The sequence below is a fragment of the Orbicella faveolata genome, unplaced genomic scaffold (genome assembly GCF_042242905.1).
Source record: "Orbicella faveolata isolate gen_17 unplaced genomic scaffold, um_ofav_v1 contig_13, whole genome shotgun sequence".
In the NCBI taxonomy this organism is placed as follows: domain Eukaryota; kingdom Metazoa; phylum Cnidaria; class Anthozoa; order Scleractinia; family Merulinidae; genus Orbicella; species Orbicella faveolata.
The window spans coordinates 3,316,297-3,386,689 of record NW_028301540.1 but is presented as its reverse complement, the minus strand read 5'-3'; the positions used below and the strand labels follow the sequence as shown (position 1 = coordinate 3,386,689).

The following is a 70,393-nucleotide window of genomic DNA, read 5'->3' as shown; positions in this document are numbered from 1 at the left end:
TACTAATTAGATTTGCTATTCTTGCATAAAATTTTAAATTTTCCAATGTTCCTTTGTTAGGGAAAACCTGGGACTCCCGGAACTCCTGGCTTCCAGGGAGCTCGAGGAATCACGGTAACCAAGAAAATAAACACATTTATAACTTCTACATGAATAAAGGGTTATTGACTTGGCAATAAAAAATCATGTTATCCCTTGCTGTTAATTTTTAGCTGAAGCTTGAGCGGGTGAAAGAAAGACAATAGTTTGGTGGTAGCTCTCAAGAGGATTAACGAATATCCCCTCTAGGCTCTCGATCATCATGTGCTTTCACAGATCTAGCCTCCGGTCTGCTCCACATTCTGTTCCCAGCCTTTAATTTCTTGTTATTGTTAATGTAGTTTTACAATGGATTTTTTATTATCAAACGGCGGCTATGCGTTCTTCGCTCATAACCAATATGTTTTCCAGCCAAATTAATAATTATTTTGACCCATCACACTGAGCTACCGCTTACAACAAGGCCCATGGTTCGGTTGTATTACCAGAAGCCTTAATGGGTTCCGAGGGATAACAAAAAGGTGTTACTTACCACAGTAATAATGATAATTATTTTTTGTAAGGGAGAACAAGGAAAAGAGGGAGCATTGGGCGCTCAGGGACCAAGAGGAACAAAGGTAAAAAATAATAAACTCCCATGTGCCGAAGCATCGCAGGTGACAACTTTCATGGACTTAATTTTGTTGAGGAATACTGTAGTTAAACTGTTATTGCTCTGAGTATATTGTCAATAAATCATCTGTACGTCGTCCTTAATTAATTAGTTTAATAATAGGGACTTTCATATGGGAGCATGAGTGCGAGACTTAGTGCGGTTTCATCTTTGGAATTTCAATTCAGTGAAGTTCCCTGAGCCCTTACTTCACCCTGTTACTGACCGCTTGAATAAGGCTGGGACTGTTTGAATGATATCGGCGTGTGAAGCGAGATAATCGAAAGCCGTCGTGAGCACCAGGTTTAAAAAGTCGTACTCTTACTTCAGTCTGCAATTGCCTAATTAGACTAAATGGTATTAAAACAACAATAACAGCAAAACGTTATTCTTTCCATATTATAACAGGGGGATCGTGGCGCTAAAGGACCACGCGGCAGTCCTGGAAGAACAGGACGAGCGGTGAGTGGATAATTCGTGTACGGTTAAACGAGAGATGTCAACGCACGTTTTTGTTATTAACCCTGCTCTCCCAAGAAGAATGTATGTTCTTGTAAGGGATGAAAGAGAGAAATGCAATAGAGTTTTCCTGCGCATGCACGAAATTTTAAACAAATTAGAGTTGATTCTTAGTAATCACGCAGCGTGCCATATTGGAAATCCGCGAAATCTGATTGGTTCTCTCGTCGCTGTTTAATTTTGCTGATACAACAGGACCATACGCGTGTTGCTCTCACTGAAAGAGAGAAGCTTCTCTTGATTTTGTGGCCCAAATATTCACAAAATTGTAAGTTTTGGTTCTGCAATCCTTTAGAGTTTGTACTTAAGCAGTTGGGGCACTCGCCCTAATTTTCTATAAGAAATAATCAACTCGGCTGCGCCATGTTGTCTATTCCCTCTTACTGCAGGGTCGTCAAGGCGAACGAGGTCTGATGGGATTCCAAGGGTTACAGGGAGAAGTGGTAAGATTACTGTGTGGCAACATTAAGGCAGCAGTGTTCATTTTTCTGTCGTAATCTTAGTGGCGTTTTTCATGGTAGGGTTCCCCCGGTGTCCAAGGACCAACAGGTTTTGCTGGACGTACCGGCAGGAGGGTAAGTGATTGATTTCTATTCTAAATGAAGACGAATTAACTAATTTAAATTTACTACGTGAGGGAAATAGAATATGAAGCAAAACTGCTGAAATACTTTTTTCCAGCCAGAACCCCCGTTTTTACGGACTGTGTTAGTATGTGTTACTGGGTTAGTATGATAGAAGGCGCGGATGAACTTATAAAAGGGGGTGTCCAAATTACCTTCACGGGGCTAATGATTGTTTGTTTGTTTGTTTGTTTGTTTGTTTGTTTGTTTGAGATATCTATAGAAGCGTAAGACTTTTGACATTTATTGTGTAGTTCCTTGACAGTATCTTTTATTTCTTATTTTAACTTTAAAGGGAAGAGCAGGAGAGCGCGGAAAAGACGGAAAAGTCGGTGAGATGGTAAGCCATCATTCAGTGCCCATTTCAAGCCTTTTGTACTGTTATTACCTTTCTGTTAAAACGCTCGAGGCGCTGTGTGACCCTGAAATCTTAGATCGAATTAAAAAAGAAATTGGACGATTGCAATAACAACAACAACAGCAACAACAACAACGGCAACAACTTCAACTACAACAGTTTGAGCCTTAACAAAAACCGCGAAAACCCAGAAAGAGAAAGCGGAGGGATTACTATGATCCAGAACTTCAATTAAGTATTACATTAGAATCGCACCGTAGCTATATATAGCAAGAAGAAGCGAGCAGTGTCTGCCGACAGTGTTGAAAATGCGTATAAATTTTTACTCAATTAAAACTGTGCTAGTAACGGATTAAATATTTGCTTTTGCTTTACTTATTCCACATTGATACAGGGTGAACATGGCCCAGTTGGAGAATCTGGAACTCCTGGACCTCCGGTGAGTCCTTGTTAAATATTAATTTTTCTGCACTGCATTTTTTCACTGGTATGGCTCATTCTTTATTACAGTGCATTGGTTGAGAAGTGGTGTTAATTATTTCGATTTTTCATATTTGTTGTTAAGGGTCGTCCTGGTAGAATTGGTCAAACAGGGAGTAACGGAGAAGATGGGCCACTGGTAAACTGATTATTCTTTTCAAAAGGGCGTGTATAATTTATTATTTAATATGAGAGGTTAGGGACAGAGAATAACCGAATGCTGAGACTGAAGATAGTAGGTAGTATTTAACTTACTGTGTTGCGCCATAAAACATATAAGCAATAGCCTCCATCTAGCGCGAAAATATGCAAAGATATTTGTCCGCGGACATAATCTGTGTGTTTATTACCCTTCAAATATTTTTCGCAACACGCGCAGTTTTGAAAATATGGGAATATCAATCGGATCTTCGCCAGTTTTAGCTGGGGCATATTGAGTCACGTGACGCATTTAGATCAATCGCGCACGAGCGAAAACATTTGATGGATTATAATAATGGATAAAATGACTAGTTTTTGTTTGTTATTCTTTTAGGGATGGTTTTTTAAATAGTTTTTTTTGTTGTTGTTGTTTTAAGTGTTTCTCAGTTTGTTTGTTTGTTTGTTTGTTTATTTGTTGACCTCTATTTCACATGTGATAGGGTGGACCAGGAGTTCGTGGTCCTGCGGGTCGTACTGGAAGGCCAGGTCTAACGGTACGTGCGAACGAAGGCGTGTCATACCTTAACGTCATTGAAAACAGCATCCTTGCGTTGTTGTTTCATTTACATCTTGATGTGAAGTAATAGCTCAGTATTCTAATAAGGTTGGCCGGGGTAAAGATACATGCATCGGGTTTATCAAACATCGACTACATTCTCTTATTAATGTTAGCGTCTAGGTTTGCTGACAATTATTAACTCAGTTTGTTTTATTCCTCGAACACAGGGTTGGCCAGGCAGGCGAGGATTTCCCGGAAGAAGAGGACGTAAGGGAGAAAAGGTGCGATATTGTTAACTTAGCTACATTTAGCTTATTCAGATCAGAAATTGTAGTTTAAAGCTTTAAAATTTAGGCTGCGAGTAATGTGATCACGGTTCAATTAGGCTTGGTTAAAACTAGATTTTTTTGGTGTAAATTTAGAATTAACTCAACGTTTAGTCCTATTACTAGTTACATTAGGGTGTTCTTAAATTGAAATAATTTTTTTGATTTTAGTTTAACTCTAAACCTCCTAGTATAGTTTATACTGTTTTAGGAACATCCAATTAAGGTATAAACGACATCAGCAGGACGTTATTCCGTTATGTTTGCAGTGTGAACGTTCTGACATAATGACATAATAGCAACATAACGGCACGAGCGTAATGTTATAAGGAAAAAAATCTGATCTTTTCCTTATGATTTATGTCGATGTTCATATTACCGACATAACCGGTGGTGTCGCGCGTTATCTCATTATGTCGTTATGTCGCTGGTGTGAACTAGGCCTCAACTGTTTAAAAATTACACCTGGCCATTTTGGGTGTGCCTTGTGTTTGTTGTTACCCTGCTAGAACGTTCTTGATGAAAACACAAAAATAAGGAATAGAAATGTAAAGAATTTAAAATTGTTTTTATTTTGGAATAGGGTAGCGCCGGAAACCCCGGTCTACCTGGCAATGACGGGAAGAACGGCCAACCGGTATGTACTTGAGAGAAGTAAATGTATGCTTGTGAGAGAATGCGATTTAGTTTGTTGGAACTCTATACCATCTTCAAACTTTTCTGGTTAGATAGACCTTAGCTACGAAAGCAGTTTTCCATTTATTGTCGTAAAACCAAAGCCAAAGTAGTCACTCTGGCCAAGACAATCTAGAGAACCAATCAAAGCTCGAAGCAAATACATGTAACTGGCTCGAAGTGCGAAAAGACGTGTGCGAGCGAGACCCGCTTCGTGTAGTGATGTAAAACCAAAACAAATGTGATTTACCTCCGAAACTCAAATGAAAACCGCTCTTTGATCATTGTGTATTGCTTATTTCCACCATTTCATGTAGGGAGAAGATGGAAGAACTGGTTCGCAGGGTCTCCCAGGTCTTCCAGGGCCCAAGGTGAGTATGTCAGAAAAGTGAAAAAGTGTGAACAGATTGGACTTTCCAAAAATCTCTACCCACGACGCAGCCACGGAAAGAGATTAGAATCTGACCTTCTCGGTCATAGTTAAGTCTCCTAGGCGTAAGCCCTTTCTGCTCGCCACACAACTTTTTTTTGACGTACACTTACGAAAAATTCTAAAAAGAACCATTTAAACAAGTTGAAATAAATTAATTTGCTCTAGAAGTACCCTTAGCGCCTCAACGTAGTAAATCAGATTATGAAGATGAAAACCGTGACTTTTCAAAACTCAGTGAATAACCTAGAGTTTTAATTAGAAAGCTGACCTGCATTTGGCTGAGGAGAGGTGTGCTAAGTGTCGGGGCCTGCTGCACCCAGAAAAATACTCCTTATATAGTTCAGCGTCTAATCACTTAGACCTGCGCTCCATCCCTGCTTGCCGCCGGCGAAACGAAATGAAACGTTGCGCGCATGGGGAAGAGGCAGACCGAACCTGCCGTGTTTTCTATACTACAATGTAGTTGAGGCTGTTTCAGCTGATTTCTCAGAGGGATGGGGCATATTGAATTCCAACCACTTATTGTCCCATGAAAGCACTTTAACCGACAGGCAGAGGTATAACAACTCAGTAAGGTTGCATTATGTGCTACGATCAACAGGGTAAAGCTGGTTATGACGGAATACCAGGAAGACCTGGAAGGCGTGGAGAAGAGGTATATACAATTGTCTCGTTACTTATTCAGATGAAATAAATGAGATATTGAATGACGTTGTACATGTTTGGTAGTTAACTTGCATTTCAAACAAAAAAAATTAGTTAAAAGGAAATATATGTTATTTGCCGGCTGGGAGGTCCGTATGGTGAAAAACTGTGACCGAGGTCTTGAAAATGCTGCCCGAGCCGGTAAATAACGTGTTTATTTTTTTTTCCTGCAGTAAATTGGTTTTACAGATTACAAATGGGTTCGTTTACGCAACTCTTGTCATTGAATCGGCTTGCGCGCCGTCTACTAGCGATTTGTAAAAAATCTCGGCAACGAGAGAGTAACTCAGTTAGTAGACAAAGAAAGATGTATTAAAAAACAGATTTTTTTTCGAACTACTTTGTGTTAGTTGCATTTATTTCACCAGTTAAGTTCTCCAAAATTGTTTTTGCGGTGTGAAATTTCGTGCGAAGTTGAAGTTTTACTACAAAAACAATTTCTGTCATTTCGTCACTTTTCTACCGTAAATTGAATAGCAGAAAGCGAGGAAATTCGTTAAGTGTATTCCACAGAAATATTTCTAAATATAGCAACGATCAGAGAGGTAAACTCAACTGAAATTGACTCAAATTTTAGGGCGAGAGAAACACAGGATTACGCGCCATTACAGCGCCAAGCTACAAACAATTAAGCAAACTCTCACAACCTCAAAACACTCAATTGAATTTACTTACAGTGACTTTTCTTGCCATTTTAAACTGAACAGAGATAAACTTGCGTTGACTAATCATCGATGGATGTGTAAAAAAGGCAAAAGATTGACGATTACCGCTTACTTTTAGGAGCGAAATTTAGGCAGCGGGAAAAATATCCGGCCCGTGGGCCGTATCGTAAAAAGCTGGACCGGTCACGTGCGTATGATTAGCCAATCAAATTGGAGGCTTTAGGATTCCGGTCCGCTCAGATGCTTGAGAAAAATATAAATGAGTATAAGACCTAGAAATACTGGAGATTTTTGTTCTCGTTGTCGTCTTTGTTCTGTAATTTTGTTTGTTTGCTTTTAAAAAGAACAGGTGAAAAAGTGTTCCTACTTCGAATAGGGTCACATACTGTTTGTGCTCTTTGTGTCGAGATAAATTCTGCCAAACAAAAATATGAACGAATCCAAAACCTTGAAAAGTGAAAATATTCATCTAACCAAGAGAAAATGTGTTAAACAAACAATAGTGCTTTATCTTAGTTATTGCGGGGCCTAAATTACCGTGGTTAAGAACATTAGTCACATTCTCTCTAATTTCATTATTTTACTTAATGTCTTTTTAGGGTGTGAAAGGCGCACAGGGAACACCGGGAATTCCAGGGATGATGGGATCGCCTGTAGGTTGATATACTTCTTAGTTCTTGTTATGAAGCTTGTTCGTTCATTGAACGATTGGACGGTAGTATGTGCTCCTCAATCCTGTTCATACGGAAGGAGGGAGGAAGCGGGGTTAGAAAAGTTTAGATTCCCTTACCAACCTTAGACGCTTGCCCTTTTATAAGCATGAAAGCAATGAGCTTCCAACCTTGGGGGCTTTTAAATTCATAATTTTTTTTTCTGGAAACAGTTTGGTGAGACATTTTTGGTCAATAATCTTGCTGTGCCGTGGCATCTTAATCTGGACAGGCATGTTAAATTTTGTAATTTTTAAATTTTCCTTTTTTAATGAAGAAAAAGCTAACTTTTACTTGTTTTATTTATTTTTTAGCTTTGTTTATCGGTTGTGACTTTTTGTGGCACAGTTTTCATATGAAAGCGATACTCGTGAAAAGCAAAACATGTATAAGAACGTGCACAATTCTTTGTTGCCTCTTTTTCAGGGCCCGGAAGGACCACAGGGTCCCCTAGGCCCCCAAGGGCAAACCGGACCCAAGGTACTTTAGAGTTGTTTTTGTATATTTTTTTTTACCTGTAGTTACAATTTCAGAAACGTTAAATGGGAAAACATTTAACCTCGGCTCTGCTTTTGTGTCATTTTTCTGTTATCATTTAGTCAATCCAACACGAACAAATAAGGAAGCTGTGTCCTATGTACATAAAATAAAAACATTTTAGTGTACAGAAAAAACACCGTAAGTATAATTATTTTGCATTTCGCCTTTGCCGTTAACTTCATTCTTAACCTGTACAATTACAAATGCAGTAGAAAGTGTCGAGACCAACATTATGTTTTCCAGAACAAATAGTTTAACATCCAACATGGGGTAACAGGACAGTTATCTCCCCGGCTGTCTATCGATACCGATATTTTTCTTTTTTTTTTTTTTTTTCATCAAGGGCGCCAAAGGCGAAAGAGGAGATTTTGGAACGAAGGGAACAACCGGAGAATTGGTGAGAGTTACATGACGGGTTAATTTTATAACTTGTTTTTGTTAAACGCCGACAGCAAGCGTTTGACTTTTTGCTATCGGTGAGCACCTAAAAGATCCAGTCGAGAAGGCCGTACCTTGTTCAGTAGTTCAACACAAGCTTTTATAAGTTCTTGCTCTATCTTATTGTTTGCTTGAATGCAACAACTTTCTATCACTACGCTAGCAAACGGACTTATCATTCCGTTGTAGGTTTAATAGTCTCATTCATCACCAGCAGAAGATTTCTTTGAGGCAGGAAATTGATACTTATTAAAAGGTCAAGAGTAACATAACCTACCAAAATTCAGTTATTAATGAATTATTCATTGTACCTAATGTATTACTAGTTACACTCATGGACAAACAAGCGAACTATTGTTTGACGTCCGGTTCTGCGTTTCAAACATGTAGGGTTCAGCTGGGGCCGCCGGTGAAACTGGTGACATGGGCCGTCCAGGAGCTGTAGTGAGTATATCATCCAACAGATAAACCTTAGACTACGATTAGGGCCTAATTTCTGATACTTTTTGTGTAGAGTGAGCAAGAACGTAAATGAGTGCGAAACGCATTTAATACTAGGGAATGCGTTGATTTTTGCGCGCTTGCGTGGTCTACCAATCGACTAATCCTGAGAAGAATAAAGAACTACTCGTGCTCGAACCAATCCTTTATGCTATATGATTTCTTTCGTGTACTAATGGGTTGTGACTGAATTGTTGCTTTGTTTATCTTTCAGGGAATGAGAGGTCCCCCAGGATTGACCGGGCGCCAAGGTGCACCTGGAAGAGTGGTAAGGACAAATGAAAAAAAATGAGACATAACAACACGCTACCTTGCCCTCATAATGCCGTGAATCCCATTTCCGAGGTCCGTATCCCCCTTCTCTAAAACCCTGTATCCGCCCAAGCTATTACTCGTTTCGTATTATTTTGCGGGTTTCACAAATTTCAGGTATATAATCAATCACTTTACTTAAACACTTTGAGGAATTATGTTTAAAAGGGTCAATAATAGCTCCTTCCCCGCTCCTCCCGCTCATTCTTTTTTTTTTTTAGGTAAATTTAGGTAAAACATGTAAATAAAAAATGTGTAATTTGTTTACCCACGGAGCACCAAAGAATTCGCGAGAACTCGTTCAGAAATGCCCGTGCATTCCAGGATCGAATTGGAATGTTGGTTTTTGAGGAGAGGGGAAAACCGGAGTACCCGGAGAAAAACCTCCCCGAGCAGAGTAGAGAACCAACAACAAACTCAACCCACATATGACGACAGGTCCGGGAATCGAACCCGGGACACAATGTGGGCGAGCGTTCTCACCATTACGCCATCCCTGTTAGGGTCAGAGTGGCTCGATTTTGGTTACGTTCTGTTTTTGTATGTTTATGAATCCAAACCCAATCAATGTCCATAGTCATAAGAGCAAAGTAAATGGAGAGCCAACATCCTGCAGCCATCTTGGCCGAGCAAGCTTGTTCGATAAAGGATTCGCTCTGTCTCATAGACAATACGTTTCGTGCAGGGCACAACGATAAATCCCGAGTTTGCAAGGTAACCCCCTTTTTCTCGCTCGGGTAGCGAGTCACAGTGCATTGTTAACGTGGCCATCTTGCGAAACTAGCCGTGTAACAAAATGTGCCTACTCGTTTAATTTGGTTTGATGGTTTCTTTCTACAGGGTTCTGAAGGCCCCCCCGGCGTACCAGGCAGACCAGGCGTGCCAGGCACAAAGGTTTGTACGAAAAGTAAAACCGAAACTAAGTTAAGTACGGAAAAAAAAACTGAAACTCACTAAGCGTACGAAACTGAGTTCTGAAAAAGGGATGAGGAATTACTTCATGAAATATTATCTCATGTAATAAGATTCAAACATTTGAAAGAAGTGTCCTTACCCCGAGGAACATTGTTTTAATGCTACCGCCTGTAGAAGGGACTGTCAGTCGAACAGAAGGTAACTCTTAGTACAAATCGAATGTCACCACAACATCCGTTCAAGATAAGGAAATTAACCTTGTCGCAGACATATAACTTTGGGCGAAGCGTTTTTTAACCTTTGACAATCCCGTTTACAATAGCATACCGCAACAACAAATATCGGACTTCTGGAATGATTTTGAAGCCGTTTTGAAGTTTATTTTGTCAGTATTCGAAAATCATTTTGGCATGTTCCTTTTCCTGCAGGGTGCTCGAGGAAGTTTTGGACGAGCGGGAAAACCAGGATCACCTGGACTACCGGTAACAAATAATTTGACAACAATTCTCGTTCAGTTCTCATGGAAAAAAATAAATTGATGTCTTGTTCTGATCTCGTTAGGGCATGGAAGGTTTAAATGGTGAGATAGGAAGACGAGGAAAAGATGGACAACTGGTTAGACCTGTTTTTCTTGTTTCAACTTCTTTCTGAAACACCTCATCAAATCGGCAGCCTAAATAGCTGCAACATTTCATTAAACCTGCCTGTGACTTCATCTGTGTTAGACTGATAACATTTGTCTTTCGCCAATAGGGACAAACTGGACCGCCGGGAAATCCGGGACGGAAAGGACATCAAGGAAGGCCTGTAAGAGTTTTGAAATATTCTGCTTTATTTTCTTCTTGTTTTCAACTTTGATTCACGCTTTGTCAAGTGTAGAGTTTTGCTAGACTGCGAAAGGTCCATTCCCCTTTCTTCTCATTTCTTTTTTCTTGTTTCTACTTACAGGGTATGCCTGGTTTCTCAGGCCCACCTGGTGCACAGGGAGCGGATGGAGAATTGGTAATCATTCATTTCTATGTAGAACTAGCGCAAGCTTCTTCACGTTTCAGGTTATGTCATCCGCTCCGCACATGCATTCCACTCAAGTCTCTTCTCCATTCCCAAACGTATGGTCATAGCAATTCATACAGTCACTGCGGTGACGTTTGTAAGGTTGGAAATGGGGCGAAGGGGGAAGTGGGAGGAGGGAGGGCGAGGGCGAGGGGGAATGGGGACAAGGCGAAAGGGAGGGAGAGGAGGTGATAAGAAAATCGAGATTTTCATTTTGCAGCCTTCACATTATTTTACCCCTAGATCAGAGAAGAACTAGAGACTGCATTATAGTCTAGCTCTCAGCCTCAGGCGATTTTAAAATAGCAAATTGGGGTGAGACGTAAAGAGTCGACGAAAGTTAAATGTCAAGATAAATGATTACATGTATGTAGTGAAAACTTCAACCTTGCAACCTCCTAAACGTCAGTTAGAAGGTTTCAACTTCAATATTTCGTAACGCCGGACAAAGCTAAAACTTTAACTGTCCGATTCGTATGCTTTTGTTGCTAGGGAGACCGCGGACTTGATGGCAGACCGGGTGCACCTGGCGATTCAGGATTTCGTGTAGGTGGAAAATAGGAAACTTGCAAATTGCTTGTGGATTATGATTCTTCTTACTACTTTTGAGTTCTGTAGCTTATCCAGTACTGAAGCTTATGCAGTACTGGAACTTATCACTGAAATCGTATGAAATTCATGTCCAAGTTTTCCTCCTTTTGTACCACTAAAACAGGCCAGTTATCTCCATTTCAACTGTCTTCAGGGCACCGCCTTGTCCTCTAAGCAATACACCACATTCCCTGTGAAAATATACAATTGATCAAGTGGTCGTAAGCTTTAAAAATGCTAAAATGAACTTAGGAAGTTTCAGTCGTTTGTTCGTCGTTTTGTCACTAACTACAGCTACAGCATTTTGTAACATTTCCCGTTTCTCTGTGGAAAATCGTCCAGCAATCATTTGACTATAAAGGTCCTATCCGCTTAACGTCTATGCTATCCATCTGAAAAATTTCTAGTTGATATTGACCAATATTTACCCTAGGAACACGTACCTTTTATTATTCGGTGATCTGTTTTACCCCATCTTCAAAACTTGTCAAGGAATGTTTCTTACTAACCATCGTCTCTCTTTGATTTTTCTGGGACGATGTCAACTTCGTTGCTTTATAAGCGTCTTTAAAAACACGGTATCCGTTAAGTGTTGCCTTTAAAAAAGGAATCTTGTAAGTTCATACGTCTGGTGGTTAACTTTTAGGGATTCCCAGGACCGGCCGGGGAAGAAGGAACTCCGGGATCCATGGGCACACCTGTAAGTAACTCGGTCAGGAACTTTCTGTGAAATAATTGCTCTCAATTAATCTGTTTGCGAAACGACTTCGTTTCCTTAAATGGAGTAGCGTACCCATAGAAATGCCTCGTAGAGCACAATTCCAAGGATTGGAAAGAAAGCAGTAAGGTGAAATGCGAAAAACATCGGGAAATGACATAAACTCTTGAGTTCTTTTTTGATAGAGCTTTTATCACGTTTTAGGGAATTCCAGGAAACGACGGGGAGCCCGGACAATCAGGAGAGCCCGGAGAAAATGTAAGTAGCAAATGATCAAACTTTTTTTTAAAAGGTTAAAGAAGTATGACAACACGCATTTGCACTCTCGGTATTTTAAAGTGGACTTCTTCTCAGTTTATCACAGTACAAAGAGCATTATTTAGAGATTTTTATTTCCCCTGATACTGATTGAATCTCAGTAGCACACTCATATCTTTACGTTGCGAACTCTGCCCTTAACCTGACGCCTTGCACCATCTCTTGCAAATAATGAACGAAATCAGTATTTTACCAAGACTTAATATACTTAATTACTGAAATGAAGTTACCCAAGGCCTCGTCCACGGCACGCCTCGTCCACACTACGCCGGAGAAATTTAAAAACGCAACAATCGCCGGTCATTTTGGATTTGTGTTTGAGGGAAACATAACACGGTTATTGTGACGTCATCATTTACGAAAAGCTCTGTTTTTTAAATGTTTTTCCGTCGACATTAAAGCGCAAAGCCAACGTCTTCAAATCATCCGGTTTCATGAGCGTTTTCGGAAAGCTCCATTTTCTTGACGGATTGGTGTGGACGGTAGGCCTAACCGTAGAAATGAAGCTGAGTTTTCACTTGAAATTTCTCCGGCTTAGCGTGCACGGGGCCCTAAGCGGAAACACAAAATATATAACTACTACCAGCTTTTTCAAGTGACAGCTCCGAAAGTAGTTGATTCTTCTTAGGGAACTTTATTTAAGTATGTTTTCAACAGCATCGAGAAGAAACATTTGCACGAGTACCTTACTTATTATTATTTCCCAAATAATGATATTCCCAGGGGGACGAAGGAGAACTGGGCCCTCCGGGTAAACCTGGAAGCTATGGCGTTCTTGGACTTCTGGGGGAATCAGGAACAAAGGGCGAGATCGGCGTTCAAGGAGATCTGGTAAGAATCACTGTAATGGAGACAACTGCCTTGCGCTATTTGCTTATCTTTTATTTATTTGTTTATTCATTTTTTTTTTTTATTAGTATACACTCAGTGAGTTCTATTTGAAATCCATGAATCTGATTTTAATTAACTCCTTATTTTTGGCTTAGAAATACATAAACATTTTAGCTTTTAAACGTCCATTATTCAGACCGCTCACTTCGTTTTCTAGTCGCTCATAGAACATTCGGGCTGTAGTGCAATTGTTTTAAAATAAAAACAGACGCTAATTTGCCTGATTACGTTGTGGTTCTATGGAGGACTGCCTCTTTTTTCTCTACAATATTCTTACTTATTGTTTCCAGGGAGACGATGGTGCAGATGGAAGCGTAGGAGAGAGAGGGCAAAGTGGACTAGAGGTTTGAATAGACCATTTGCCTCTGTGTCAAAACAGGAGCCCATCATGGGCTCCTGGTCAAAACGAGTCTTCGTTCGAAACCATTCATATGAAAATGTGTGTCGCCTGCACGTCCATTTTCATGCAAATCAAACTCATTTTCATCTGAAAGGTTTTTCACGAGGACTTGTTTGAGACAGAGGCGCAAGGTAACTCGGTAATATGGCTTATTATTCACTATGATCTTTTTTCTTGTTTTCAATTGTCTATCCTTTTCCTCGGCTGTAGTTCTTGCGGACTTTTCGATAGCCCGCAATAGGGAAGATATTTGTTTACAAACATTGTTTTTGTCATTTAAATGTTCAAAACGTTAAACAAAAGAATTCTTTGTTTCACCAACCAATAGCTCTCTGTTTGGCATATTAATAACAATAAGTGACGTCACCGATATCTTTGTTATGGACCAATTTCGATATATTAAAATTCAGCCTAAGACAACAGACCTCAGCACGAGGCTGTGGGTAATAAACCCCACAAACTCTGTAGTTATTCCCCAGAGCCTCGTACTGAGGTCTATTATTTCAGTCTGAATTTTAATATATCGAAATTGGTCTATTGCATACACCAATGGCAGTCAATTAAGTAAAAAAAAATTTTTCAGGGGATAAAAGGAACGGCTGGCGAGGAGGGCGAGACTGGAACAACTGGACAAAAGGTACTGATCATAAACAAATTACTTCCGCGCGAATTGCAAGCCAGAGTGAAAGAGTGTGAACTAACCTTACAATTCTCTTTTCAGGGAGATACCGGATTTATGGGGATTTTCGGAATGCCTGGCGAACCAGGAGAAGATGTAAGGAAATGAAGATAAATGAAGATAAAATACCGTAAACCACGATTATTAACCCTAGTCGTTATAAACACTCATTTTGGGAACAGGATTGCTCTATGGACCCGTCCACATTACGCCGGCCTTGTGTCCACACTAATTCGTCACGAAAACGGAGCTTTTGGAAAACGCTCTTCAAACCGGAGGAATTTGAAAACACCGACTTTGCGTTTTAATGTGGTCAGAAAACATTTTGAAAACGGAGCTTTTCGAAATTGATAACGTCACGATAATAACGTGGTTCCCCTACCCGAGTTTTCTTCAAACACAAATCAAATATAACCGGTAATTGTTGCGTTTTTAAATTTCTCTGCCGTTGTGATGCTATTTTAGTAGCTGCTAATATATTTAGGGCGAAACGGTTAAGATGTGTTTTATCAGAATGAAAACCCGAGGGAGGGTTCTCCCACCCCACCCACTTCCTCCATCCTCCTTGAACAATGTCAAAAAATATAAGTTTGCCTGTATTTTGAGTTTCAAACTTGGCGTTTCTCACTGATCCCATTCTTAAGCCTTCGGACGTACAATGATGGGAAGTGGGATAAATGCCACCCCTTTAAAGACTGCGAGCAGTCTCTCTTCTGCTCTAATATCCGCGGGAAACACAAAACCTTAGATGCTGTGCACGTCTGCTCCGGGATTAGCTTGGGAAGAAGGCCCATTTGGGGAGTTATCTCTCGTACCCTCCATCCCCTCTTGCTATGCCTGGTTTATGTCAGGAAAGATTACGAAATAATTAGGTTGAAATAAGTGGCCAGTTTTTCTAAGATTTGCGGTCCTTAAATGTTTCGTCGCCTTGAATTTATTGAGATCCTAAATGTGAATTTATCTCTTGGTGTACCAGGGCATGCAAGGCGAACGCGGACAAGATGCAGGTATCGGCCCTCCTGGACCAAAGGTAACATACTCAAAGATTTCATCCGCTAGATGAGAGTTAGCGGCCATTGCAAAAAGTGAAGAGTGTTGACAACGATTGTTTTGTGATTACGATAGGGCGTGATGGGACCTCAAGGAATACCGGGACCACAAGGCTATAGTGGAGACGAGGTAAATGAAGTCTTGATAATTATATAGTTTACCTGGCTGTTGCCAATCAGTTCTTCTGGCGACTCAGTTTTACGGAAGAATCTGAGCTCAAATTAGACCGAGGTCAACATTACAATTAAAATTTCTTTTAAGTTGATGTGATTTAATTTCCTCATTGTTTGCCGAGTGAGTGATTAGATTCTGATTAGAGATAGTTTTGACAGTAGTTCTTTCAGACAAATTATTGGCCAAGATATTTGAATAAGGCAGACAAATAATTCGTCAAAAATGTACCAGGTGTACGGCGGACGATTCAGTGTAATCCTGAAACATCCAACATTCATATGGCTTCTATCCACGGTTATATGTGCGTTGCGTGTCAATTCTCAGTTTGGAAGACTTTTATCGGCAATACACAATTGCATACACAGTTGGGAGCCAACACTGATTATCATAACTCCCCCCCCCCCCCCCCCCCAGGTCATAACTCCACTTTCTGTTGTGTTATACTTTAGAGTGTGTAATATCTTTTTTTTTCCTTCAGGGAATCACGGGACCTCAAGGTGACCACGGAACTCCTGTAAGTAATATAACTAAACCGCAGCTTTTTTTTACTTTATGTTGTTGCAGGCGATTCACGCTTCTCGCTTTTGTCTACGTGGTAAGAGGTCTTCAGTATCAAAATTCAACTTGAGAATATATGAAGGAGGCATTCAAAAAGATTCAAATTGAGGGAGAGAGCCGGTCAAGTGAATGGACGTTCTTCGACCATTCCCGTTTATTGACCTTTTTAGGTTGTTTATAAGGACTGTTATATGACTGGGATTCTTTAACAGGAAGTTAAACAAAACAAAACAAAAAACACACTTTTAACTTTATTACATAGAATTGTCTATGACAAGCTAATCTGGCATGGCCGCAATGCACCAATGCACTGTGAGCACATGAATAGCGTGTAAACATGTGGAATAGCGACTAAAAACAAAATCACTATATTTGTTGAGCAAAACTACGTTTCTGTACACATAAAAACACACAGAAAAACACAAAACAAAAAAGACGCAACCAACTGGGTCAAAACAGTGTAATCCACCTGGTTGCTAATATTAAGTTAAAACAATTTACAGTAATTTTAATTATTTTTTTGTTTTGTTTTGTTTCTAGGGTGAAAGAGGCAGAACGGTAATGTTTATTTTGTCCGTTACATAAAATAGCACATAACACATCCTAACCTGATTATACTGTTAGCGTAGAGTGGCAGTAAATTTTGGAATGCTGGAAACTACACTGCCTTTGTTTTATATCAACGAAAGAGCTTTGTTCTAAGCACGTTGAATGACAAAATACCTGACGTTTCGTGGTGCGTGTGCTTCTTTATCCGGGATACAAAAACACCGTGAAATATCTCTGATGAAGAAAGTACAAGTACTGTGTGTCAAACTGCCAATTATTTTTTATCTATATAAAGAAGGATAATTATTGTCATTGTGCATCAATCTTACTTAGCTTTCTTATCTAGAATGGACATTATTTCTAGTTACCTCTCATAACCCGTGCATTGGCAAATTCCTAATTCCAAGCTTTTTAACTGAACATTGCGTGAAAACTTACCGTGAAGGCCTACATCCTACAATATCAGCGGGATCAATTGGGTTAAAGCAAGCAAAACAATGGTGTCTGCTCAGACATTGAATATCCCTAGGATCCGGATTGCAAGCATTATTGAAGCCCATCTATGGGCGGAAGTTTGAATGCCAACCACGCGCTCAATAATTCTAAATGTATTGTACTTTCGCCAAGAATGTTTCTTTTAATTTAAACAGCTAACATTGTTTTCTTTCTACAGGGAACCGAAGGACCACAAGTAAGTTATTTCATGTTCGTTTTGTCAGCTATTACACATACCTTGCAATACGCTAAGAACTGAATCAAAGGATAAAACACTGCATTTCAGTGATGATTTATGTGATATGACATGAGCCTTCGTATCTGAGCGGAACATTTTTAAAAGTTGATCGTCTTCATCTTTTTCCTGCAATTCAAATGCAATTTGTTTCAAGATGTTATTTTTCCCTATAGGGACCTCCTGGACCGCCCGGCCCACCTGGAGAACAGGTCAGTTGATGTTTTCATTGACGACAAGTCCTCCAAGTTAACATGCTTTGGAGTTTTAAACCCACGTGCAGAATTTCCGTAGCCCCTCGAACCCCCGTGTGTGAATCCCTTACTCTTTTCATCTCTTTTCGATTTCCACACTATGCCAGAGAAATTTGAAAGCGAAACTTTATTTCTACGGTTAGGCCTTTCGTCCACACTAATTCATCACAAAAACGGAGCTTTTCGAAAACGCCCTTCAAACCGAAGGAATTTGAAAACGCCGGCTTTGCGTTTTAGCTTGGACGGAAGACGTTTTGTAAACGGAGCTTTCTGAAAACGATGACGAAAATGACAGCGATTGTTGCGTTTTCAGTTTTCTCCGGCGTAGTGTGGACAGAAAACAGTTGATGGGTTTCAGAGTAAGAACGCCGTTTTCAAATTTCTCCGGCGTAGTGTGGAGGCAGCCTTTCGATCTCTTTTTGTCTCTTTTCGAGTCAACTTACGCAATTGTATAGTGCAATGATGACTGTTATGTTTTTTTGTGTGTGTTTACAAACAGGGTATTCCAGGCAAAGCGTCAGTCTCTTGGGTAGGGAGCTCTGTTTGTTGTTGTATTAGTTATTATTTTGAGAAGGATCGGTTTTCTGTCTAACATTGATATAATTCATTGCGACTCTTATTTTTAGGTTTACGAAAATCAATTACAGCAAAATAAAGGTCCAGGATTTAGACTGTACTCAACTGAAGAGGTACTGTAGCTTGATTGAGCATTTTGTAATAACTACGGTAGACGGATCTTGCTTTAGGTGACAAAAGTAGTTGAGACACTTTTAGTGGGGGTGGGGAATGGTTTCGAAAATAGAGTTTCACAGTGAGGTGTCTCAACGCTTATACAAATATTGTTTGTGATGTTTATAAGTTTTTAATTCAGTTTAAATTCTTCGTTCCTACATATAGCTGACGCTTGTCTGTTACCTTTTTCCCTGTAGGGAAAATCTAGTGCCGTTTGGAATTATCTCAGAGGCCTTGGCAATGTTATTTATTTCTACAAATCACAAAACGGCACCAGAATATCCCCAGCGCGTTCTTGTAGGGAACTTCATCTGGAACATCCTGGTTATCCAAGTGGTAGGTGAATTATGAAACATTGTATGCAAGGTCGGAACCAAACCAAGCAAATTGGCTTCTTTTTTGAACAACAAGAATAGTGCAGCATGTATTCTTTGACTTTTGTCTCCAACATCCGCCCGCTTCCCACACAACAACAAAATGACAACGGTACCTCTAAATTCGCCGTAACTGGGATGTCGTCATTTTGTCATTTAAGTTTGAAAATAAGATCTCAGATTTTTATTGCGAAAGAAATTTTGGTTCTGAGCGCTGGTAAGTGAGCGAAACCACCTTTTACTAGGAATTGATATTCGTAAATTGACCTCCTGTTAGGTAGGTAGCTTACGATTCTGAATGTCACTCCGTCCTTACAATGATAAGCTCCAGGTTAATAGTCGCACACGCTTGAATCGAAAGGTCAAACAGTTTAAATCTTCAGTTATGCAAAACATAGTTTATTCATAACTTTTAATTTCTTTAAGGTAAATATTGGATTGATCCAAACGAAGGATGTACCAGTGACGCGGAATATGCTTATTGCGACTTCGAACGAGGTGCCTCCTGTATATTTCCAAAGAACAACAAGGTTTGCCGATTTCCTGTTTCCAATCTACTTAATCTTTCGTTCTTTAGCCGTGTATTTTGAGCTTGCATGAAATTATCACCGTCATTCCTTCGTATGCCAGGCCAAGGGAATAGTATAACAAAGTATAACAAACTCTTCAGCATCCTACATCGCACAGTTGCCTTTTTATGGTCTCAGCGCTAGCCTTAGATCTCAAGGACGAGGCGGCGTGGCCGAGTGGTTACGGCGCTGGACTTGAAATTCGAAGGTCGCGGGTTCAAGTCCCGCTCTGACCGCTTAGCTGGAGTTGTTTCTCGGTAGACCTTACTTCAACTACTCGGTCATGCTCGCCTGTCTCCCGCCAGCTGGGATTTTAAAGCCTGTTATGTTTAGTTAATATATTTGTTTCTTTCAGTTTAAGTGGCATGCCTATGAACTAGCTGGTGTAACTAAGCGCATTGACCACTATAAACAACAACAACAACAAGCTCCCTATCGAAGATGACCGACCAATCCTTGTACTTGGAACTAATCATGCACAATATCATTACAGGTTAAAGACCTCGATGCAAAACCATTTCGGTGGATGAGTGAAAGATCTCCACGCGGAGAACTTGTAAGTAAAAACTGAGGTTTGATACTAAAAAGACACTACTAAGATCGTCACCGAGTTTTATCATGCCACCACCGTCTGAATTTGCGCTCGTTTCTATCTTCGTCGAAGCATATTTCACGTCTACCGTTTGTTGTGTCCCGGGTTTGCAAAGCAGTACTAAATCCATCGGCTCATAAATTAAGTAATTCATGTTATTGTTATCTCTTCATCTCAATCGTTACTCGCATCAACTGACTGGCGTTTGGGTCTTCCTATACTGCTGCGCTGAAATTATCTTCATTTTGCAGATAAATTACAGCATGATTCCTGTGCAGATGAAATTCTTGAGACTTCTAAGCAGGAGTGTGTATCAGAACATAACATATCACTGTTATAATTCCCGAGCCTGGGACGAACAGGAAGGCCGTACCATTAGACTGCAAGGAGACAACGAGATGGAGCTGACAAGCTTTTTGAAGACCAAACCCATTGTGCTAAAGAATGGATGCAAGGTAAAGGTGTTATGACATTTGCAGAGATGTAACGACGTTTTTTTTTCGTGTAATAATTTGAAAGGCTCGCTCAGTTAAGGCTCAGGTCGAAAGTCCGTTGCAGAAGATTTCATTTTTTTTCTTTTTTTATCGTATATGTGTTATTGAACGGTGGTTGAGAGAGACAGCGAGAGTAGGGAAAACTTAGATGAAATGTTGCTTGCACTGAAGTCTTATCCTGTATATGAGAAAAGTCCTTTCCGGTTAGGCTATTCTTTCCTTTAACACAGGCTCTAACTCCAGATAATGGAATTCCGTAGATATTAACTCTACTTGTGGTAAATGGTATACAAAGAACATGCATCGATCTTTGAATTCGTCCGCGCTAATTAGTTGAGAGGTATGGTCGATGATATTATAAACTGTACATCCAATGACGTAGTTGTAACGCAACAAAACGCAACTTTCGGAAAACTTCAGAAATTATCCGACTTTCCTAAGAAACTGGAATCGGCCACTGGAAAAATATCGATTGGAAGATTTCGGGCGCAATTCCGCTTCCAGCGTAAAAAAAAATAGTGCGCGATCGATCGATAAAACAATGTCGATGGATCGTTGGATTTGTGGGTCGATTTATCGACTGACCGACTGACTGATCGATCTGATATATCGATCTTATTTAGTAGTCAATTGATTGACTGGTTAATTTCATGTGTATTTTATATTTTGTATCTCGCAGGTAGCAGACAACGAATGGCATCAAACGATATTGGAGTTCAACACAACTAGCAAGGAAGCATTACCAATCGTTGACGTTGCTCCTTTCGACATAAATAATTCACGTAAAAAGCAAGAGTTTTTCTTGGAATTGGGGCCCGTCTGTTTTTTGTACTAATTTCGCCATAAATGACTCTCGATCATCCGGCCCATTCACACGTTATTCATCTGCTCTAACCGTACAATGCGTGTGGTTACTAACTGGATTGGAGCGAAACGAATAGATAAAGATATGATACCAATATACAAATTATCTCTTTTACTCGCGAAAATGTGTTTTATTTATTTATTGCAGGTTTGAAATTTCTTAAAAGCTGAATTAAGTACATACCTCATCACATAGGATTTCCACGAAACCCTCGCTTTCCTCTTGCCAGTAACCTTACGAGTTCTTGAACAAAAGTTTTAGAAGCTTACTTTCAATTACGTAGTCTGTATTTTCTAACATCTAGGCAAACTCATTCAATTGTTTATACGATTTTTCTTGTATATTAAGTGCGCTGGAATCGCTATATTTATTCTAAGTGAAAAATCATAAAATACCTCAGTTTAAGAAGCCAAAAGTCTACCTATACGCTGTTAATTATGAATTGTGCTCAGCTGTGTACATTTGATTTTCAATATTCCAAGTTTGCTTGGAGTCCAAGGTGACTCTCCAAGCAAGGGGTTTGCTTATGTTAACAAATGTCTCCATACGGGTATAGAATAAATCCTTTTTCTTGTTCTTGTGCCTGTTAAAATCGATATTAATATAGTTGAAAACTGCCTAGTACGATTTGACCTCGTCTCTCAGTTCCCACAAATAATTTAACTTTTTTAATGGAAGTATGCTATTCATACCATTTGCATTTATAACAGTATTTGTACCAGTATCCAACAGCTTTCATATTACTCTGGAGATCTAACTTCTAACAACATGTCTGTTAGTTTACATGAACTCGGCTTCTAGATTATGGAAGGCTAAAGCCGGTTTACAGTCGGCCCACTTCACCCCCCCCCCCCCACCCCCCGCCTCCCGCCTCCCCCCTCCCCCGAACCGATTCCCTGCTCCCAAATGAGCCTTAACTAATGGCCAAGCAATTTTGAGAATGGGAAAGGGTTCCATCCAAACGACAATGGCTAATTCCCTCCATGAGAAACGTCTGTAGGGAATCATGGTAGTTGTATTCATCATCTTGGACTGGATACTTGTTTTAATGAAAACAACCGCCATGATTCCCTGCAGGCATGTCTCATAGAGACTTAGATAATGACAACAACCTTTTGGTAAGTATACCTGTCGTCGCGGACACTAGAAATGATTTCTTTTCGCCCAGGACGGATATTAATTTTACACTGATCAACCACCTCAGCAATATTATAATCTCAAACTCACCAGGTTACAAGATTGAACCATTTTAATTTTTTTTCCCTAGCGGAGAGGGAACAATATGATACAGGATGATAGAATGACATATACTTTAAAAGTAGAGGTCGTTACATTTAATTAACGTACGTCATAAATATATATTCTCTAGCTTCTTGTATTAGTCGATCCTCTCCACGACTGAAAGGCTTAAGTCTGGTCTCGGACTTAGGCCTTCCGCACAACCAGGGCAAAATCAAATATTACAATTTTTACTCAGCTTGAATACTGTGCAGGTACATGATCAGAATCGGGCTAACCTTGACTTTGCACTTTGATTTAATCACGGTTTTACAGGTCAATACCCAGGTTCTGGAGGTTTTCTCTTTTCCTTTTCGTTAACAAATGTGAGCCACGAGCAAGAAGAAGGAAAACCTCTGGCACCAGGATAACTGATCTTGAGGATGTCTGTCTTAGATAGGGTCTTGTAGAAGCTCTCGAAATGTCCCACATGAATGGCTCGATATCCTTCTTTGAGAGAACAATAGACCAAACAACAAAAACAATGCCCCTAGCCCTAAAACAATAACAGCTGGTACAATAATAAAACAATACCAGCTTACGAGAGCTGCTACACTTTCAGAGAGTTGCTCTGGTCCCGCTCTCCACCACTGACAAAGTAAGAAGTCCTGCACAGCGATTTGGTTAATTTTGTCAGCTTTGACTGTATATCCAAAAGTGTTTCTCATCAGGCATGTACAAAGCTGCAACGAAAAATTCATGAAATGATAAAACTTGTTCTTTCTCCGGATAAGTGGATACGGCTTCATGAAGGCCGCATGCGAGGGTTCGTATGACTAAGCTGAACTGTTTTCGAGTCAGGGATATACCGCCATATCGTTGCCATGGCAACTGTTTTCGATCAGGAACATGCCGTCATACTGTTTCCATGGCAAGTTTTAATGCCACGAAAATGATCATAAGTTGTTCGCCAGTGTTTGACCTCAAGATCATTCTGATTGATTGATTGATTGATTGTTTATTTACCTATGTTTAAAATCATTTACAATATGAATTGTGACAAAAGTAAGATAACTATTCGAGAGGGAAACTGTCGGAAGCCTGGCCAATACCGTAATATCAACGAAATGTTAGGATTGATCTTTTAAATTGCGGAAGTGCTGAAAAGTGCCCTTAAACTGGAAAAAGTGAGCGAAAGGAAAAAGAGACATAAAAAGTAGTCAGCAACGAATGGTATCTGTGGTTTGTAACTATTTTTTTGCTGCGAGCTGCTTTTAGGGGAATTCAGTCTATGAATGCGTTGCTAACGATAAATGTTTGAAACTGGTAAAATCCATGAGTTACACAAATTATGTATCGCAGACTAAATTACTGTGGGCTCGCAATATAACTCACGTAATACATGAGTCAAAATTCTATGTGAGGTCAAATCCCGGCCCAAGCCACCTGAATTAGAACAATGATGCGTTCTTTCATCCGTTTCTTTTATAAATGCCTTTTTGTCTTGTTCACAAATCATCACCGACAAATGATTTTAATCACAGGCGTGAAATAGAGATACTTAAAAATGGTTAACAAAGCACACACAAGCCAAACATCATCAAAAACTGGGCCTCATCAACAACTCGGTTAAAAACTAACGCAACGGTGTGCTTTGAAAAATCTTTCACTTAGAACAATAAATTATTAACCCGGCTAGACACAACATTGAGCTCTCCTGTTTAGTGGACTTCTCCAAAATGAGCCCTGTTTGGAAACACCAGCATATATCTCGACATGGGTTATTTAAGTGAAACAAAAAACCTCTAAAGATATCATTTTTTCTAGAGCAATATCTTAAAAGGACGAAAGTTGAACCGTTACAACAGCGTTGTGTTACAATGTCTGAATGAACCGTGAATGCCATGTCCTTGAGAACCAAACGACAGCAACTCATATTTCACAAGGGCCTATTGAGTCCTGGTTCTCGCGCGCACGCGACAGACTCGCTGCTCCATCCTTCTTGGTCAGTATTGGCTTCATAAATGGTCTGAGAGTAGTGTCATTGGCCACTAACCGTGCGAGGACAGACCATGTATATATTTACTTTGCCTCGATTACTTCTTCTTGGCGTCTTCGTAATGAAAACATCCACAGCACGTAAGTAGCTGTAACGTAACGTGCAAGATTTTAGAATCGTCATATTTTCCTATATTGTGATATTATTGCAAATTCGACAAATGATTCATATTCTACCAAAATTCCAGTAAAGTGTTTTAAATGCCAGATGCCCTGTGACGAAGTATTCGGTCGACATCCGGAGGAATTTTTGTGCGAGGCTTCTTGTCTATACGGGGGCTGCACATGATGGACAAAGATAATTGTCTTTCACGACCGTGATCTCTCGTCGGCTGTCGTTATGCCCTATTTCCCGGCTATTTCTGGTGTGTTTTCAATGTGTAATCGACGTGCGTAAATTGAAGAATTAGACATCGCATTTATATATTTCAATCTGTGTTTAATTTCTGCAAATATATCGACAGTATTCGCAACAAAGAGCTACTCATGTCATATCAAGAAAAGAAACAGTTTTGATACCGAGACAGACAAACGGCATTGTGTAAGTCGTGTAACGTTCCAAAATAACAGTCAGATGTGAAAATAACGCGATATAGAGCGCTCATAATGACCTCGATGAAATTTCGAAGCCCTACTAGGGTTTAGCCCTATTAGAGTTTAGAGCGGTTTTCAAATAAGTGTCGAAAGTAATATTAGACAATTACTCTGGTTTTGGTTTGGGTTTGGGTTTAACTAAGGTTTGAGATCGCCTGAGTGTTCTAATTAGTTTGGTTTAGTTTTACGACGCTTAATTGAAAACCAGGGAGAAATTCCTAGATATCGGACATCAAATTTGTTATTTTTGAACGAATAAAATAGACCACTGATCATTGTAAGAGATGTACATAGTTTGAAATCAGACCTATCCAGGACCTCAATGAAGTTAGCTTGTAAACAGGCTCTCTTTGGGTTATAAAGCGTTTTCATTGTCACGCAATAAAAAGTAAAATCAAAAACCATTCGGTGGATAAGGTCAAGAAATTGTGATATTACAGAAGATAAATAAAGAGGACAGTTCGTCAAGTCTAAGGTGTGTGCGTTGTCCCATATATAGTTGAGAGATTCGTCGAAATGTTCCGCGCAAAATTATAGAACCGCCATGTTGGTGGACCTCCTTAGTCCTCCAATATAGTGCGCAAATTTAATTTACAGAGCCTGGTATAGAGCCACTATGTTGGTGCCCGCTGTGGTATACCAATACGGCGCCCGGAAAATAGTATTAACATCTGGAACTTACTTTGGCTATCTAGGACACTGATTAACTGCACTGAACAAACAAACATTTAAATATTAAGCACTTTTCCAAATACTCTAAAGTCTTAAATGGCTAAAAATCACGAGACAAATACATGTTTTTCGACAAACGTAGTTTGGCGTTTTCATCTTGTTTCTTTATAAAATAGAAAGCCTACAATTTTAACGGGCTACGGTTTCGACCAATTTCCCTACACTCCTAGAGTACAATTGAAAAAGTCCAATGTTTACTAGCCTGACGGATTTCCGGCTTTGATCCGTCTGTGTTCCCAGCCTAAATGTTTACTATGTTTAGGATTTACGCGCTATCACAAATGGGTCCAAAATGAGAGTACGGACATTGCCATAGCAGCGGCATTTTGACAGAATTCTTCGTGTGTTCCAGTTCTCTTGAGCAACTTTGCAGAACTAGCACCTTCTTGCATCCTAGTATTATTATATTGGGTAATTTCCCATCAATGGCCCTCTTCCTCTTTGATACGCGCGTGCAGGGAATTATGGTAGTTGTATTCATCGTATGAGACTGGGTATTTGTTTTGATAAATACAACTACCATGATTTCCTACAGGCGTGTCTCATACAGGGAAAGGGCCACACACATTATTTTCTGAATTTCTAAGAGAATAGTGAAATTCAAAATGGAGGACTTAATGACGTTATGACCAACAAAAAAATGCTTGATCTTCTAGAGCAAGCTGAGGGTTTTCTATTCCACATCAAATAATGTGTGTATATCTAATTACAACGAAAACTTAGGGTAGGGATCCATCCACTTCCTTCCCCCTTGTACCACAGTTGGGTGAGTTTACATGTATGTCTGAGGGTTAAAATTATTTTAGTATTGTGATATTCATAGATTAATAGTGACATGTAACAGGAAGACATTTTTGCAACGTTCTTTGTCCATGTTTGTAAAGTGTAACGATATCGCACTTTTATGTCACACAGAAAGGATAGACGATCCATGCATTCTCGACCTCGCATTTATTCTGGACGCTTCCGGGAGCATTGAGTTAGCCTGGCCCGATGTCCGGAGATTTGTTGCTGGAGTTGTTGACTTAGTGAACGTATCATCTGCGGGAACACATGTTGGTATAATAAAGTTCGGCTCAGACTCCGACATCGTATTTGGGTTTAACGAGGGTCAAGACAAAGACGCCGTTATTAGAAGAGTCTTATCTCTCCCTGGGCCTATACCGTTTGATAACACGCAAATACACAAGGCGTTGAACGATGCAAATGATAAACTTTTCGATCCAGTGACAAATACCTATGGATTCAGAACAGAGGAGAATGTACGAAAGGTGAGGTAGATTCGGTGATATGATTCCCGCTCAAAACCGGACCAGTCTAGGCATTCACCCGAGGCCAGTTCAGGTTTGGACCAGAACGATTCCAAAGCTGGCCTGGATAATTATAAGAATGAATAAAAGTTGTTGTTATTGGACCTAGTCTGGCCTAGACCCAATATGACCTGGACCCATTCTGGTCTGGACCCAGTCTGACCTGGACCCAATCTGGATTACACTGATTCTAAATCTGTAATGTTTCTTATTTTTTCATACAGGTTGTTCTAATTGTAACCGATGGTGTTCAAACTCCTCCGGGCAATCCTTATATACCAGCTAATAAACTGAAAGACAGGCGCTTTGAGATTTACACTGTTGGCGCAGGAGAGGCCAAATTTCACTACCGTGAATTGGAGAAACTGAAAAACAAAGACGTTTTCTTTGTTCCCGAAGCAAGGGAGCTACCTAACCTGATTAACCAAGTGGCCCAGTCAATATGCCCAAGTGAGTAAGACAATAGAGTGCAGGGTGGGAAGGGTTGTCTCAAATCGGCTGAGAGTTTCTATTCCTTCCAGAGCCAGGGGGGTTCCTCCTTCCCCCAAGTATCTCCAAAGGTGTTCAATAATAATGAAATTTGCATCATGGGAAAAGCCTTCGAAGTTTTTTGTTTTGGCGACTTATATTTTATTTCTTCGTGAGCCTGATATTTTTTGTGCACACCCCCTTCCCCCCCCCCCCCCTCCACCCCAAGTGTCTCCAAAAGTGTTCACTCAATAGTAATCAAACTTACATGATGTGCAAAGCATTCGAAGCCGATAACTTAAGCGATAATCATGTGTTAGTCATGATGTCAAAGAACCTGGACAAGACGGTGGATTCAAAGACATCATGTGACACGACAGCATGATCAACAAAAAAAGACATTTTCTTTGGACCAAGCGGAGGACTATTTTAACATTTTGGATGTTAGTAGTACAACAAAATCTCAGGGAAGGCCTCCATCCAACACCCCCTTTCCCCCCCCCCCCCCCCCCCCTTGTGCTACACTACGGGAATGAGTTTGCCTGTACGTCCAATGGTCAAGGGTCAAGGGCCTCGACCATAATTTGCCGGGAGTAAGAGTTGATCAGTCTCTTCAAAGCTATGTACTAATGTCACCAGTTTAGAGTTCAGGCATCTCAAATTTCGGGCGCGGGAAGATTTCAGAATGCAAAGTTAGTCAGGCTAATTCAATACTACCTTGTAACTCTTTTTTTATTATTATTTTCCTTCCCCTTTAGGATCTATCAGCATAACGGTAAGTGAATCTATATCTGCTGTTTCTTTCTGCGTTTTAAGATCTACTAGACTATTTAAAAATTACTTTCCCGAACGCGCATTGAATATGAGTGAAAAATAATCAACGTCATCCAATAAACGTGATTGGAAATCGGATTCTTTTTTTAAATGACGAGGACGTTTCAGTTGAACCTAAACGAAGTGACTTTATAGCGAGGTGCTTACTGTTGAGTCTTGATGAAACTCGTCAAGAAAGCGCTCAGGAGAATATATTACTTTGTAAATATTCTATGCTCAGTCTCCTCTTAAGTTGCTTTTAGCAAAGTGGTAAGAAGAGATAATGGTTGCAGCGAGGCTCCGAAATAATGGCAGAGCTGAATAGGTTATTCTCATACAAGTCAAGCCCAGAGTGAGTTTACTTGTATACAGCACATCGCGCGGCAGGGCACAGGGGAATAAATTCGTTGAACCTATCAAAAAAAGGAACTAGCTTTTCACAACTGCATTGTTGGGTTGATAGTTTGAGAGGCACCAAAAACCAGCTGTCACATCATATAGAAACTGAGAGCCGGCTGTGTGATCGATGCACTGACAATTAAAAAAGTAGAAGAAGTTCAAACTATAAGAATAAAAGGTTGGCCTGCCCTTGAGCTTGACTGAGACGGTTCCTATGTAGCCGATCGGATTGTGCGTTCCCTGATAGTTGCCCAGTGAGTTTTGCTAATCGCTATTCATTTACGAGTGATCGTATCTTTAGGAGATAAAGTCGTTTTGGGCTGCACTTAATTTACTAAACTGGGTTATATTTTGTTGGATTAAGTTTTAGTAGAAAAATAGTCGCTGAAGATTCTAAAATGAAACTTTTATCTTCCTTCCCTCTCCGCCTCCACAACTAAGGCAGTAACAAGGGTTGCTTTCTATTTGCTAGGTCATTGGCCCTCCTGGCGAGTCCGGAGTGATAGGATTTAAGGTAAGTGAAAAAAGGCTCATTTGTATAAATGCATACAGGTAATCGCTTGAGGCTTAGTAAAGTTTAGCATCTATAGAAATTTACAGAAGTTCTGTTGCCGCTTTTTCAAATGTGTCATAATAATGGTATAAAAGCTAGATGAAAGCAAGCTCGACGGAGGAATGAAGTTGATTTTGGTTTAACAAGCGTCCGGCCTGCAGGAAGATCAGTTGACTTTACCTTTACTGTCATGTTTCATCACTGATAGTTTAGCTTAACTTTGTCCATTACTGTTTTCAGGGTTTCGCAGGAGCACCCGGCACGCGTGGTAGATTAGGACCTGAGGGACCGAAGGTAGCTAATAATTAATCACGTCTGTTCCGTAAACTTGCAAAGTTCTTCTTGGTCCTACTTATATGCGGATGCAGATGAATACGTGAATGATATAAGGGAGGCCATGTTACGGTTATGTTTGACGCCATCAGGCAATATAAGTGATTTGTGGAGCTTGCAGAGAATGGGCATTAGCCACTAAGGATTCCGTCTTGGTTTTTATATGACGTAGTCATATTCCAAAATTAAAAATTACCTTCCTTCGAAGGTTTTAGCGTTATTAGATATAAGACCCTTTAGGAACTTGACGTTTTAGCTCGACAGCGCTCCTCATTTTGTTATAGAGTACGTTTGAATTTCGAAGCTTTTGCGTTGCGTGACATTAAATGGCGGCTCGAGAAGGCTGTAACTTAAGACAAAAGATGAATTATGGCTTTAGTTTCTGCTGAACAATTCTTGCACTAGAAGAAGCATTAATTTCAACGTGTCGGAGCTCTAGTAGTAACCTTTTCGTTTCAATAGCAAAACTCAATGACAGATGTTTCGGTTACTCTACGGCCACCGTATTTGTGCCCCTCGTCTCCATACAAAGCTCCATAAATTTGGGCGAAACACTTTTCCGAATGACGCGCGAATGAAAAACTACAGAAACCTAATTCTTGGCGCGATTTTTTTTATTTATCAATCATCTATCATATCTCTTATTCTTGACTTTTCTGATTCATTGAATGGTTACCAATTTTTAGTTTTGATCACAAGACCGGTGAAAACCCACAATACAGTGTAATTGCTGGGCTTTAAAGAAGCGCAGTCACGATATTTTGTGAAGTGAAGGTAACCTAAAAATTGCAGTTTACCAAGATAGAAAACAACGATGAGATTATAATCTACCATAAAGAAACAAAGATGGAGGGGATAACACAGATAACAAACGACCAACTTGAAAAAATAGGCTAAACTTTTCAAGATATGTAAACCTTGACGTAACTCTTTTAAGGCCGAGCTCAAGGAAGTTTCATTTGATTTCTTTTTGTGCGGAAATCCAACATTAGCAAATGAAATAAATAAACAAAACTAACAAACAAATTTTTAAAAAACAATAAACTAAATTACGCGCCTCGTTGCTTGATATGACAACTTTCCCCTATCTTGATTTGACGAAGCATTAAAGTCCGAAACATTAGTGACCAAGTTGTGCCTCGACAATGGCAAAACGTTAAATCTGATGACAGCGTTTCAGGATAAATAAATGTCGCTTATATATTTACTTGTGATATATTTTAGGGATTCCCTGGGAACAAAGGTGGAGAAGGTTCCAGAGGTGAACCAGGCCGTCAAGGGCCTCCCGGTCCACCTGGATCAGTCACAGGCTTACCAGTAAGTCATATTCAAAATATCAGTCACGGGCTTACCAGTAAGTCAAATTGAAAACCTCAGTCAAAGGCTTACCAGTAAGTCATATTCAAAACATGATCAGCCTAGATCAGTAACAGGCCTGCCAGTCAGTCATATTCAGAACATCAGTCACAGGCCTGCTAATCGGTCATATTCAAAATATCAGTCACAGATTACCAGTAAGGCATTTTCAGAACATATTCACCCTGGATCAGTCATAGGCTTACCAGTAGGCCAATTTCCATAAAAAATGAGAAGGAAAATTTTACAAAACCTGGTGAGAAAAAAACTTTCTGAAAATGCATCTCAGTTGAAGTCAGCGAATGGTAAAGCAGTTAGTTAACACCTCGTTTTATTTGATGGTGTGATATGGACGAAGCGGTATCACAGATAACATTGAAATATAAAGAATAGTGCACAGATTACACTGATAAAAGAGAATGATGTTTTATTCGATTTATGTTTTATTTTTGTTGCTGTATATGTTGATGTTTTTTTCATTTTCTTTTCTTCAAATTTAGAGAATTCCAGGGGAGAAAGGTCCTTTAATTCAAGTCAGCGTAGTTCCTGATTCGCAGGCTGCCGGGGTACGTTGTTTGTCTGTGTTTGTTTGTTTGTTGTTGTCATGGTTTTCGTTATTATTATTTTTGTTACGGTACATTGGATTGTTTGACTGTCTTTGATCAACGCTAATCAAGACGTCATTTCAATTGAAAGCGTCTAAAATAATCCGTTATTTTGATCTCATTCTCTTTTTCTAGCTTGGATTGCCTGGAAAAGAGGGAGATTCAGGACCTAAAGGATACGAAGTGAGACTAAGATCCTGAGAATTCTAGTTAGGAGTATTGGCTAAAAAAATGAGTTTTCTGACGTGAGTCAAAGTGCAAAAGACCATGACGTGTGCGTAAACAACGAGCACAACAGACGCAAGCTTCTAGAAGGGTCCAGGGCCAAGCCTCCCCCCTCCCTCTCCCTGGGATATACTTTGGATTTTAATTGGCTAAGATCCCCTTTCTTGGGTCACTAAGTCATATGTTCTGAAAAATCTCACCGGTTTCCGTAAGACGGTTGAAACTGGCGTGGATCCGCGCCTCCTGGGAATTATGAACGGGGCCCAAATTTCGGATCAACAAATTGACGTCAGTTTTTTATGCGTGTGTCCTCTTATTGATGATAAATTGCGTCATAACATTGTCAAAGTGGCTGTGGAACCACGAGCCTCAGGCGAGTGGTTTCGCAGGGGTAAGTATAAAATAGTCTTTCAGTATATTGTGCGCGCGGATCTGGCTCAGCAAAAGTTGTTTATGATAGCATAAACGAAGTATAGACCCTTTTGACATCAGACCTTCATAGCTTGTTTCTCCTTTTTCGCAGGGAGAGTTCGGTTTACCAGGGAGAGAAGGAAATGCTGGAGACGATGGACAACCAGTATGACATCACTTCATGTTTCTGTTGCATGTCAAAAAGACATATCATGTGTGAATTCAACCGTCGTCCGAGATTGTCTTTCGAGAGCATTTTCACAAGTACACGACATCTATTTAAGAGTTGATGATCTGAATATATGAGGTTTTTTCGCGCGTTTCTATCTTATATTACATGTATTGATGTATTGTATATTTAGCAGTGATGTATTACTCTGTTTGTATTTGTAATTGTCGACTGTTGTTATTAATAGCTTTTTCACTGAAGCAATATCAATCAATTACTTGAACAGCTCACAAGAAGGAGATAGCATAGTTTTCAAATACGTGAACATTTAGAGGAGCAAAATAGTTACAGTCAAACATTGTTACAGTAAAGATCCTACATCTTGATGTTTTTGTTGTTGTTTTTGTTGTTGTTGTTGTTGTTGTTTTTCGCAGGGTTTTCAAGGTCCTCCTGGTCCGCCAGGCGAAACTGGCCCAGATGGAGCAAAAGTGAGTTAGTGTATCATTTAACAATTAGACCCGTAGCCCGCAAGGGTTTTACATGCGAACACGCTCGTACAGTGGAATCCCGAGCTCTCGAGCCCTCGTTTTTTTCCAAACTCCCGATAACTCGATCCAAAAGTCGTTTTCTTCACCTCAGTCGAACACTGTAATTTTATCCCCGATTTCTCGAACTATCTGATTTTTTGAACCAATTTTCGTTTACCTTGGCCGTTCGAAAAATCGGGATTCCACTATACATTTATTTCACTCGAGTCCAAATTAAAGAGCTACACCAGAAACGATGACCGTAATTTTATCAATTGAATGTTAATAGTTAATAAAAGAAAAGTACACTTTTTAACCTAAGGGACCCGAAGGCCAGAAGGGAAGTCCTGGTCCAGAGGGGTTCGAAGGAACCAGGGTAAGTGGAATTTATTACCATTATCGTTATCTTTGTCTTTGTCTTCGTCTTTGTCTTTGTCTTTGTCTTTGTCTTTGTCTTTGTCTTTGTCTTTGTCTTTGTCTTTGTCTTTGTCTTTGTCTTTGTCTTTGTCTTTGTCTTTGTCGCTGTCGCTGTCGCTGTCGCTGTCGCTGTCGCTGTCGCTGTCGCTGTCGCTGTCGCTGTCGCTTTCGCTGTTGCTGTCGTTGTCGTTATCGTTATTGTTGTTATTATTGTTACTTTCCAGGGCCCAATGGGGGACGAAGGTCCCATGGGAGCGCCCGGCCCTGTTGGCCCCGAGGGTCGAGAGGGACGGTTAGGCAGTGTGGGACAGCAGGGACAGGATGGTGAATTGGTAGGTTATTATGGGCGATGTCCAGACAGGCAGATAGAGAAACAGGCTCCAGTGCACAGTCAGTGTGCATGAAGAAACAATGATGGTGCATGCTACGATGCTAATCAAAACAAACCATTCAGCCGAATTATAATATTTCTTTAGCGTGAAAAATAACTATAACCATCCTTGTAGTGAAAATGTACATTTGCAGCAAAGTTTTCCTTCGAAGCCGGTTCAAGATAAAAAAATCAATTTAAAAATATATAGTTAATTTAAAGGGTTAGCACTCACTTAGTAGCCACATACTTGTAAGCTGTTTTGATCGTGGAAATCTTGTAACAAAAAAGTAACGAGTGAAAGGAACGACGAGGTCGCCACTCATTCTCTCAGCTCTCACTCCCACTTGCCAACTCGATTACTTTTTATCTTATTTCCTCGTTTATTGCCCTGCTTCGTCACAGTCGAAGAGCATTGTATTTTAACTCTGTACTTTAGTGTACGTTAAGTGTGCTTCTCACCATGTACACTTACTTTCACTGAAATAACTGAGTCTCTATATCATCTTATATAATATTTATTCAATTTTACCTTGTAGGGTCCTGCAGGTGGTACAGGAAATCCAGGGGCAGATGGGCAACCTGTGAGTCGAAATCATTATCTCTGCCATTTGGATTGCAACACTTCAACATCTTTGACAACGTGAAATACGATATCAGCCTCAGCCTAACAAGCTAAGGGCAATATTATTCGAGTTAAATGCTAAAGCTGCGGCTTCCTACTTTTTTTTTACTTAAATGAATCTACCATTTGTAACTGTAAATAAATCTACTTAAACAGGAATTCATTAACTCCCGACTATAGCTATGACGTTACTTTTCTTCGGGAGTTTGACAGTCTTTACAAACCGTGGTGATAACAGAAACAACTTCAATGAAACACTTTTTTGAATGATAATTGTGTTATTAAAAGTCTACTTATGTTAATTTAGGGCATGAATGGATTATCTGGTTCCAGTGGACCAGCTGGGTATCCCGGACCTCAAGTAAGGGCCTTTGTTTTCTTGTATTATTTTAAGTTTCTCTCAAAGTTAAGCTTTCTCTCTCCACGTCATTGATTCTTTGGTAAAAACACGTTGTAGCCATTTAATTAGTCAAATGTACAGGGGCTGTTGGCCAATTCAAGTTTAGTGAATTAGTGGTTTGCTAAAAAAATTGTTCGGGGAGGGGGCGGAAGGAACTGCTTTCTCGGTCTTTGTAACAAATTGAATCACTGGTTTTCATTTGTGCTTTACTTTAGTAATAACGTTTTCTTCTTAGGGGTTGGAAGGTAAGGAAGGACCAGGCGGCTCATTTGGAGCCCAGGTACGTGCGCAATTTGTGAGAGTAGAATGAACTGTTATTTCATCGTAATACGATGATAAAGTCAGGGTGTCGGGCAAAATAATGAATATGAACAACATTACAAAACAATGGCTTTAATATTCAGGTTAATGCTTTGAAAGAACTTTTCGAAGCGATAGACAAGAGGCAATTTAAGTTGCATTATGTTATTATTAAAGTGCTGTGCCTCGTGTTCACAACAAACACCACAACATTTATTATCTTTGATGAAAGTAAATAAAACAAGTAAATTGACAAAAGCATTAAAAAAAAGGCTCTTCCAGCACCTCAAACATAATATATACTCAGCTTAGCTACACAAATTAGACCTTTTAGAAGACTGGTACGAAGTGATAAAGAAATCTACATGTTGAATGTCCTGAGTGAAAGACCGAAAAAAGAATTTGAGACCTAAATTTCTAAAACTATTCATAACCTCCACCAGGGTCTTAAAGGCGCGACAGGCAGTCCCGGATTACCTGGTAAACCCGGAATTAAGGGAAGTCCTGGACAAGACGGCGACACTGGCCCGATGGGAGATGTCGGCGCTCCGGGTGAAACCGGAAGTGAAGGAATTCCTGGATCTGACGGCGGTTTAGGCGCACGAGGTTTTGCTGGCAGACAAGGAGAACTTGGAGGCTCGGTAAGCTTGTCAATGATTTTGATGTTGTTGTTGTTGTTGTTGTTGTTGTTGTTGTTGTTGTTGTTGTTGTTCGTTTTGAAGTGGATTTTGTTGACATATACTGACATATAACTTAACTACACAACGCACTTCTCCTATTCTTGCCTGTCGGACAGAACTTTGAAATTCAAGCAAAGAATGAAAGAAACTATTAAAAGCCCAAGTGAATATATTGCTGACAAATCCGAGCTTACGCGGAGCGTTAGCAGGTCATAAGGTGGAGTGGAGCTGCGTGGACCTCTAAAACGCTGCTCTAGACTCTGTTTCCATTGATAGTTTTCCATCACCTCAGTCCAGGACTGCCACCCTTCTCTGAACCGCTTCCTTCCCACTGAACGTCGCCACGTTGTTTTTGGCCTACCTCTCATTCTCTTTTCCTCGATCGGGAAAAAAAACCTGGTTCTCAGTTAAATCTAAAAGCCTTTGTTATCCATTTTAGGGAGACTCTGGGCCAGCTGGACCAACGGGAGGACAGGGACCTGGAGGAGTTATTGTGAGCAGAAAGAAAAATAACTTAACTTAACTTTGTGCTGTATTTGAGACATAAGCCAAAAAATATAATCTGTTTCAATGTGTTTGTAACGTGCCATTAACGTGCAATGTATCTTGGACAGGGTCAACCAGGCGATACGGGACCTGCCGGCGCTAAAGGAACTAAGGTATTGTCACATTCACGTCCGATAAAGACGGGAAACTAAGTCCATGGAGATCCAAAACTTTCCAGTAAGAATTAATTGTGCAAAGTAAACGTTTGTCCTCAGTTGTTGCGTAAGAATATGTTTTATTTTCACCGAGATAAGTTGTTTAAGTCGATCGCGAACCTCTTGTGACGGGCACTTCAATGATTAGGACTCCTCTATATCAAGGCAGTTGTTCACTTGGTCCCAGAGATATCAAAATTAATATTATCTCTACCCCGGTAAGGCGAACACTCTGTTTTCTCCAGTGCTGTCAGTATAAACGAGGTACTGTTTTTAGGAGGCAGCGTGGCCGAGTGGTTAGGGCGCCGGACTTGAAAACCGGAGGTTGCGAGTTTAAGTCCCATTCTGACAACCAGCTGGTGTTGTTTCTCGGTAGTCCCGAGTTCAATTTCTCGGTCACGCTTGTAAAGAGCCAACTGGTCCGCCTCCTACCAGTTGAGATTTTACCACGTTATGCTCATTTGCATTTTATTTGTTTCATCAGTTGTTTCCACTGGCCCTGAAAAACCGTGGGGGAGTGGTCAATTAGGATATTTATTTATTTATTTTATTTCATTTTATTTTATTTTATTTTATTTTATTTTATTTTATTTTATTTTATTTTATTTTATTTTATTTTATTTTATTTTATTTTATTTTATTTTATTTTATTTTATTTTATTTTATTTTATTTTATTTTATTTTATTTTATTTTATTTTATTTTATTTTATTTTATTTTATTTTATTTTATTTTATTTTATTTTATTTTATTTTATTTTATTTTATTTTATTTTATTTTATTTTATTTTATTTTATTTTATTTTATTTTATTTTATTTTATTTTATTTTATTTTATTTTATTTTATTTTATTTTATTTTATTTACTGTACGGTATATTTTTATCGGTTTTAAGCAGCGATCAGGTCTTATCAAGCTAGGGAATTTATTGAGAAACTATCTCTTCACGTTACCGTCATTGTTTTTAGGGCGAAATTGGAAAGACGGGAAGTTCCGGAAGTGGTGGTGAAAAAGGAACTGCGGTAAGATTAGAAAGTTTAAGAATGGAGTCCACGGTCAACGGAAAAATTGCCCCTGATTTTGTTTGTTTCTTGAATACCTCAATCAATTCAGCACAAAATAGAAAAGCCTCTCCTATTCCATAAAAAAGGTTGAAATATTCTCATTTTAGTGTTCGAATGGCTGAAGGCAGACGACAAAAGCCTAAGTTTTGTTTCCTTTTGCCTTTTTTTAAACGTCATTCTTAATCTTTTAACTTGCATGTTATAAAGTTAAGTTTTGAGAGCAGCAGATATATACATATCACTGGTTGTAATTTGCACAACTGGCCACCCTAAGATTTTTTTTTTTATTTTTTTATTTTTTTTTTCGATTTTTATTTCCTTGATTTTGTTACCACTTTTCCCTTTAGGGTCTTGCTGGACAAAGTGGAGGCCGAGGACGACAAGGCCCTACGGGTAAAAAGGTGAGAGGAGATCGAGTCTTACTACACTACTTCTTTAGGCAGCGAGACATTTTAGATGGGACATTATTGAAGCAGTGATGACCTGTTCATTCCACATGAGATTTTTAAGATCAGTATGCGGCCAGTTTTGGAGCGTCGCCATGAATTTTGCCATTTGCAATTGGAAATCAATCCATAGCGGCAAAGAATGAATGCTTATATGTATTAAAAAGTTTCCAAAGACAATCGCGGAAACCTACCTTAAGTAATCATCCCAAAGCTACATCTTCCTGCACCAGTACCTTACACTTTTTGAAGCCACACAATTCATCGAATTGAAATGTTTTGTTGGGAGTTTAAATGGGTTTTCAGTTTAATTTATGGAGAAATTTTGCAAATAGAGCACGTCAGATATAGTTCCGCATATAAAATATGCAATTCATTGAGGTAACTACAGTATAATATCGTGAGAAACTTAATTTAATGTTATTATTTTTAGGGAGGACGTGGTGCCGCGGGAAGTCGCGGAAGAATCGGTGAACGCGGCCAGCGAGTAAGTAGTGTTTCCCTTTTAGGTTTTTGTTGCAAGACGGTATTACCGCGCTAAAAGTTTCCTGTGTAGCCCATGGCTATTCCCCCCAGGGGCGCTGGTATTATTCCTAATCAACAAAATAAAAGGAAGAAAAAAAAACCTCACGTACTAAAAGCAGCACATAACATGAACAATATAAAATTGTCTAGAAATGAATACGATGATTTTACCCGCTTGACGATTCTTTGGTATTTTTATGCCAGTGACATTGTCTCGATTCACCCATGTAGTCTAAAATTAACCGACATTTTCATTCTCAGGGAATGCGTGGTGGTGAGGGATTCCCTGGTGGCCCAGGTCAGCCAGGAATAACGGTAAGGACACACATCTACTTCGTACGTGTTTTAAAATTACAAGAAAATGCATATCAACCGTTCTGGGTTTATAATTAGGTTTATTATCAGGTATACAGCGGTTTCAATTGAGCGTCGAGAGCCATCAGGCAATTACTTTGGTTTTGGTTTTGGTTTAACTACGGTGTGAGAGTGGTTGAGTAGTCTAATTGGTAAGTAATTGGTTTGGTTTTGGTTTACGAAACTCAGTTGAAAACCGTTCTGCTAACTGAAGGTCCCACCGTATATTTATAGCGCGAGAATTAACCTCTTCATCCAAATAGTTTTTCTTTGCTGTTTCGTAGGGACCTACTGGCAGTCGTGGAACAAGAGGAGCCAGAGGTGAAATAGGAGGACAGGTAGTGTGTCAAGACAAATGTTCTATTTATGCTTGTTTTCTTGTTTATCAGTCTGTTTGTTTGTTTGTTCGTGTTACACTTTTTTCACTTTTTTTTATTTTTCTCTGTCGTTTTTAGGGAGAAGGAGGTTTACAAGGCCCACCAGGAATATCCGGAGAAAGAGTACGATTTTGCAACAACGTAGTGGCATAAGCATTAGAATCAGCTACACTTGGTACTGTAGATTAATTACCGCTTGAGGTTTTACAAGCAGAAAAAAAAACAGTGACAGTTAACCTTCCAAAGGATTTAAACAAATGATAATCTTGGCAGCGGTGCGATGCCCTATCAAATGAGCTTTTATGGCCACGCTGGAGGCCAATAGCGAGCTTTATAATGATTTAATTCTATTACATACATCAACACGATAACATATGTAAAACAAACAAACGAACAAACGAAATTTATTGAGTAGAAAGCGTATAAGTGCAATGTTCTTCACGGTAATGAAGGAATTTTCATTTGATAAAGAGAAGCAAATGAAAATCAAAATTTGTAGTTTTGCATTTTCAACAGTAAAAATGATTGTTTTGTTTTGTTTTGTTTTGTTTTGTTTTGTTTTTTTTTTTCAGGGTCGTGAAGGACGACCCGGGCAGGATGGACAGGCGGGGTCGCCAGGAGAAGGGGTATGTTATTAGATGTCTTGATTCTGTTAACTCTGGGATGACGGGGATCATTTTGACTCAGATTACTGTATGTTCGACTGTAGCCTGCGAACAGGCTCCCGGCGAGGACGGAAAAAAAATTCGGCGGGCGCGAAACAGAAGAATTCAGCGAGCGAAACAGTTGGGATGGGACAGTTCGGGCTCGCCGGGAGCCTGTTCGCAGGCTAGTTCGACTGTTGCTCGAAGTATTTTACCAACATAATCAGAGGAACGAGGGAATAAGCTTATTGCAGGACCATATGGCTGTTCGTCTTGCCTTGTTTAGTTGCCATATTTTAAAAACAGAGAAGGATTTGTTGAAAGGATCAGTCACACAAGTCCTGCAATTTAAACACTGACCGTACAACCCCCAAACATTAACCTTGGGAGATATTGGGCTAGAATTGTATAGATATTAAAAAATTGTAAAGCTCAATACATCCCGAAAGTATGCTTTTTTTGAATCTTTGACGAGCAAGTCGCGTGACTACTTGAAGTATAGTTAAATATATTAAGTCTTCGAAAAAAAAGTTTACCCAGTGCTAGTAGATTACAGAGAATGTTGGGTAACCCCCTGCTGTATTGATAACACAAATTAAAGTATGAATGGGAGTAGCTATTCTCGTAGACTGCGAGCAGCCCCTTTTTTCCTCGAAAATCCGTGGAGAAGAACGCAAAACAAGTGAGCGTGACGTGCGAGCAGCGAGATATCACGCTCGTACGCTCACCACCCGACTGGGGCTCACTTGTGTTGTGTTCTTGTTTGCGTTCTTCCTCACGGATTTTCGAGCAAAAGAGAGACTGCTCGCGATCTACTGTTTTCGTTTAGTTGTTGATGATGACATGTATTGTAACTGTTCTCATAACAGGATGAAAAGGGAGACGATGGAGTAACAGGAGAACAAGGAGGGAAGGTAAAAAGACGAAATTCGATAGGAATTAATCAATTTCAGTTTTTAATGGACAAAAGCCTGTAACAGAATAACGTTTAAGTATATTAAAAACCTTTTTGCATTTTTCAAAAGTCAAAGATATAAATAATTGCTTGAAATAATATCAAAAACAATTTCCCATGGGAACTCGAGAAAATAAATTTCAAAGTTCAGAGAAATTGTGCAATAACAGGTAAAATTTCATGATCAGTTGCATTCCACCAGAACTTTCAAGTGTTTCGATCATTTGAACTTCAAAATTTGTTTTCGACATTTGCTGTTGTTAGAAATTATTTCTTTTATGAAGATATTTAAAACAGTCGCACAGAAGTTTGTAATATGATGTAAATCATTTCGGTACAAGGTTTTTGTCCACTTGTTACTCGAACGTTTGGTGAATTTCTTCTTAACTTCATTGCAACCACCCTACTGAAGTCTTTGACAGTACAAAATCAAATGGTATACTACTTGCGCTGTTTCTTCTTTGACCAAGTGGGACCTGATCGTTCAATAATACCCTTTCTGTCATCTCCTAGGGCCCTTCCGGAGAACAAGGAATCGTTGGACCTGTCGGTTTGAAAGGCAGCATGGTAAGTTAGAAAGGTTTTTACAAAGGAACACTCCGTAGGTGTCTTTGTCCTTGATTGAATTTGATCTGTTATTATTCACTTCAGTTTTTTTTTCTTTTCTTTTTTTTTTTTCTTTTTTTCTTTTTGCTTTTGTCAGAACACTCCACTATTCAGAAATTACACATATTTACTCCAAATAATACTCCAAGCAAGACTGGTTGTCAAATTTCATGAAATAATTACTCTGCAAATTGACAATCCCCTTCTTACAGCACAAGGAGAAATATCGGGCGCTTTCCATTCGACCAAACACTCTAGTGTGAATTCCCAGAAATTTTCAGTGTTGAATAGAGCACTGCGAATAGAGCATTTTGTGGAATTTCCGAAAGAGAGAAAAACCTTGAGAGATATACCCGAATTTTCGGAAATTTGATACCGAGAATTCCCGTTCCATTTTATTTTGCTCCACGATTTTCCGAGAGCATCTTTCGTACATTTCGGTAACTCTATTTCAGCATGATCGGTCCGGAAACTTTCCGTACCATTTCAGTCCCATTTACTTCCGTTTCGACAGGGTTGGTCGTATGACAAGCGCCCATCGCCATAGCCTGTACATAAGTGAAGCCCCTGACACATTATTTCGAGAAGGCAACAGTTACTCATTAACAAAGGAGAGTTTGAGTTTTATTTCATCTTATTATCATAGGGCTTTGAAGGAAAAGTTGGGAGTCAAGGAGAAAGAGGGCCGGCTGGGGCAAAGGTAAATAACGAGAGATTTTGAAGATTTTTTTCGTCTCTAATGCTTCAGTGAGAATGGAAGAGATGCACTCTTGAAACCGGCGTGATTCTCTAAAAGATATGGAACAAAACACGAGAACCTGTTTAAAAATAAACACAGTCAGGCGCTTTACGGTTTACTTTATCTCTCTCATAGTTCTAGATATGATGTCATTTTGCGTAAGCCAACATCGAGTTTGATTTTACCCATGAAATAAACTGAAAATAGACAATATACACAGTACGGCGTAACATAACGGAGATGCTGTTGTGTGTTTTCTTCTTTCTTCGTCTTAATCTAGGGTGACTCGGGGCCCCCAGGAAGTCAAGGAGAACGAGGAACCCAAGGAGGAGAGGTAATGGCCTAGCCACGACACGAACGCTTTCGTGGTACAGTGGAATCCCGCCTTAGGGTCACTTCGTTAATTATTGCGGCCACTCTTTTTGGTCCCGGCGAAACGCCCATAAATTTTTTCTTATTAGAAAACCCCGTTAATACGGCTAACGGTCGCGTTCTGAAATCCCAACCTGTACAATCCTTAATCCTTTATTTTACCCGTTTATACGGCCACTCAAACCAGTTATGTTCATCTTTCCATTGTTAATATTGCCCACACTGATTCAAGTCTCGATATTTTCTAAATATATCCACATTCCGGATGCTTATTAAGGAACATTTGTTTAGAAGTGGAATTGTGATATATCTGTTAAGACGACACTCAATGTAGACCAGTCGAGCGGTGTGACCTTATCCCGTTAATACGGCCAAATGTTCATGGCCCGTTGGTGACCGGATCAACTGGGTTCCACTGCAGCTGGAAAACACCTTTAAACGTGACCTACTAATAGCCTCTTTTGTCTGCCACAGGGTACCCAGGGTGCACCAGGCTTACCGGGAACAGATGGTGAAACGGGAGAAATGGTGGGTGCTTTTTAGCTTGTTTTGATTTGAACTTTCCTTGAAAGTGATACCTGAACCTTCATTGATTCCAAATATCTTGCATACATTAGGGACCGGACGGAATTGATGGTGATGTCGGATCAGTGGGGCAGAGCGGCCGGCAGGTAAGCATATTGAGCAATCTGTTGTTAGTCATAGTCAGGCGCCTGGATCCCACCCATTTGCAAAATGGCGATGACCCAAACACCAACAGGCAACCTGTCAATGTCTAACAGAAGATAAAACCATACTTTTAACACATTTCAAAAAAAACTGAAAGGTGAAATCCCATTCATACCGCATTACTTTGCTAAACAAATACACTGGCAGACACATTTGTCGCTTAGATTATTGACTATTGTAAAACATATATTTGAGACAATGCTCAAATATCTACGATAAGGTTGACACTACCGCAATTAGCTCAGTACTTCACTAAAAGTTGTTGCTGTTTGTTTTTGTTTCTTTTTATTTAATTTGTTTTTGTTATATTTACGTCTCCGTACTGCTGTAAAGTTCATAGTTGACATTTAAGCTTTATTTTGACCGAAAAGTTTACAGTATATAATGTAAACATTTGTTTCTGATTGGAAGCCTTTGTTACAACGCTTCTGCAGGGAACCAAAGGTAGTTCTGGCTCGAACGGAAGACCTGGACAAAGGGCAAGTATATATTGTACTCGCATGAATTAGTCTCTGGACGTGACGCAGGTATTTGAGACAACCCAACGCAATACTCAAGTATTTGGCTACGTCAACATCTATTTTCTTTTTCCATTTTCTTTATATTTGATCTGCCTTCATCTCGAAACTTGTCCTCGACCGTTATGATTTTAGGCGTTAACTTTCTCGCAATGTCAAATAGCGATTTCTATTTTGGAGATTTGGAAAATGCACCATACCAAAATTCAAACACAACCTATGCCACATGACTAACCGAGTTATGAATTACTGCCCAACTCTTTCAGCTGATTGGCCTCAACCGAGGTTTTAATAACAGTAACCACGACCGTTTGAAAAATAACTGCGGAAAAATAAACGGAAGGGAAAGGTTTCTTAAACATTACAATAGGTATTGATAGCGTTTCTCTATGATTGGAATGGTAACAGAGCTCTGTACTTTATGAAAAATAATAACTTATTTATTTTACATAGGGAAAACCCGGTAACGCTGGTCTAGTTGGAATTCGTGGAGATGAGGTAAAGTCTCAGCTACTTGAAGCACACAAACTTAGTGTTACAGCATCAACAATCTCGTTTTCGGGGTCTCTCATGTTCCCGCCGTTCCGGGGCGAGACAGGAAAGACCCAGGGCCTTTCTCTATTCCGCCTCAGGGGACGGGAAGAAGAGAGACGCTGGAAACGAGGTTGCAGCATCAATTATCAGTTGGTCATACTGAAGAATAGTGTAACTTAGAGAAAGCATTTCAGTATCCGATTAACCGTCAATTTTCTACTGAGCTGAGCACATGAGGTCTAATTGCGTTTGCTGTTTCTTGTTGTAAACACAGGGCTTGCCAGGTAGACCTGGAGATCAGGGAGATCAAGGAGGCTTGGGAAATTCCGTATGAAAGATCTTTGCATATTTGTTTTCATGTCACGTTTTGCCATGCTTACGTCATACTGCAATTTGAAGAAAACCAATTCTTGACATGTGCTTATTTTGCACCTTCATTAGCTTGTTTGCAATTGTACACTAGCGTAAGTTAAAAAATCGAACGACCACCAAAATACAACAGGTTTATCAGTGCAAGGCTTCAGCAGAGTGTAACTCGTACTGCGACTTATATAACATTTAATTCCTACAGGGTGTAACGAACGGTAATACGGTAAATTGTCGTTTATAAACCCTGGGCTTGTACAACTTGGCAAGGGGGTTTAGATGGGCTTATATATATAGACTTATAAACGGAATGGCTTATATCCGAGGGGGTTTATAAACGGAATAAAAAATATCGTATCGAAATAAGTTATAGCTGCAGAAGTTAATCGAAATAGGTTTTTCGTTTACTGGTAATTGAACTTTAAAACATCATAATAAAACGAATTCAAAATAAAAGGAAAGCTAGAGGGGGACTTATATCGGGGGAAGATAATCGCATGTAATTTTTGATTTACAGGTAGATGGGCCTATCAACCGGGGGTGGGGCTTATAAGCGGCAGTTTCTTGTTTGTTCCAAAAACAAGCCATCAAAAATTACACTCTAGCTAACGGAGCTGTCTACAATTCATTGTTGTTAATTAATTATTCCACTGACTTAGGGGAAACGTTTTCATTCATCGTTTATCAAGCTTCATTGCTGATTTTGATAGGGCGAGATTGGACTTGTCGGCGAGGCTGGCGTTCAGGGATCTCGAGGAATAACTGTAAGTGATTTATCAAACGTTTCACATTCAAATATTTTGTTTGTGTAAGGTGTCTGTATGAAGTGTCGCCTCACCACATATGAAATGTACTTCTACTCTCCTTAGGGCGTGGCTGGGCCTGCTGGAGCTGTTGGAATGGCAGGAAGGAAAGGAGAAATTGTATGCTTCGTCCCACAATTATTTTGATTTATTAAGATATTTTTTCTCCATTTACATTGTAGATGCTTAATATTTTATAAATAATAATTATATATTGAAAGGGTGAGGCTGGACCAAGTGGCAGAGGCGGGAGACCTGGCCCTAGCGGACAACCGGTAAAGTATTTTATCAATGACATATTGACATATTAAATCCCCTTAACAAATCCCTTTTCTTCCATATTTATACATCGCTGTCCATATTTGAAAAATATTGATAAATGTAAATCACAGACATTTATACCTTACTTTGCATTATTATATGGCTGTGTCTCACAAGGACTGGGGACTACCGAATTTACGAATTTGATTGGCTGAAATCGATGTTGACCGCGGTCTAGATTTTCCCGTCTTGACCGGCATTTAGACCGGTTACATTTTACGGTGAAAAAGTTGCAAACTAAAATAACAAAAATATTGACTATTTCCTCCCAAAAATAATAACTTATGGGAGTGCCAAAAAGCCTGATGAGAAAAAAAAAAAGTAAAGAGGACGAGCAGACTTTGGAAGATTTAAGTTCAGCTCATCGCCGTTCGCAATCAAAATGTCAGCTAGTACAAACTAGTTTCATTAAACGAATAAGATTTTTCTTGTTTTCCATATAATAAACATCTTATTAATCGAGCTTAGTCGGTCTGTATGGGAAAATCTTGACCTCGGTAGTGTGTACAGACCACACTGCGTTCGGCCTCTACTTGCAAACTTGGTCAAGATTCTCCCATACCGACCTCCTGCTCGGTTAATAAGAGCTAAACAGTAACCAGGTGATATTTGTCATTAATTTTAGGGACCTAACGGCGAACCCGGAGGACAAGGAGAGGTCGGGCGAAGTGGACCACCTGTAAGTTTGAAATAGTATTGGAGGAATAACAATTGTGAAACTATTAATAATCAAGTTAAGCTAGTCAAGTTATGTCAAGAGACCGCGATCATTTTCTCTTGGTTATGTTTAATTAGGTTTAAAGGAGGAAAGAACGCTCTCTTAAATATCACTTTTGTGTCTAATGCGAATACGCAGAAAGACACGAAGAGGGGAGAAAACGTTTGGCAACTTGTCGATAAGGGATCGCTTATCGCCTGTACGTTTGAAACAGTATTAAAGGAATAAAATTAACATTAGAGTGACGGCCTCACCCCCCCCCCCCCCCCCCCGAGGTGTTAAAAGGATAATGATGATGAGTATTATAGTATTTCTTAATCAAGTTATGAGACACAGTTTTCTGAGGAGGAAAGAAAGTTTTGAATATCATTTTTATTTAATCTACCCACACGTGAACGGCTCAAAGCTTCAGGAATCCGTAATATCATCTGTACGAAACCAAGCAATGATTTGCAAACATTTCTCTTTTTTAACTTCTAGCGCTCATTTAAATATTTCCACACCCACGAATTCTCACCAGGGTATGTGCAATGGAGTTTCATGTCATTTGACACTGAAAATTATATAGAATGATTCGCTGATTAAAAAAAAACCGATCAGCTTCCAGCAAAAATAGAAAAAGAAGTGCATGAAAACAAGTGTTAGCCAATTCAAAGTGCTGACCAGCAAAACAAGCACGTAATTACACGAGCAGGTAGTAAAAATTCTGATTACTACGTTTCAGGGAGGTTCAGGCTCGACAGGTGGCCCTGGAACTCCCGGAGAGAGCGGCGAAGATGTAAGTCTTACTCCTGTCCTTTATCGATATCTGTTGTTGTTGAATCTAGTTTAATGATTGTGATCATCTCGATTGTGCAACTGTCTATCTTCTGAAGAGGCGATCAGAGGAAACCAAAGAAGGTTATTGCCTGGAAGAAATCTCGCAAATATTTCACACAAAAAAAAATAGCAACACAAAAAAGACTGAACACAGAACTTTGGGTCAGGAATGAAATATTAAAAACAAAACGATCTTCGAACAAATTATATAAGAATAAGAGTTATGATACCCTGTATTACCAAAAATAGAACACACTCGTTCAAAATCTCCCACAGTTTTAAAAGCTATTTGCATATTTCGAGTTACCGCTTGTCACTGCTGTTGGTTTTACAGTCCTGCCTTAGTCATCTGCTTCGATAACTCTCTTTGAATTGAAGACACTTTTCAGCGTTGGATCCAAGATTTTTTCAAGGGGGGTGCCTGGTACCCTAAGGGTTGCAAAATCAATGAGGCATGTTCCCAAAATGTTGCAATTTAAGAATCGGAACCTGTAGTTGAAAACCGTTTCTCTAGAAACACTGGCAATGCCACAAAGTAAAAATTACAATGAGGTGCCTGTTCAGAGAGTTTGCCTTTATTTCTGCCACAATATCCACAACCTTTTTCGAGTTATTTATGTTTTGCTTCTCCCAAAGAGGAGTGGATAGCTACCTAATTCCCCCTCTCCCCCCCCCCCCCCCCTTTAGTTCTTCCCCTGACCTTTGTGCGTTTATTCTCGTCTGCTTTGGATCTATTAAACGTCGACGTTCCTTGTGATCATCTCGTCAATTATCATAATCTCTGTGACATTTTATACGTTTTAAGGGTCCAAAAGGAAACCAGGGAAAATCTGGACTGCCAGGATTTGCAGGGGGAATGGTAAGTACAACATTCTACCCTCTTGCACTGCACAATTTTCACGTTACCAAATTCAGTCCCAGTTACAGTGAAACCCCGTCTTACGGTCACCTCGTTATTACGGCCACCTTTTTTTGGCCCGACGAAACGCCAATACATTTTCTAATTAGAAAACCCCGTTGATGCGGCCACCACGTACAACTGCCATGATTTCCCTCACGCGTGTCTCATTGAGGGACTGGGGTATTTAGATCGGTCATGAAATTTGACCGTATCCCGTTAATACGGCCAAATTTTCATGGCCCGTTGGTCACCGTATTAACGGAGTTAGACTATATTTGTAAAAAAAGGCTTACTCCATAACGTTAACTCAGCCAATATTACATACATGTATATTAAAAATTTCGGTGAAGCTGAATACAGTACAGTGATCTAGTGAAGGGGTTAGCCAACAAACTCGGCTTTTTTTACAATATAAGAAATTAGTAATTGAGTCTTTCGTGCAGCGTCTTATCCAGTGATAAGGGTGGCAGTTTACAGATAAATGTACAGATAACAACATTTATAATTTGATGTATTTTTTTTTCCTTTCTGTTATTAACTGTCAGCCCACCACGGGTCTGAAAATACTGAATACTGTACACATAATGTCTGGTCATGTGTATTACCGCCTGGCAGTGACTTTGCAGCAAGTAATGTTCCGCTTATGCCTAGTCGTGATCTACCTCTCTGAATTAGAGTTCTGCGAGAGTAGTTTGATTCGAATACCAGCTAGACCAAAAGAATTGAATGAATACCAGCCCTTGTCACTCAGGGCAAAGTTATGATTATCTCTGTCTTCAGCGAGGCAAGACTCGATTTTCGAGTCCCAAAAATAAATTGTGAAAAACCTACTCACTCATCCAATGATAAAACAACTATTGAACTCGGTTTTCACTAAATATCGTAACTTCTCAGTGTCTCACAGATTAAGTAAATTTAGCCTCAGCGTTCTACTTCAGGATATGATTGATTTGCTCGCCACCGACAAATCACGATATTTTGCTCAAAGTTACCCGATAATTTTTATTAAATATTTAGGACCTCTTGGACAGTAACCGGTGTCCTTAGTGAAATACATTATTTGTATATTGACAAGCTACTTTGTGTAAACATGATCACATGCAGTGTTTATGAAAAATTTCATCTTTATTTTATTTTTATTTTATTGTTTTTTTTTCTCGTAAAAGGGAAGTGTCGGTCCGATGGGCGCTCAGGGTCCGAAAGGAACACAAGGCTCCCCGGTAAGTAACATCCGAAAACAACGTATTGTTGGAGGCGTCGCTGAAGGTTTGCAAACTTTTTTGTAACGCTGCAAAACTTAGCACAAGAAAAACTATTTCACAATTAAAATATGAGCCCGTAATAGTTGACGAGGGCGCAACTCGAGTCATTTATCTCGCATAGAAATCTCGAGCTCATAATCTAATTCTTAAGTGTAAATCTACTAGTCGTTCAAAACCGAAAAAAAAGAATTGTTCAAATCCTTTTCACAGAAACTTCGAAAACGCAAAGAATTAGCCGCCATTTTGTTAACAACTGCACGCTGCTAGGCTAATTACTGTCTACAACAGATAAAGCCTGTAGTTCACACCAGCGAACAAGGACACTTTGGTCACGTGAACACAAGATAAAAACTGATCTCTTCCTTTTGTCTTAATGTCAATGTTTTCATCGCCGAAATAAACGATTGTCGTTATGCCATTATCTCGTTATGTTGCTGGTGTGAACCAGATTTAAGATGAGTGTCGCAGCCAATAATAGAACGGCATTCGCGATAGACCGCTAGTCGATTTGTATAGGTAATCGTATGAATACGTGTGCAATTAAGAATTTACACTACGAGTAATATTTGAAAATTCTCTCAAAATTGCACGAGCCTTTAGGCGAGTGCAATGTGAAAGAACTTTCAAACATCACGAGTAGTGTAGCTCGGGCTTTCGTACGATTACTCATTTGTTATATGACTGGGAAAATCACCAAAGCGCGCGCGTTAATTTGCATTGGAGTACAAATTAAAAATTAACGATAAATTGGCCTGCTCTCAGCTGATCACAATGAAATACGTTTTCTCAATTATATATTATGTATTTTTGTTCTGGTTTGTTCTCAGGGTCAAGAGGGAGCTTATGGCTATCCGGGCCTGTCTGGTGAAACAGGACCTCAGGTATGGTTGCAGTTTGTATAATGGACTTGAAAGATTGAATGGCTGAAAAATGTGAAATGTGAACAAAGTAGTAAAGATCTAAAGACGGGCTTCTTGCAGACTATTTTTAACTTCATAACCTTGCAGTTCTGTTTAGCGGTTCGTGAACCTTTAAGGAACTATTTTGAGCTTTTTGAATAGGTGAATTTCTATAACCATAACTAAGGATTCCATGATTTTACGTAACGGCAATTAGAAAAATTAAAATTAGGGCTCTCCTACCTTATGTCGTTCCTCTGTTCCCTTCATAATGTGTATCTTCACATTTTATTGGAAATTTTTTTTTTTCTATTGTGTCAAGTACCAAGCCACATTTAACATTTTTCATTATTATTTTTTTAAATAGGGAAATGTGGGAGCCACAGGCTCCAAAGGATACAGGGGAAGTCAGGGAGAATCTGTGAGTAACGTTGTTTTAGATCCACTCCATAAGTAATTCAAATTATCTAAAACTGGATCACTGGATAAGGATATGCGAGAGATTTCATTGGCTTAGCTGTTATGGTATATGAACAATTATACTACACTCTACAAATATGATAAGCATTTGCGTCTTATGGTTACTTTTTTTGTGGTGGGTGGGGTACGTTGGGGGCGTTTTCTATTATTGTTTATTTTATGTTATTTTTGCTAGTGTTTTTTTAATAAAACAACTACTCCACCCGTGCTTATTGAATATGAGACGATTATAGGTCTTATAGCCACGAAGTACGAAGAAACTAAGAATTACTTACTGTACTCAAATTGTATTGTACTTTTTACCCTGATTCCGCCAAAGTCGTCATAGATCTACTTTGTATATGTTATTGTTATTTTTAACAACAATTTGTTCGATTGCTCTTTTCTGACCCGAGCTTTACATAGACTCAAATGAAACAACAAAACAAAACCAAAAAATAACGCCAGCCATTCACAAATACCTTACAAAAAAAACTGTTCGTAACACAAAAAGTCTATATGGAAGAAAGAGAGTTTTATAGTAGTTTCTAAATTTTCCTTTCTAACCTCAACTGACGCCACATTTTATTCACCGCAGTGAGCTCGAACGAATCGTTTGCCATAAATTAATGCAACTGAACTTGAAAAAGATTAATTATGCGTAGTGACAATGACGAGAGGTAGCTATTGTTGTAATTACAATACCTGACAACAAGTAGCCTGATGTTTTGTGCGTGTAACAAAAGAAACGCTTTCAATGTTAAATTTTGCTCAAAAGAGGAACAGTTTGTTGAATCCCAATTTGAATAAACGGTCACCGCTTTGCCATCCTTAATTTAATCCAAGAAAACTTTTAAGAACTCCGTCATATCTTATGTACAGTAGATATTTGCCTTAAAGAAATCCCGGGCCTTTTGAAACCCACCCACACTTCTCAAAAGACAATGATCAACAGATTTTTTTTAAAAAGTGTGTTTAATAAAACGTTTGTTTATACAACATTCGTAGTCAACCAGCACCAAAACGCGGGACACTCTTTAACGGGGCAACGATGAATCGAGATCCAGGAGCTGTATCCGAGTGTATAGCCGAAGAAAAGTTTTAATACTCGGAGCGATTGCAAGTTGAGTAGCTCTCGATTACTCAGAGTATTTTAACGAGCGCTATTCGAGTTTATCGCTGGAGTAACTTTTAAATACTGAGCGATATCAAATCGAGTGGTTCTCAATTACTGAGAGTAGTAGTAGAGTATATCGGGCAACCTTAAAGTCAGAGCGATTGTTGAAGATGTTGAGTACTCTATGTCGAGTATTGAGAAGTTACTCAATAAAGTTTGTTATCTATTCTCTTGTTCTCTTGTTATGCCTGCCCGGAGACTGGCAACGAGTTTACAAGCGATGACGTAGGAAATTGTTTCAGCGATTATTTTGTTCACCCCACTTTGCCTCTGTAGCTATGTGAATTGCCATAGGAGATTTCTTCAAAGTTTACCATTTTTTTGCAAGTAAAATGTCAGATATTGATGGATATATATATGTCTCCGGACCCACTGTTTGGCTACACTGAGCTCACTTTGGGCGGCAAAAAGTCGGATTTTCCTCTTCGTAACATTATTTGCTTTAGGCAGCTTCAAAAAGTAGACATAACAAGCGACGGATAAAAGCAAAAAAAGTTTCACTTAATAGGCACTTTAAGAATCAGAACGAAGACTATAATAATAGATGTCAAACTGTTTCATTAATAATTATTAAGTGATATGAGAAAGATAAGTGATATGTAAATTGTCTCAGTAAGTGATATGAGAAATAGGTGCATTCGCATCCATAATGGCGTAGGAAATTGTTTCAGCGATTATTTTGTTCACCCCACTTTGCCTCTGTAGCTATGTGAATTGCCATAAGAGATTTCTTCAAAGTTTGCCATTTTTTTGCAAGTAAAATGTCAGATAGTGATGGATATATGTCATAGTGAAAGTTCCAACGTACAAGAGTCGGAAAGTAGCGATTAAGTCGTTTGAACAATTTCGTACGTCACGGCATTGTAATTAGTACATTCGTTTTGGCCGCGCGCAAATTGGACCCACTTTCGGTTATCAAATTCGAACTTTGAACAGCAAAAAGTGCAATGTTTCTCTCTTTAACATTATTCGCTTTTGGCAATTTCGAAAAGTAGACATAACAAGCGACAGAATAACGAAAAAAAATTCACTTCATAGGCACTTTAAGGCATAATTTACCCTCTTTCAGGGCGGACCCGGTGTACGTGGACCTTTAGGATCATCGGGACAAGATGGACCAACGGTTAGTTTGCATGTACAACACTATACACATCTAATCAAAGTCCATCTTAGATGCAAAAAAAAAAAATAGTCAACCGTTTTATGTAATTAACATTGAGTGGTTAGCTCACGAATAAATTAGGTGGGTTTAATGTTGAAGACATCTGTCTGCACGCATGAACAAGGGCAATAGTAAGGTAAGGCAACTTTAAGTCTGCATACGAGCTAAGTAGCCCATCGGGCTGGAGCTTATCCCGGTTTCTGTAGCATGAAGCGACTAAGAGTATTTCTATTTCTCCCTGGATGGGATGGTAGTCCATCGCAGGGTTAGCTCCTGCATTAAATTCGCCGGTACTCATTTGAACACCTGGCCGGAGAGGGGTACTGTAAGAGCAAAGAGTCTTGCTCAAGAACACAACACAACGTCCCCGGCCAGGACTCGATCCCGGACCACTCGATCCGGAGGCGATGAGGCCACCGCACCTCCCGGGCAATGGTGTACCTTCGTAATTGCGAAATGTGCACAGTAAGGAAATATGTGTAAAATTGGAATCAACTGTAAGTTACAACGACTGCGCAGGTCACTGAGAACTCGGCGATCAAAGCAACGCTTAAAACCTTAACATAGGAATGGCCGATAACCTTGATAATTGAAGGATTACTGACCATACCAATAATGTCTGCAGGGAGGACTGGGTGACGAAGGAAGTGTTGGAAAAAGTGGTCGCAACGGAAATAAGGTGATCGTATTTTCTAGTTTGAATGTTAACACTCGATGAAAGAAGAGACGTTCTTTTAGGTTGGCCGTACCTGCCTGTATTTACGAAGGTTCAGGATTAAGTCTATGTAGTGTCTGCATACTGTGGTCTTTTGCCGGCTCTCGATGGCGGCTTTATTGAGGGAAAGACTAAATTGCCCTCTTGCTTGTATTAGAATTTTCCATTTTAGGTGTTTCCTTATGTTAAATGTTACCTAGTATTTTATTCTTAGTTTTAACAAAAACTGTAACAAATTTTGTATATAGTTCAATTATAATTTTTATTATATTTTTATCTGGTTTTGTATTTGGCGCGTTCACTCACTTTTAAGCAAATCTCGAACTCATTTGTGTAGCGTCGGTAAACAAAACTCACACATAAATAAAATTCATTCATTCGTTCTTTTGGTTTTTTATCCAGGGTGCTGTCGGCGATTCCGGTCCCCCTGGGGATAACGGAGGAGTAGGTGCACCGGTAAGGAACTCATCTTTAACGTGTTGAGCGTGGATATCATTGTGATTAATAAGCTTGTGTGAAATCCAGGCCATCTGAGAAACCTACAAAGCGATATTTTGTTCCTTTAGAGGGCCCTAGTCAGCCACACCTTTGTTTTTGTTTACATGCGAGAGTTTGGCTATTATATTTCATTCGGAGCATGTCGAATCGAAGGAGATCACTGTGACACTGCTAAAGATAATTAAACACACTTTCGGGGACACAACTTCGCCATGCAATTATTGATAGTTTTGATGGCTTCGAAAATGGCGGAGGCTAGCCAGGGTCCTTTAAAGGAGTTCAGTCACCGCATTTTGGCCATGTACAAAAATTACCTTGTCATTGAAGGAAACCTGGAAATGGTAGTTCACTAAGAAAGAAAAAACACCAAAGAGTTAATACTATGCCTCAAAGGAACAAGAATGGTTAAGGAAAGAGACGATTAACCCCGATTGCAAACGACGAACTTGAAAAATTTAGGCTAAATTTTTGAAGAAGCGCACACCGTGCAGAAGCCCCTTTAAGGGGTTTCTTTAATCAATAAATACTTAAAATGTCAGATATAAAATGTCGTTTAACTGCATTGGGAAATTAGTAGCTACCATGGCCAGCATTGTTTTGGAGGGTGCACTATATGGCTTAACGGTAAGTAAGTTATCCGCGTCGAAACGTTTGGGTTGAATCTGTTCGCAGTCCTCGTACTGTGTTTTCGAGGAACCGATGAATCGATAGGACAACTTGACATTATTTCCGTTAGCGATACTCCTATTGAAACTGAGTTATTGAATTGATCAGCCGTAATCAGCCATCATTGCTAGCGGGAAGTGGGATTTGCAACCCTATTTTAGACCCTCTTCTAATGGAAAAAGTCTTTTATCCTACCGTTAATTATTACTTTGTTACATCAAGAAGATATTTTTGTAAACATACATTGTGCTTTACTGTTATGTTATGCAGGGATCTCAAGGTCAGACGGGACCTCCCGGACCCCCCGGCACAGCAGGTTCCAGTGTAAGTTTGTATCGGTCTGTTTTTACAAGGAAAGGTTTGCGTCAGCGAGTATTATAATTTCCATGCACGGTTACTTTAAATACTGATGCCTTGTCCCCATTTGATATCTTCCAGGGCGCATTTGGATTAGAAGGGGAAAGTGGCTACCCTGGAGCTTCTGGAATGAGAGTAAGTACTGATTTATATCTGTGATGATGTCCGTTTGGTTATTAGATGTCTGTAAATGTTAAAAAACTAACATTTCTTTGCATTTTACTCTCAGGGCGGAGTCGGACCTTCCGGTCTAAATGGAGCGATAGGAGCAGCAGGACCTAAAGTAAAAAATACTTTTATTTGTGTTGCCATCATTATCTGTTCATTAGTTATATCTAGTTAATTAATTTCTAGGGTCAAATGTGTGTGAAATTACGAACTCGCCTTCTAGAAATGAAGAGGATTTAACACTACTTGTAAGTACACTTAGGAATCTCGCTAATAAAATTGAAAACCCAGACTCCCAGATATCGAGAAAAGGGATCGTAAACTCAAACAAGTATGGGTCTCGTAGTAGGTTAATAGAAAATATATAGTTTGTTCGTTCGTTTGTTTTCCTTTTTGACCCTGTTTGTTTTCCTGTCTTTTGAGCTTGGACTGACTTCCCGAGTTTTCGTCTAAAACAGAGTATTAGCTTTAGCTCTGCATAATTCTCTTAACCTACTGGAACCAGTTACAAAATCACTGACTGATATTGTAATGGGCAAGAAAACAAAACTCTGACAAAAAGTTACATTTTCGTCTAGGGAGAAATAGGAGAAGCCGGAAAGGACGGAGTAGATGGGAAAGCAGGAGAAAATGTAAGTCTATCACAGTGTTTATTACTTCAGCAGCAATGGAAAGTATAAACACCGTGTCGACGTCGTAATTAACGAAGTCCTCAATAAACTATTAAAAAATACTGTAGTGTGCCCGAAATTTGTCATTTGATACACACTCTAGAACCAAAATGCGTTATGAGATGAAAATTGTAAAGTATTTTATTCCAAGATAAGCAATTAACATGTTCATCTCAGGACTTCATTTACGTTGAATGCTTCTTTCAGGGTGAGGATGGAGCAGCTGGCTCTGTGGGCAAGTCCGGAGAAAGAGGCGAAACTGTGAGTATACAGCAATGTATCAAGTACACGAAAGACCGTGTTTGAGCACATTTCCAAACACCGAGAAGAGAGTTGAAAATACGACGCGTAACGGAGTATTTTTGACGAACTTTGAGGTGTTTGGAAATGTGGTCAAACACTGTCTTGAGTGTTTGATATATCTTCTCAATCGAAACTAAATTTAAGGAGAAAACGGAGTAATAAAATCGTAAAAACCTGTGCTAATTGAATCAGACATCCAAACATCGTCACTGTCATGATTTTCTGAGTTCGAACTTCATGAATCATTAATGAGTTTTAGAAGCATATTTCACCGGTGCATCTCAAAAAGATACATGGTATTGATTGTCTGCTCTCTCAGTGAAACCTCCCGATAGTTGAATTTATTTTATGTTTTTCCCGCTGAGCTTTCTCGAATGATAGTTATTGACAAGTGCTGTATTTTACTGGCCAAACAAAAATTTACTCTCACACCGAGGTTTGGAGTAAAATGGCTGAGGGAAATCCCAAAGGCGCTTTATTAAAACTAACTAGTTTGTAATTCAGATAAAATATTACAATCAGTTAGAAATATTTCTGACCAGTAAAGGTGAGGGCCACCAAAACGCCGAACAGTTTGCAATCATCATGAAAGTAAAACATCGTGGACAGGATATGGGAAAGAGGTGGGAACTCAAATAGAAACGTTTTCACACGATGATAAATCCGTGTGAATGGACGCGTACATAGGAGAAATTACTAAGGGGATACAACGCAGTTACATTTCCCCAATCCGTACCACACGAGATATGCGTTGTTACATGCCATCTACAGTAATTACATAACTATAAAGGCTAAAATAACTCAAGTGGGAGAAACATAAAAAGTCTATTTGCAAGCATGTATATCACATCGGCGTCTTCGATGACAGAAAATTGTGACATTTGCGTTGAACTGCTTTAAGGTATCACGACTGTCAGCGAACAAACAACAATTTAGGGAACAAAATCCGTAGCTTGGTTTTTATACACTTCTGAAATGAAGATAGTTTGCTGTCGTTTCAGCTTCATTTATTGTCTTTTTCAGGGAAGTACAGGATCGCCTGGTCAAGATGGAAAACCTGGCAGAGACGGATCAAAGGTAATTATGTCATTGAGGCCTTGCTATTGATGGAAACCATTCGAATCGCGCAAGCGTGTTCTTTGAATCGACCTCATAGATTCGGCTCACATGTTTACATCCTTGTTACCACCCAATTCAAACTACGTGATGATTCATTTGAGAGGTTACAATTGTGCAGTTTTTCACAGGCAACTGATTACATGAGATTATGTACAAACAGAACAATTGTAACATCCCAAATGAATGATCGCATGATCTGAACGTTAGCCGAATCCGTCAATTGTGCATGTATGATATGGTATAATTCCAAATTTGATTCGCCCATGTATTTGCTTTCTGTTTTTTTTGTTTTTTGTTTTTGTTTTTGTTTTTTTTGTTGTTGTTTTTTGTTTTGTTTTGTTTTGTTTTGTTTTCCCTTAGTTTGTTGTCTGTTTTTAAATGAGTTATCCATTTAATTTAGGGTCTTTCTCGCTCTAAACGAGCTTGTGTTCCATGACCTAATCCAAATAGAGTTTTCAGAGTGCTCACAGCATCTAAATCTGTTTTCCCCTAGCCTTTAGACATCGACAGTGTTGTATTAACAAGAACCACTCAGGCCGTGAAGATTCTGCCGGAAAATACTTTCAATGCTATATCTGGTTGTTGCTAAATGTTACATTAATCTCGGTTTTAGGGTCTGGATGGTGACATGGGTCTGCGCGGGAAACAGGGAGACATTGGACAATTTGGACCAAATGGCCCCAAAGGCGAACAAGGCGCACCTGGCATCGAGGGTTCTACTGTATGTGATATTTTCATAAACCGATTATTGGACAATCTTCTCAATGTTTACACAATGAAAGCTGATTTAGATTATTTTGTTACTATGTAAACGTATGGTCAAAGCTGTGGAGTTCTGAATGAAAAATTACTAGGCCTGCCAGGGCGACGGGCCTTATTAACAGTTTACCAGGTATTACATGACAATAATGCGTGGAAAAGTTTTATTTTGTGCAAGCTATTGTACAGCACGTTTGTATTTGTTAAGCAAAACTTGAGTCAACTGGCAATATTCTTGTATTGTTTTTCCCCATAACATTACGCGTGAAAGAGAAAAGAAAGGGTGAGAGAACGGTATTGATTTAAAAAAAAAAAAAAGACTCGACTTTGGTGTGTAAAATATGTACGAACCTTTAATGTTATGATTTGTTTGTTTGTTTGTTTGTTTGTTTGTTTGTTTGTTTGTTTGTATGTTTGCTTTTAGACAGTTCCCACTCTACTATATTTTAATGTCTCTGTTAATATCCAATACATTCTCCGGCCTTCACCGTGAACAACAACTCTACACCATACTACAATCACTGATATTTCTCATAATTTATGATCCTAATTTCTTTGTCTATCTTAGGGCGTAACAGGCCAGCGTGGTTCAAGAGGCAAAGATGGAATCTCGGGTTCTCCGGTAGGTCGAAACTTCCATCGTGTTGTCTTTTTGGATAATGGGAATTTGGGGGAATTCTTTGCGGTTTTAACTCGTATAATTATACTGTTGTCTGAGTGTGTGTTCACCCGTGTTCGACGTGATTAGATAAAAAGGGCTTCATCGCCAACTTCCTCAAGCATTCAGCGATCAGGAAGAGAGGAAGTTTTGCGATTGAAAAAGATCAAAGGATGTCCCATAAGAAAACTTATTTCTTTTATGATCTCCTGAACAATAAAAATGAAATGCGCATGTGCCATTCAGAAATGACGGAATGGTGTTCACCACTCTAGACAAAGTAAACAACGAATAACCACTGAACTTGAAATGACAAAAAATTGTATAGCGCGTGACGATTCATAGCAAGGAAACGTGAGGTTCGTCTCAGCTTTATCTAAAACCCATTGTTTGGATATTTAACAAATAGATTCCATGTTGCCGTGCGTCTGCTCAGTGATAGATCACAGATTACTTCAACCTGTAGTAAGAACAAAAAAAGTGGCACGCGAGGCGGTAGCTGCGTGCATCACTGATGTTTTTACTACATTTTGTCGTCTTCTATGACCAGTTACTGAACAGAAACACGGCAGCATGGAATCAAATTGTTTTATATAATAAAGGTTAAAAAGAGTGTTAGTGACGTCATCTATGCGTCTGTAAGAACCAATCAAAATGCGACAATAATTTGACATATTTAAAACAGCATTATCGTTAAGGGAGCCCTTTGAGTAGACAATCTTGAAGATAATATTTTCTCTTCTACCACATTTAGGGAGACACAGGTGGACTGGGAGAGGACGGAAGTCTGGGCGCTCGGGGAGAAAAGGTACTAAGTATAGAACAACCAGTGAGTGATATGTATCTATTTTTATTTAATACGTTTACATTAAATACTGATTGTTATTTTTTTAAATTCTTTGTCAGGGTGATCGTGGAGATTCGGGAGAATCTGGACCGCCAGGATATCCGGGACCTAAGGTATGACGCGCATGCTCCTCGCTCTGTAAGAGTAAACATCCTGAATGAATGAATGAATTAATGATTGAATGAATGGATGGATGGATGGATGGATGGATGGATGGATGAATGAATGAATGAATGAATGAATGAAAGACAAGTGTCAGTAGTATTTAGCTAAAAAAAAACTAATTGGGGACACTATTTACATTGGATTTAACAAAAAGATTCCATGTTGCCATGCGTCTGTTCACTCTAACGACATGACGACACAAACGACACGGCGAAATAATGGCATAGCGACATAATAGCTTAGATCGCAGTGTGAACATCGACATAAAAGCATGACTGATGAGGAAAAGATCAGGTGTTTTTCCTTAGGTGACGGTTAAGTTCATGCTGTTATGTTGCTATTACGTCATTATGTCAGGATGTTCACACTGCTTACGTCCTTCTTATGTCGTTATGTTTATGTCGTTGTATGTCGCTTGTGTGAACTACACTTAATAGATCACAGATTACCTCAAAATGTGGTAACAACAGAAAAGTGGCACACGAGCCATTAGGCGAATGAATCACTGATGTTCTTACCACATTTTGACGTCTTCTGTGATCACTGAGTGAACAAACACACGGCAATGTGGAAGCTGTTTGTTTTATATAATAAAGAAACCAAAACATTTTAATGACGTCATCTTTACGTCTGTCCTCCAATAGATCATAAGTAATAGAGATTAAGCATGACGATACGTCAAACGGCAAACGGCAAAAATGAAACTTTTGCCGTCTATCTTCAGCTGTCTGTACAGTAGAGAGAAAATATTTGTATTTGCGGTGAATAGTAAGAGACATTTTTCTATTTGTGTGTGATTTGTTTAAGAATTACGCGAAAAGTCAGCCGTAAACGTCATGCTTACACTCTCTATCAAAATGCGAGGCTAATTTGACTTCTTTTAAACAGTGCATAACTTAAAAAAACCTGAGGTCGTCCGAATGAAACCTCGTTTTATTCTTTCTATGAGTAAAGCCATATTTTATATGCAGTTTGAGATATTTGTTTACTTTTTAACAACAAAAACACACTATTACCAATGCTCTTAATTACAAAAAAGATGATTAAAAAAGAAAAGTAGGTAAAATTCACCCAGAGTAACTTTAAAGCTAATCGAGCTAGGTGAGTGAAATTAAAAAGTATTTGTATAAAGAAGTTGGTTCGCAGTAAAGCTTAAAGGATGAGGGAGTAGTAAGGAGGCACAAAAAAAAAGAAAAATAATAACTAAATAAATAAATAAGGGGATAAATCAGAGGGTCACTAAATACCTAGAAATAAAATAAATTAGCAATAAACTAAGTCACTTGCTTTAATTGTTGATGTACGTTTTGCCCCCAGGGACAAAGAGGTGACGGTGGGCCTCGGGGAGAATCTGGGGCAGAAGGAACACCGGTAGGATATCCGCACTGTTCGTCACACCTGCACTGAAGAATTGACTCGCAATTCGTTTTGAGATGCGTTATCCTCGACATAGCTTCTTCAAAATAACAGGAAATAGTAACTACTTATTACCCGCAAGTGAAGTCTTGACGGGAAAATCTCAAACCGAGACTTCGCCATATTGACAGAGCGATAACGAGGTCAATACGGCAAGGCGGAGGTCTGAGATTTCCCCGTAAAGACCCCAAGTTCGAGGTTAATGAGTTTCTTATTATTTGTTTTTGCAGGCCCGTAATCAGCCTGTGGGCATTACGGGAGAATAATGCCCTAAAAGCGCGGGTTATATCAGCTACAAACATAAGCTGTATAATAATTATTAGTAGTTATTTATTATTTATATTTAATCATTTAGTCCCAAACATTAAGCTTGACTGTTTTGTAAGTTTTACTCCTTCCTTAATTATGTTGCTGCGGCTGTGGCCAACTTGAAAACTTTCGCTTCTTTGGCCCCATTTTACATTTTACATTTTACTGTAATAGAGGCCGAGGCCAAACAATGCTGGCAACGTTTTTCTTTCACCATGTCGCCCAACTATGTTGCATCGCAAGACAAAAAGCCTTGTTGTGCGTACTTGTACAGTTTTCACGTTGGATGAAGTTAACCTCGTTTCTGCTTCGCACAGCATGTTGCTACAACTTACAACACGGGTGCTAATACGCGCATCAACGCTTATCGACTTACAATGCAACATTGTTGCGCGACAAGTTGAAACGAAAACGTCACCAATATTACTTGGTCTTGAATACATGCACTTGAACTTGAGTACTTATTATATAGAAGATAAATGCACTAATTGAATTATGGGCTACTTTGTTTCTGTGTAGGGTGCTGATGGCGTGATTGGTAGGATGGGAGAGAGGGGCGATGAAGGAATTGAAGTAAGTCAAAATAATTAAATTGGAATGCACTTGTACTCCTTCTGCTTATATAACACCCAATGCCTTGATTTTCCATTTTTTTCTTTCGCCACAGGGCGCTTTGGGACTGGACGGTACCTCTGGATTAAAGGTCTTTATTTTTCCTGTGTTTGGATTTCTTTGACACTAATTTCAACGGCATAACGACTAATTTAGACCACTTTAGGTGATCCTGTTCAATCAACTGACGCCGCTTTAGATTCATACATTCCCTTGTCGATTTAAGGCCGCGGTTACTTAAGAACATTTGACATAGCAGATGCGAGAGCTTCAAGAGAATGCTTTCACTTTAATTCTCATCACAAAAGTGGCCTGACTATTCTTGTCGCATTTCAGATACCAGCTCTTTTTCTCTAAACTGCTTAAGTAAAACCTATTGTTTTTCCTTTCTCAAACTTATTTCCTAAAAGTTGTGTTCTATGAGGGTCCGATGAAACAAACGAATAATTTGGGAATGTATTCTAGATATCATTTTGGAGATGTGCTGTCTCAACTGACTTGATACAAAAGAAAAGCAAAACTAAATACGAAGAAATGAACTTTCTCGAAAGTTGAGGGTAAAATTCCCTTTTCTTTTTCTCTTTAGGGAGATCGAGGACGTCAGGTATAGTAGCTATTTTTACTGACAAATTTTCTTTCTGTTTTTTTTTTTTTTTTTTTGGTCTGTTTTTTGTTTGTTTGTTTGTTTGTTTGTTTGTTTTGTTTTGTTTGTTTGTTTTTTTGCTTTCTTTATCTCTCGTTTATTCATTTGTAACTTCTTTCAATTGTAAGTCCGTTTGTTCATCGGCACTTTCGAAAAAAAAAGACAAATATATTGGTAGCAAAGAAAAGTTAACAGGTGGTCCAAATAACGGTTCTTGACAAAACGAAGCAACACATTTGGATACAGGCCTAGCTTAAACTAACAGTTCCTGTTTTCCCTCTTTTGTGATTTGATGTTACCAGGGTCAAGACGGCCAAGAGGTAAGATTTTTTTTTTGCTGTTTTAAAAGTTAACACCGGTTATTAGATTGACTGATTGATTGATTGATTGATTGATTGATTGATTGATTGATTGATTGATTGTTAACAACATTAGCACATCGTGGAAAAGAAACACCTTCCTGCCTATATCTATCCATGCCATAAGGCACATAAGGCTCTGACATTCTCTTTCCACCCAATAGGCCCTTTGCACGATCCGGTCACATGGTACAAAATCACACATGCTGGTGAGCAAGCTGCGCAGTGGGACTTCCAAAACAGTGCAACCCGTACGAGTCCACCTGGACCTGCCTTTGTTTTGGAAGTCCCACTGCGCAACTTGTTCACCAGCATGTGTGATTTTGTACCACGTGACCGGCTCGTGCAAAGGGCCTATTCGATTTGCCTCCCAACTTCGTGCCTTTCTTCTTCAATCATCCTCCTCCATGTTGTTTTGGGAAAAGAAACACATCTCTATCAAATCACATCAGTGCACATTAAAGCACATCACATCAAAGAGATTATAGCATAAAAGTACGAAAGCAGTGTGTACCTGTCAATATTATTCTCCCATATTAACCTTCAATCGAGGCGAGAAGTTTCGCGTGGTCATTATTACATTTACTGACGATAACAGACTTTCCTCTCGAAACATGTCTTGTAATAGTGTCGGACTTTTTCTCCACTTTTGTAGCCTACTCTTAGAGCGAACTTGAAATATCACCCTTATAGATAACTTCATAATCATCAAATATTTTCGTTTGCACGCGATTGGTCTAAACGCGTCACGTGACTGAATAGTGGGGAATATCCGAGTGATATTCCCTAATTTTCAAAACATCCTGCGTGTTGCGAAGAATATTTGAAGGATAATAAACACAATAGCTTCCATTTAACTTTACAAATATGCTCGGATATTTGTCCTTGGACATCTGTTCCTTGAAGCTCACAGCTTCGCTGTCGGAAAACTGTTCGCTACTCGGAACAGCTTACGTCTGCGGACAAGTATTTGAGCATATTTTCGCGCCATATGTAGTTTATAGATCTTTATATATTCTGTACTTGGTAAGTTTCAATTTTTCTCCAAAATTATTTTTTAGGGTCCCGCGGGTTCCAGAGGACCCCCCGGATTACCGGTGAGTTCTGTCAGTTACACAAAGCTCATATTTTGAATCCATATAACTGCTTAACTCTTATATGTAAAGCCATATGAGGTTTGCGCCCTATGAATAATCATTTTGGGTTATGTTAAGCGGAAGCTGATTTAAATAAATTACTTGTTAATCGAGGAAAGTGTTTAAAAAAATAATAATTACGTATGTGTGTTTGTTATAATTCGCAGGCAGCACTCCCAGCTGAATATCAGGGGCAACTAACGGTAAGTCATTTTGTTCTTTATTACTTTACGAAACTCTACATGTACATTCTCTTTTCCTGCGTATAAATGGTGAAAAATGTTATTAATTTTTGTCATGGAATGTTAAAAGATTTTATCTCGATGTGTTCTGTAGTGGTGGCTTCTGTGGGCGCTAGAGATCAAGCGTAACAATGCCCAGAGGACACCCCAACCCTGCTATAAATTTCAGCCTTATCTCTTTGATTAACATTCTAGTTTCCAGGCTTCCAGTCCGACTACGGTTACGACGACCCTGCATCTCTCCAAACAGAAAAATCTGGAGCACGGAGATTGTACAAAAGTAAACAACAGGTACAGTCATGGCCACTCGTTATTTAGTCATCAACATCGTCTTTCCTTTTTCACGCTTACGACGCGTTAACCCTTGTTTCTTAATCTGAATGCTATGGAAAGGTCCAGTTGAACGCAAGACATTAAAACAGCGCAATGAGCACTCTAGTGTGGCCACTGTGTCCCATTCAAGGAATGACTCTTGAGACTGTTGGAAAACACGATTTGAAATGGCACCCTTTAACTACAAGATCTCAGAAAAAAGGATGTACACTGTCTCGTGATAGGGTTACTCACAAAAAAGTGGTTCTTCTCTCAACACCTTTTTAGCAACTCCTCCAAAGCATCAAAGCTATTCAGTAATCATCAACGAACAGATAAGAACAAATGCTTTTCTTTTTTTCTAATTCTCAACAGGGCAAAGAAACGAAACCCAAGGTAAGGGGGTAACGTTAGAGGTCACCTGCTTAAATGTTAAACGACAGTTCTTTGTGCTAAGTTGAGTATTAACTTCGTACAACGAAAGAAATATTAGAGAGTGAAAGGTTTATGTAGTCCCATACAAGCCATTAAAAAGAATGCATGATCTTCTAGATAAGTCACAGAATGACAGTTTTGAAGCAAGTTACGAGTGAGACATCAGTCGATATCTCTCAGCCCGTCTCTGAGCGTGTCTTAAAGTTTCTTTAGTCGTTATGATCTGTTCATTGCGTCATAATTTACTGTATGTCCTCATTTATTAGTTTACTTAACTTAGGATTTAGATTTATTGACTGTGTTACTGTATGTTTAATTTTTAGACCATCGACCTCTACGACGTTATCAGTTATCGCCTTGACATGTACAAAAATCCTAACGGTTCTCAAGCATTCCCTGCTAGAACATGCAGAGATCTCCACATGAGCTATCCAAACCTTATAAGTGGTTAGTACATCTCTGGCTGGCTGCCTGGATGACTGACTGACTGACTGACTGACTGACTCGCTGATTCGCTGATTCGCTGACTCGCTGACTCGTTGACTCGCTGACTCGCTGACTCGCTGACTCGCTGACTCGCTGACTCGCTGACTCGCTGACTCGCTGACTCGCTGACTCGCTGACTCGCTGACTGACTCACTGACTCACTGACTGACTCACTGACTCAATGACTCACTGACTGACTCACCGACTGACTCACTGACTGACTGACTCACTGACTGACTTGCTGACTAGGTAATTGCTTACTTACTTACGTTACTTACGTTACTTACGTTTTCTTGCATGAACGCTTACCCTATTGATCCACTGATTGGTTTTTTGTTCAACAACCTAGGGATCTATTGGATTGATCCGAACGGAGGCATTGCCCATGATGCCATCAAGGTTTATTGTGAATTTCATACTAACGCTTCTTGCCTGTACCCCGGAGAAGAAAGTCAGGTTAGTTAGCAGGGACGGGGTGGTGTTGTTGTAATTGTTGTTGTTGGTGGTGGTGGTGGTGGCGGCGGCGGCGGCGGCGGGGGTGGCGGTGGCGGTGGTGGTGGTGGTGGTGGTGACGATAATGATGATAATGATGATCATGATATCGTAATTTATTTATGTTGTTTTTTTGTTTGTTTTTTGTTTATTTGTTTGTTAGTTTCTTCGTTCCTTTGTCGGAGTTAGTTCCTCCTAGAATATCTACCTCTAAAAAGTCACTGTACCGTGTATAAATTTCTCTTTTAAAGTGTGGATGGCATTTCTTCCATCTCTTTCGTTTCGTTTTCTAAAGGAAAAATCTACGAAACCTTCCCATCCAAAATGTAGAGTATGAGGTAATTTTGCTATTTGGAAGCTCATTTATAATTCTCTTTACAGCCTTATGTGACGGATAAAAAGAAGTGGTTTAGCGGAGGTGATGGATACAAATGGTTGGGAAAGGAGCTATCTGGACTTAACAAGGTTAGTATTCAGTGTTTAATTACTTTAGCGTCGGATTAATTAATCAATTTATTTCCAGTCCGTTTTATAGCAAAAGTACAGTAACCAAACCTAAGCTGAGTCATTGAAATAAACGTGCTGTAACTATTAGCCCTAGCTTCAACCTTATGTAATGGATCATATCTTTTCAAATCCTCCCAGCTGTTGTTATATATTCTTCTTCTATTTTGGAAACTTGACACGAGTGAGGAAAGTGTTTGAAGTGTATGTTCCTGTCCTGTATGGCAGGGTTTTGGCAACAACAATTCAAGCAACGTTCCGTGACGACATACACAACGGCTCTGCTGAATGAAGACTAGAATTAAGGTCGAACCATTATTTGAGGGGGCGGGGGCAATTTTCAGGGGCATGAAATTTTTACCTCATCTTTAGGTTGTGCATGATTTTATTTGGTGGGCAATAGCTTGTGCAAGAATCTTTTTGGCATTGAGAAGTGGTCCTGAATAGTAGAAAGCACTTATTTTTCCCATGGCGCCACTTGCACCTTTTCTTTCTCTCTTTTATTTATTTATTTATTTTTTTTTTTCAGCCGTTTTTGCTGTGCAGGGTTTTTTGGGTGGAAATTGTCCAAGCCACCGCCCCCCCCCCCCCACCCCAACCCCCACCCTCAAAAAGAAATGTTCCCTCCCTTAAAAACAACTGTTAGCGGTCGTCCACCAAAGTGCGCGGTAATTGGTTCAGCACCCAATAGAATGCAGCATTTTTAATCAACATGAACTTGGGGCTTTTCGAAGTGACGTTTGTTTCTGATTCATTTACTACTACATTCCTGTCTTTGGCTAATCTCAAACAATAACAAGAAATTAAGAGCGGGAACCCTTTTCATCAGGCAGATTATCAACCTTGGGTGCCTATTCTTTTTGGATTTACTGTTAAGTATGTAAATCGTCTTTCCGGAACACGCCGGGTAAGTTTTCATAAGGCTAAAAGGGACAAAAGGCGGAAAACGAAATTCAAATGTTCTTAGGTTAAAAATAACTGGATAATTCATGAATAGACATACAGCGTATATCAGTTGCAGCCCGTTAAAGAAGTATAACAAAACGTTTCATATAAAATACATTGTTTTAATTTGTTTATGCCCTATCCAGCTCGAATATGTATCAGACTTCAGCCAACTGGAATTTCTCCAACTCTTAAGTGACCGTGCCCGTCAGCAGATTACGTATCATTGTAAAAACTCGGTAGCATGGCCTGATGGTAGCTCTGATGACGCCGCAAAGTCCATCAAAATGTTAACCATCAACGGACTTGAGCTACACGCAAAGTCGTCCAACAAATTTAAGCCCAAGCTTCTCGGGGATGACTGCAAGGTAAGAGGCTATATTCAGTAAATTATGTCTGAATGACAACTGTAGGTTTAAGGGTTTACCAGGACGGAATGGGAGATGGAAATCCTGTTAACGTAATGGTAGCGATGGAATCCCAAGCTATCAGCTCGATTAGACTCGATTAGCCGCTGTTCGGAAAAGGAGCTCGCCCTCCTCCCCGATGGGACGAACGTAGACCGGACTCGAGAGAGCGGCGGAAATCGAGTCTACATCAGCTAGTAATAAGCAAATATGTTTTTTGTATATAAACGCATGCGGTCCTGACGTTGTACACGATCTACCTGACGTTATCCTGTGTGATTTTAGCTGTTTAAGACAATGCACGAGAATGCTTGGGCCGCCAGTGCTATAGCCAGCGGCGTAGAATAAAATGACAAATAGCATTCAGTCCCATATGTTAATTCCAATAAATCCCGTGAGTTCCATGACTGAAATAAATCCTCAATTTTCTTAACGATTTTACATGCATTTGCCTCTTTCATTCACTAGATAAAGGACGGATCTTGGCATCGCACAACCTTGGAAGTGGACACGCCGAAACCCCACCGCCTCCCTGTACTTGATGTGGCCGTGTATGATATTGGAGACACTGGTGAAGAATTCGGTCTTGAATTTGGACGTGTATGCTTCTCTTGATTGAAAAAAGTACAGAAAATTAAAACTTAAGACTAGTCGTAAGTTATTAAGTTCGAAAGAGATCTACGAACATTTCACAAGTCATATAAATATAGTTTGGAGGGTCTCGCTACTCCACAGTCCTTAAACAAAATTATTTTCTTTCTATATATTCTTGGTTATTTGTCTTCCACGTGTAGATTAGAATTACCATTTTCCATGTCACGTGCGCATCAAGAGCTCATAGCTTCCACAATGCCTTCCAATGCCTTTTACAGGTTTTAATGCAATAAAGTTTGTAGTTGAAAACTTTGAATTGAGTTAATTTATTTTGTTTAATTTCTAGCGATTTATTCCATAAACACACGAAACATAACATTTCTTCAACAGAACTACTAGTATCTCAAAACAAACACATGGAAATCAATATTCGGGAATCCAAAGTTCCTGCAAGGCTAGCTAGGACCCATTGTCCGCACGTCCAATAAGTCTTTTTGGTAATTGGCCATTTCCGAGTTACCTTGCGCCTCTGTTTCAAAACGAGTCCTCTTGCAAAACCTTTCTCATTGAAATGAGTTTGAGGACTCGTTTTGAGGAAAAAAGCGGACACGGAAATGGCCTATTTTCAGTTCGAAACACTTTGAGCTTGTTTAAATTCTTTGTGATAGCCCATGATAGTTTTACCGTTTGACCAGGCGTATGATAGTTGACGATAGCTAAGGGAGACTTGACTATCAGAGGACTCATCCTTTACCGTTTGACCACGGTTTTAGACCCAGTGGGCCTCGATCATTCCCAATAAAAAGTTATATAATGCTACTCTTAAAAAATTATCCTTTACTATTACTGTTACTGACGTAGATAGCCCCCTTACTAAATCGCTCTTCTACCGCCTGGGTTCAACCCGTGGTAGGGAGAGTTCATGGACTGGACTAAGACATAAGATGTCGACAGTCTAAATTTCGGAGTAGCCTCGAAATTTAAGGAAAACCACAAGACAATCATGGACATATCCCTACCCTATCTCACGTTAATTGTATACTGCACGAAACAATCTCGATTAGATAGTTGGTTTCCTTTTTTTTTCTTCATTTTTTCTTCATTTTTTCCTTCATTTTTCCCAATTTTTTTTTTTTTTTTTTTCATTTAATTATTTTTATTGTATTTTATTTTTGTCTCCGGTGTTTATGCATAAATATCATGACAGATTGGTTTAACCTCTTTATAGTTAACAATGAGTGTCATATTCATAAACAGTTTTATTATTGTCATTATCATCATCATCATCATCATTATCATTATTATTATTGTTATTATTGTCGTTATTATTATTATTATTATTATTATTATTATTACTATTATTATTATTATTATTATTATA

At 39.3% G+C, this 70,393-nt stretch overlaps 2 protein-coding genes across 9 annotated transcripts in view; both read left to right on the top strand.

The window, feature by feature from the left end:
- Positions 1–21,758, top strand: part of LOC110069278 (uncharacterized) — a 63,692-nt gene extending 41,934 nt beyond the window's left edge. For all 8 annotated transcript variants that reach the window (XM_089284074.1, XM_089284079.1, XM_089284075.1 and 5 more), the window contains 43 exons: positions 61–114; positions 603–656; positions 1,100–1,153; positions 1,600–1,653; positions 1,732–1,785; positions 2,129–2,173; positions 2,586–2,630; positions 2,757–2,810; positions 3,313–3,366; positions 3,599–3,652; positions 4,281–4,334; positions 4,690–4,743; positions 5,407–5,460; positions 6,775–6,828; positions 7,312–7,365; positions 7,769–7,822; positions 8,254–8,307; positions 8,579–8,632; positions 9,517–9,570; positions 10,020–10,073; positions 10,153–10,206; positions 10,345–10,398; positions 10,540–10,593; positions 11,137–11,190; positions 11,882–11,935; positions 12,158–12,211; positions 12,995–13,102; positions 13,453–13,506; positions 14,146–14,199; positions 14,284–14,337; positions 15,218–15,271; positions 15,367–15,420; positions 15,944–15,979; positions 16,564–16,581; positions 17,246–17,263; positions 17,479–17,514; positions 18,056–18,085; positions 18,183–18,245; positions 18,486–18,624; positions 19,089–19,192; positions 19,725–19,787; positions 20,075–20,278; positions 20,997–21,758. In XM_089284074.1, the coding sequence (XP_089140200.1) occupies positions 61–114; positions 603–656; positions 1,100–1,153; positions 1,600–1,653; positions 1,732–1,785; positions 2,129–2,173; positions 2,586–2,630; positions 2,757–2,810; positions 3,313–3,366; positions 3,599–3,652; positions 4,281–4,334; positions 4,690–4,743; positions 5,407–5,460; positions 6,775–6,828; positions 7,312–7,365; positions 7,769–7,822; positions 8,254–8,307; positions 8,579–8,632; positions 9,517–9,570; positions 10,020–10,073; positions 10,153–10,206; positions 10,345–10,398; positions 10,540–10,593; positions 11,137–11,190; positions 11,882–11,935; positions 12,158–12,211; positions 12,995–13,102; positions 13,453–13,506; positions 14,146–14,199; positions 14,284–14,337; positions 15,218–15,271; positions 15,367–15,420; positions 15,944–15,979; positions 16,564–16,581; positions 17,246–17,263; positions 17,479–17,514; positions 18,056–18,085; positions 18,183–18,245; positions 18,486–18,624; positions 19,089–19,192; positions 19,725–19,787; positions 20,075–20,278; positions 20,997–21,152 (2,631 nt within the window). In that variant the 3' untranslated portion in view covers positions 21,153–21,758. The remainder of the gene's footprint in view (positions 1–60; positions 115–602; positions 657–1,099; positions 1,154–1,599; positions 1,654–1,731; positions 1,786–2,128; positions 2,174–2,585; positions 2,631–2,756; positions 2,811–3,312; positions 3,367–3,598; positions 3,653–4,280; positions 4,335–4,689; positions 4,744–5,406; positions 5,461–6,774; positions 6,829–7,311; positions 7,366–7,768; positions 7,823–8,253; positions 8,308–8,578; positions 8,633–9,516; positions 9,571–10,019; positions 10,074–10,152; positions 10,207–10,344; positions 10,399–10,539; positions 10,594–11,136; positions 11,191–11,881; positions 11,936–12,157; positions 12,212–12,994; positions 13,103–13,452; positions 13,507–14,145; positions 14,200–14,283; positions 14,338–15,217; positions 15,272–15,366; positions 15,421–15,943; positions 15,980–16,563; positions 16,582–17,245; positions 17,264–17,478; positions 17,515–18,055; positions 18,086–18,182; positions 18,246–18,485; positions 18,625–19,088; positions 19,193–19,724; positions 19,788–20,074; positions 20,279–20,996) is intronic.
- A 2,573-nt stretch (positions 21,759–24,331) lies between these two features.
- On the top strand, positions 24,332–69,328 carry LOC110069254 (uncharacterized). The gene is made up of 71 exons (XM_089284084.1): positions 24,332–24,539; positions 26,700–27,055; positions 27,319–27,544; positions 28,321–28,337; positions 29,247–29,288; positions 29,568–29,621; positions 30,885–30,977; positions 31,517–31,582; positions 31,757–31,804; positions 32,370–32,423; positions 32,861–32,914; positions 33,276–33,329; positions 33,595–33,702; positions 34,280–34,324; positions 34,673–34,726; positions 35,001–35,045; positions 35,509–35,706; positions 36,185–36,238; positions 36,360–36,404; positions 37,413–37,466; positions 37,856–37,909; positions 38,388–38,441; positions 38,741–38,794; positions 39,118–39,171; positions 39,289–39,333; positions 39,783–39,836; positions 40,724–40,768; positions 41,323–41,376; positions 42,062–42,115; positions 42,435–42,488; positions 43,001–43,054; positions 43,144–43,197; positions 43,690–43,734; positions 44,227–44,271; positions 44,582–44,635; positions 45,384–45,437; positions 45,543–45,596; positions 45,698–45,751; positions 46,423–46,476; positions 47,240–47,293; positions 48,140–48,193; positions 49,402–49,455; positions 50,325–50,378; positions 50,764–50,817; positions 53,102–53,155; positions 53,820–53,873; positions 54,312–54,365; positions 55,344–55,397; positions 55,512–55,565; positions 55,660–55,713; positions 56,177–56,230; positions 56,477–56,530; positions 57,596–57,649; positions 58,305–58,412; positions 59,019–59,072; positions 59,863–59,916; positions 60,015–60,068; positions 61,438–61,491; positions 62,365–62,418; positions 62,513–62,548; positions 63,044–63,061; positions 63,403–63,420; positions 64,521–64,556; positions 64,763–64,798; positions 65,033–65,128; positions 65,525–65,545; positions 65,908–66,031; positions 66,420–66,526; positions 66,944–67,027; positions 68,158–68,379; positions 68,887–69,328. The coding sequence occupies exons 1-71, from the start codon at positions 24,473–24,475 to the stop codon at positions 69,031–69,033; spliced, it is 4,803 nt and encodes a 1,600-aa protein (XP_089140210.1). The 5' UTR covers positions 24,332–24,472; the 3' UTR covers positions 69,034–69,328.
- The last annotated feature ends 1,065 nt before the right edge of the window (positions 69,329–70,393 follow it).

Coding starts and splice junctions, on each gene's coding strand:
- LOC110069254 (XM_089284084.1), top strand. CDS start 24,473: ATGTATATATTTACTTTGCCTCGATTACTTCTTCTTGGCGTCTTCGTA. Junction 29,622..30,884: donor TAGGACCTGAGGGACCGAAG/GTAGCTAATAAT, acceptor GATATATTTTAG/GGATTCCCTGGGAACAAAGG. Junction 35,707..36,184: donor AAGGAGAACTTGGAGGCTCG/GTAAGCTTGTCA, acceptor TATCCATTTTAG/GGAGACTCTGGGCCAGCTGG.